The sequence below is a fragment of the Colossoma macropomum genome, unplaced genomic scaffold, assembly GCF_904425465.1.
Source record: "Colossoma macropomum unplaced genomic scaffold, Colossoma_macropomum, whole genome shotgun sequence".
Classification (NCBI taxonomy): domain Eukaryota; kingdom Metazoa; phylum Chordata; class Actinopteri; order Characiformes; family Serrasalmidae; genus Colossoma; species Colossoma macropomum.
The window spans coordinates 14,434,124-14,495,071 of NW_023494809.1; the positions used below are offsets into that span (position 1 = coordinate 14,434,124).

The following is a 60,948-nucleotide window of genomic DNA, read 5'->3' on the forward strand; positions in this document are numbered from 1 at the left end:
TACTTCTTTAATAACGAATCGTGCTAATTAGCCGTCTGGACCAGCCGAAAAGTATTTAGTCTGCACCTGACGTTAAAAGCCAAGTTTAGCGCGAGCTCTGGTAGAAGCATAATCTCACACACATCTGCAAATCCATTAATGTGTTAATCACTTCTAATCTTAATACACATAAAAATAAAATAAACCCCCCAAAACACAGTAAGAAGGACAAAGCTAAAGCTGACTTCCTATTCGCCAGCTTCTTGTTAGAATTTTCCCGTTCCACCTAAAATGGGGCATCAGCCAGTTTATTGCGTGGATCGCTGCGTTCCCTCCGTTACATAATCCCGCTTTCTCAGTGCAATATTCTTGAAATAGTATCATTTTGGACAGTGTCTTTCTTAAACTGCCACTCTGCAATAATACAGAATGCAGTCCAGCAGCAATGTTGACCACCCAAAATGGCGGCGCTGTTGACATGCCTGGCTGGACCCAATGCAGCATCTAAGTGTGTATATCTATGGTCCTAGCTAGAAAACTCGTTTTACATAGCCAGCGAACAGTCTCATCAACAAAAGATAAAATACTGTGAAAAAGAATGTGACAAACGACCAGTACATACCTGTATACTGTGTAAGATGGTTCTTCTTACGCAGGAGGACACCGGTCGAGGTAAGTAACATGAGCTTTATTCGCTAATATACAGCTTCATATAACAGAACTGTTGCTCCCTTGTACAGGTCGTTTGCTGCGGAGGATTCTTCTCCAACCTGTGCTATATTTTAGTAATAATGCGCGCGACGCATGGATACGTAAGGTAAATAGTGCTCACCAAGAACAATATTATAGTTCATTACGTTACATACTGTTCTTTAATTGCTTAAGCCAGCAAACATCCAACTGTCCTCTTTTCCTGTTAATATTTATTTTCACAACCTTTGGAGAATAAAAAGGCATGTTTGAGAGGCACAATGGCTTAGAACAGACAGTATCAGAGGCAGACAAGTGTCTCTAAGGCTACGTTTGCACAGCAGGTAAGTGGCCCAAATCCGATCTTTTTCCTCATATGTGACACAGATGTGTCATGCGGGTCAGTTTAGGAGCGTGATCTGTTCAAACTAATGTCAGAGAACTTGTAGAGAGGAGAATTCCCACTCTGCAATGTCTTCCGGTTTTCTCAAACGCTAGAGGGCGCTCCCGAGTTAGTCCAAAATGAATGGGTTGATATGGAGCATTTGAGCAAAATCATAGTTTATAAATGCTTAAACATTTTTAATGTAAAAGAATGCAACCATTTCCTGGACACCGAATAGCATAAAATATTTTAATACTGCTGTTATATTTTAAGAGCTTTTAAACTTGAGTTATAGGAGTTTAAAACGGCACCTCATGTATGTTCATGACGTCTGTGAGTGCGAACAGCCAATGAGCTGCTCCGCTCGCCAATCAATCTTCACGCTCTAGCAGTAATGCCCGCCTGCTGCTGCCCAAAACCCGTTTGCTGTAGAAAAAAAGAAATATATAGGTAATATTTCTTTGTTTTTTTTAGTGAAATATATCCTTCTGCTTTCTAAAATTAAAGAAAAGTTCTGGGCAAGTGATTAGAAACTATTTTAACTTTTCGTTTTAGCCGTTGAGCGCCATTTACTCCCATTCATTGAGGACTCACTCATGGGTGCCCTCTGCTGTTTAGCAGTCCTGTTTTTGATATAAGGGGGGAATAGGAAGTGGCCAGGCTCCTCATAAACCCGCTCTGTAGTCGTGTCGTCATTTTTGTAGTCGGGGCCATGTTCTTATGCCCATATTAGGAACTCCGGGTCTAAGCTCCATTTCTCTATGGCCAGAATGAATAGGGTTTTCGAAAAATCGCCTCAGCCACACAGAAACGGTGTGTGCCTCTCAAAACAGACACATATCATCAGCTCCTGTGAGTAAAGCAAAGACTCTGGACAGCGGCTACTCGGCTCGGCTAACTAGCAGCACATCATAGCTTCACCATCGGCCATCAGAACCTGGGAAAAGTCATGGAGGAATGTTGACCTAAAGACTCTTTGCAGATAGTCTGTCATTTTGGGCTTTTGTTGTGGCACAGAGAGCTGAAGAAAGCAGCTGGTGTTACAGATGTACTCAAAATAATTAATAATAATTAGAGGAACGCAGGCTTGTGTTCTTGGTTTTATTTATTATTTTTTCAGGAGTGGCACTAGCCATTTACTGAGGGTAAAGGTACTGGCATGTGCCGCTCAGGAGTGGCACTAGCCATTTACTGTTGGCCAGCATTTTGCTGGGTGGTGGGGGAGATAATTATATTTACATGTTACCAAGTGCTAAGTTTTGAAAATAGCACCTCATGCTGTTCATAAGGGAGTCAGTAGTGAAAACTATCACAAAACGTGACAAAAAATTGATTGATTGATTGCCACCTTGACCTATATTCATCCATACTGTCAAGAGCTCTCAACGTTACATCCGTTAAAGTGGGGATAACTTAATGTTTTAAACACACAGGGGTTTATACTGAACTGTCACAGGGGTGGTACTCTCAAGGTACGTCTTGAGTCCTTTTATTTGGGGAGCGTAATCTATTGCAACTATATTGACTGAACATACCCAGTCTTGTCTCCATGCTTTTTTATTTTATTGTTCTGTTTTAGATTATGCAAATGAACAAATATATCCTTTATCTGGGAAAAGCATATTAATGGTACACATTTGGTTAAATTTACATTGTACCTTAAAAAATGTACCAGTACAGTTCCTTTTATTTTACATTGCATGTGCTTTAAGATTACTCACACAATTCAAATTTTAAATACCCCATATACCATGAGAACAACACTGTACAATACTTGCAAATGTGGCAAGGTAGCTTTGTAACTGTAAATGTTACGCAATAGCTCAGGAACTCCGAAATTAGTAACAGGAACACATTCACAAGAATTACTGAATACAATTATTGACCAATATTGCTTACGTTTGAGATCAAACTTTCAACTGGTGCATTTACCTGTGAGATGCAGGCTAATCAAGAACTATTTTCAAACCTTGGAACTTTGTCCACTGTGTGATAAGCAGCTAGTACTGCTACTGATTGCCACTCCTGAATGGCACATGCCAATGGCTTTCGCCTCAGTAAATGGCTAGTGCCACTCCTGAATGGCACATGCCAATGGCTTTCGCCTCAGTAAATGGCTAGTGCCACTCCTGAGTGGCACATGCCAGTGCCTTTACCCTCAATAAATGGCTAGTGCCACTCCTGAAAAAAAAATAAATAACATTAAAACGAAGAACACAAGCCTGCGTTCTTCTTGTCCTGTTTAATAAATATGCTGATAAATAGTCTATACATACTTTAGTTTTAGCATGAATAACACCACAATGAATTCAGTAATTAGTTTGAGTACATCTGTAACATGAGCTGCTTTCTTCAGCTCTCCGTGCCACAACAAAAGCCCGCAAGGAGTCTATATTCAAGATAGCATTACCGCTATTGTTGCATAGCCTTCAGCTAAAGAGGCTCATTTCGCTTAGGATCGTTCACCCAACAGCACAACCAGTGAACCAACAAAATGACAGACTATCTGCACAAAGTCTTTAGGTCAACATTCCTCCATGACTTCCCAGGTTCTGATGGCCAATGGTGGAGCTATGATGTGCTGCTAGTTAGCCGAGCCGAGTAGCCGCTGTCCAGAGTCTTTGCTTTACTCACATGCTGTTTTTGTGTGTTTCAAGTGGCATGAGCGGCATGTGCCACTCGTTACCAGTTATCGGTGGTAGGTGCCATTCGCTAAGTGGCACATGCCAGTACGTGCCATTTCCGAATGGCGGAGTTGCCACTTCCTGCTGCCAGATGCCACTTTGGGACTGAACCCCTGCAGAGTTTCACAGACAGTGAGAATGATAATCAAAATGATCGATCCACAAAGAGACAAAAGTGTTTGGAACTCTAGCACGCCAGTACAGCAACTGAGACCCCAACATGTTACGGCAGCCCCCCTACAGTTAGCCCACTTTATCCTTGAAATATTACGACTTTTTTCTCGAAGTAGTATGACTTTTTTCTTGAAATATAACGACTTTTTTCTTGAAGTATTACGACTTTATTCTCAAAGTCTATTTTTATTTTTATTAACAGTGGCCTAAAACGCCTTCTTAGACTTGGGCCCCTTTTACGTGCTGTGTGAACGTAGCCTAACAGTGGCTTTAAATGTTATTAAGGTTAACTACAGCAGCAGTACAAATAATTCTTTGCAGAGCAAGTATGTTCACTGCAAATTAAAAGGCTGTAGTTTGTCCCATCAGTCTTCCAGTGAATTACAATAGCAGTGCTTAGTAATAATTATTATGATAACAGTGATCAGTAATGATTTCCTTCAAACTTGAATCGCTTGGCTCCCGAGTGGCGCAACCGTCTAAGCGTTGGCCCTATCAGGAGATCGCGAGTTCGAGCCGGGAGTCCGAGAGAGCACAATTGGCCTCGCTCTCTCTGGGTGGGTAGGATGGCCCCTCCTTCTCCCCCCCATCACTCAGCGCGATGCTAGTCAGCGCAGGCGTCTGTTAGCTGACGTAACAGATCTGGCGGTTGGCGCTTTCCTCCGAGCGCGTTCGGCTGTCCAGTGACGTTGTGTGAGCGGCAGCTCGAAAAGAAGCGGTGGTTGGCTTCACAGGTCTCAGAGGAAACCTGTGTTAGCCTTCACCCTCCTAGCGTTGATAGTATCGTGTGATTGGGGGAGTCCTAACTAGCGGGTGGAATTGGAGACGACTAAATTGGGGAGAAAATCGGGAATGAATGAATGAATAAATAAATAAATAAATAAATAAAACTTGAATCGCTTGGAACGCTTGAAAGAGCTTTGCTGACGTCAAGGTCGGTTATGATTGGCTTACAAATCTGATTTGATTGGCCAAGCTAGGTGTTATGCTTTCCACAATGTTGGCCAATTAGGTTTGCCATCTCCCCTTATGGGATCTCTGATGTGGCCCCGTGAATACTACATATTCGGACATACTAACTATTCTCGCGCACTGCTTTGACGTACTATATAGTATGAAAGTATGCCTCGGACGCAGTCTAGTTCATCTAGTTCACCGTCACAAAACTGCAACTTGTAACAGTTACTTATTATTTTTTCTTTACATCTTAAAAGAACAATAATGTCAAACTCAGTATATAGAAATGTTAAACTCCTTGCATTATAATCACGTAGGCACACTGGTGCACAGGTTAAATGTAACTGAAAACTTCTCTAGTAACGGGGCATAATCATGACGTCTTAGCTGGAAGACGACTGTGTTTTATATATCTCTAATGTAGTAACTTTTCCGTTTGTTTAATATGGTAGACTGTGATAGACTACTAGTTCTGAAAAATGTAGATGCGGAACCATGGAAAAACATCTTGTTTCTAGAGGGAGCATTAATTCATGTGCGTCACGGGCGGCAACGGAAGCGGCAGTCAGCGGGTTGCTGAAGTCACTGAAACTAACATTACGGTGAAGTAAAGAGTCGTGGATCATTGTCAAAAGTGCGAATTTGCAGGCTGAGGAGACTATGAAGTTCCGAGCGAAGATAAATGACGTGGGATGTCTAAATCATTTCACACGTAGGTAAATAGATAAAGCTAACATCTAGCTAACTAACCAGCTACTTAACTAGCGTTAGGTAGGTTAGGTTATTCATTTCAGTCACAGTGTTGTCTCCGATTATGCTTTGCATGTCAGTGAAGAAACAAGAAAATATACCTAGCTAGTAATGAAATGGCAGGGCTTGTAGTTTATATGTGCTTTGTTTAGGTGAATAATTAAGGCATGCATAGTAGATAATAACGTTACTTTGTCACTTGGCTACTAAAACCTACCTTAAAATGAAGGAATAGGACTTTCTAAAATAATACAAATTGGGTTCAAACTAGCCCAGAGTGTTTTTTCATCTTTAAATTACCACAATATGTTTAAAAGTGTCTGATTTAATTGTATGTGCCCATGAAGAATGTAAGTATGAAGACTTAAAACACTGGGCCACTAAAACGCACCTTAGCATGAAAAATAGAACTTTCTGAAATTTTTTCTTTTGGATTGGCAGGTTATGTTCAGCCTTAAAGGTTGAATAATTTATTGTTTAAAAAGGCCTTACTGTACTGTATGTGCCTACAGATGGGTGACAGAGGCAAAACCTGAATAAATGAGTAGAGAAACGTGACGAGGGCAGATGCTTTCAGACAGGTGTACTGCTTGATAGAGTTAAGCAGTTAACATCCTACATTTCTCTGTAACATGTACAAAGACGCTGTGTAGGCCCAGCTGACCTGGATCTAGATGAGTTGTGGAAAGTTAAATTAGCAGACAAAATACTTAAGTGGGTAGACCATTTGGGATTTGCTGTAAATGTGCCTATCTTGTTGATTCTTTACTGAACGTGTGGCTCCTTTGGCCAGTACCTTGGGAAGTAGCTAGTAGGATCACAGAAAAAAATATTTTTGTAAAACTGGATAGAAGTTTAATTATTATTTGAATTGTGGCTATAGCACTGACTAAAGTTTTATGTGCCCTTTGTGGCTGTCTTTCAGTATGGCACATTGAGCTGAAAAATGTTCAGCTCGAAGCAGTTAACTATGTGTGCTGTGCTGACCATTCAGATGAAGGTGAAGGAGAGACTAGTGGGTGCAATTGCCACATAGGGTAAAATGTTTGATTTCATAGATCCAAATTATTACCAAATTATCACTACATATCCAAATGATAGCTAGCTATGCTAACATTAATCAACTTGCTGCTTTACTGATGCTGATTTACTATTACAACACTGGTGCTGCTTTGGGGATAAGTGCAGCTACTAGCCTTGAAAAACACAGTATGAACCCCCAAGAAAAAAGGCTGCATGCTTTTTGTTTTACAGTCTTTAGTAAAACACAGTGTAATGCTTGTTTATCCATTATCCGTGCAACTTATTTTTTGCACTTGTAGTTCTGTCAGAGTTTAAAAAAACGGTTGACATTGTTAAATGTTGACATGATCATCACCTCTTCCCCCGGAGATGCCTCCACACCCCTACTCAAAATGCCATCCAGTCAGGACCAAGGCAGATCTGCCATGTATTTCTTGCTCCGTATGTTTCTTTTGTTTTTCTGCTACATGCAATCCCTTAAAATGCCATAGTTTACTTTTATGCACCTATGAAGAGACTACAGTGTAAGGGATTAAAAGACAGGAATAACTGGTTCAAAAATGTTGGGCCACAAAAAGTCATGATATCCTGGAAAAATAGGGCATACTAAAGTAATATAACTAAGTTTCACCCTTACTGTAAGCAAAGTGTCAGACTGGTCTAGAGTGATCTTAACCCATAAAATACCACAAAATGTCTTAATGGACTTTTGTGTGTCCATAAACAGATCACAGTTTAAAAGTGAAGACATGTCAGACCACTAAAATCTACCTTGACGTAAAGCAGTGGTTCCAAACCCTGGTAAAGTACCCCTGTCCAGCACATTTTAGTGTTTTCCTGCTCCCAGCACACCAACTTTGTCATTAAGGGCTTGTTAATGAGCTGATTAGTTGTGTGTTGGGAGCAGGGGAAAAACTAAAATGTGCAGGGCAGGGGGTTCTCCAGGACCAGGGAACCACTGACATAAAGGAATACAGTTTGCTTTTATGATTTATAAAATGGCCTAGTTTTGCTATATGTGCCTTCATACAGCCTATACAGGCTTGAAACACTTTAGGCTACAAAAACCTCATCTTAACATCAAAAATACCACTTTGTAAAATAGGAATACTTGGTTTCAAATGGGTACAAAGTTCTGATACAGACATTGAGACCTTGAGTATTGCTGATACCAATACTGTTTCTTTAAATAATTTCTTTAAAGAATTTCTTTAAACAATTTTTGAAAATAAGCATTCAATTGAGCTATTTCTAAGAGAAGTGCTTCACTTAAGAGGGGCATCTAAAAGTATGCTAACATGCTCAAACTACTCACTCTACTAACCCCACAGGAAGAAATACATAGTTAAACACGTAATACAACAATGTGTGCTATTTCAGGCTAGATTTGTAACGGGATTCAATCGGATTCATTATTTCTTCTCTCCAATATCAAATCCAGCATTTTCTACTGATATCTGCCTGATACCTGGTATCGGATCGGTGCCTTCTGTAGTACAAAATCATCTTCATCTTAAAAAGTACTCTTGGGTGGCTAGGGGAACGGGGGTAGGGTGTTTAGTAGGGGTGTGGGGAAAAATCGATTCTTAGATGCATCGCGATGCGGACGTGGACGATTTTGAATCGATTCACAAACGTCAAGAATCGATTTTCTAAATTTGAATTGATAACGTAATGTTGACGGAATGCAAAAGGCAGAACTTTGCAAAGTGCGGAAGTGCAGCGCCCAGACAGTCTGTGGCATGCACACTACATTAAAAGCTAGCGCAGGGGTCGCAACCCAAATGTTAATAAGAGTCATTTTGTCCTTTTAGCAAAAATCAAACCACCTTGGGAGCCAACATTTTGAGTCCATTTTACCATCTTGGCTGTAAATATGTCTCAGTATGTGCTAAAGTCCTAGTACAGGCTAAAAAATAAACAAAAACACAGACTTACTTTGCTCTGCTTTAAGCTTTAGCTCAGCTGTAGCCACTTTACTTGCATCACCATCTGGAAACTTTCCCACAAAAGTAGAACAGTTTCTTGTAAAATGTCTCTCAATGTTACGAGGCTGAAGTCAGTTTCTCATTCGCCAGGTTCTCCAGTTCGAATTTTCCCGCTCCATCTTCAATGGTGCCAGAGGCGCCAGAATGTAACTGCAGCACCATTGAAGGTGGAACGGGAAAATTCAAACAAGAAGCTGGAGAACAAGAAACCGACTTCAGTTTCACGTTTTTTTAGTGTTTGACAGTCTCTCCTTGCAGATTAAATGTATTAGGAAACCAGCTGGAGTGATTTATAAATACAAATAAGACTATTGGTCTCCAAATTATTGATGTTCATCTTAAATCTTTCTCTTTGCCTTTTCGTTAGCTACTAGCTAGGCGAACTAGCAGTTATAGGCTACATTAATTTCAGCGTTTAAGATCATTTATTGTTAAAACTGTGTGTGAACGATCAGCAGAGCTTTGTTTTACTGCAAAGGAGGAGGATTTTATTTTTACCTTGAAATCTAACTCTGATGTGGAGCCACACCAGGCCAACAAAAGAGCCGCAGGTTGCCAACCCTTGAGGTAGCGTATGGAAGCACTTTGGCTTCTGTAGAGTTAAGAGGGAAAACCATATAACAAGTTTCCACACATTTTCTGCCTGGTTGTAGTTGCTGCCAACCAGAGGACCATCGATCACGTGATGTCAGAGCTTTCACACAAATCGAAAAGGACGAAGCAAATTACAAACTGTATCACAACTTTTATTGCCAGGGATTTGTATCTGTATTCAGTTGTTGAGAACCTGGGCTTTCACGTTGTGTTGCACACTTCAGAGCTGAGATACAGTGACCCGTCTCAAAGATATTTTACTGACGCAGTGACGCACCCCACTCTCTACAACAAGAACAAAACCGAAGTTATTGTATCGCTAAAAAAACAAGTGCTGTGTGGACATCCATTACCACAGAATCTTTTTCACCGTAACAGCACATTTTATCACAGATGAGTGGCAGCCTGCGTCGCATGTGCTCCAAACAAGAGCAGTGAATGAGAGCCTTCCAGTTGACTTGCCACATCACTTCCATTTGATTTATTAATAAAAGATATTGGAAGTAAATTCATGATGGATCATTACAAATACTTTGTTTTAAAAGTTCCAAGTTGTCATACAGTGAGAAAAAAGAAATCCTCTATAGAAAAAAAAGATGCATCAAGATGCATCGATAATCATTTTATAATCGCATTGCAGCCCTCTGAATTGTAATCAAATCAAATCGTGAGGGGCCTAGAGATTCCTACCCCTAGTGGTTAGAGTGGGGACGGCTGTGGAAATCCATATCTGACATCTAAGGTGGAACAGATCATTTGAAAAAGAAGCAATACAATAAGTACTTTAATCTTTCGGTTTTGCAATTAAGGGCTTATGTTGCTTTTATTCCTTATCAGAGTTTGTGAAATTTTGCTGATGTAAATGTTTTAACAGGTGTGCTGAATACTATTACAAAACTCACAAAGACCTGTGTTCTACGGCTCACTGTGGACAACATGTATTTTGTCCTTTCTGGCAAAGTCGCCAATGGTGGAGTCAGCATGTGGTGTGAGTTACTACAGGTGAACTTAAATTTATTTTTGTAGAATTTTTTAGCTAATCTTTGTATATAGAACTATTTAGATATTACAGTTCCTTAGATTATCTTATTACTAATTTTGTATAACTTCACAGGTTTAAAGGCAGCACAGATATTTAAGGGCTGTTACAAAATTTGATGTATATAAATACTCTTAATTGTGAGTGAAAAATGATCACAAATGTTTTACTCTCTTTAAGGTGAATTTTTTTGACGAATATCAATTGGAGGGTGTGTCAGCAGAAGCTAATGAAATCTGCTTAGAAGTAGCACCAGAGAACCTATCCAGAGCTTTAAAAACTGCCCAGAATGCCAAGTCTGTCAAAATAAAACTGACAAAGAAGCACTGTCCATGCTTCACTCTAGCTGCAGAACTGGTAAGAGCAAGTCCTTTTTTTAAAACCTCATCTTTAAAAAAAGAAAGAAAGAAAGAAATAGAAAGAAAAGAAAAAAATGACAACGTTTATTCAGTATAATGTTTGGCCTATATGCAGTTAACATGATGAATTTACGTTTACAGATGTTATTGCGTTTCTGCAAATACAACATTTACATTCACATGAAATGCAGATGTAATTGAAAATCAATTAGAATTAGCTATTGTTTTCATCATTTGCGATAATTTTCCTTTGTAAGCAGCAATACATCTCATTTGTCTTTAAATATATAAATGTCACAGGGTGTGTCATAATTCTCATTTATTCTCATTCCAGGTTTTCTTTCAGTGAAATGCCAGTTTTCACAGTACATATTAGTTTGTACAAAACAGAAAGCAAAATTTGTGCATGTCTATAGATATTGAACAGACTCACCTATGAATAGCAACCATGATCTACAACAAGACTCATTTTACCTTCTGTTGTTAACTTGGTTTATTTACTCTTCTCCAACTTTTAAGCCTTCACTATCCTCTATCAGTCGCATCGTAACCCATGACATCCCTGTGGACATAATTCCCAGAAGGCTCTGGCACGACTTTAAAGAACCTACTATGCCAGATTTTGACGTAAGTGATCGGGCACTTCCCCTAGTCAAAGTGTTTAATGGAAGATTTGAAAGAGAGATTTAAAGTCCATGTAATACAGAAATAATTGATTTTGTCACATCTAAAGTTAGATTTCAAAATCACTAAAAAATGTGTGGTATTTTCTGCTCTGAAATGCTGGAGGCCTGTCCACTAAAGGCGCTCAGTACTCGCCCAACTGCGGGAAAGGTGCAGCCTCTCGTCAGCTTTGTGTTCGCCAGAATTTAACTGCTGCAACGTTTAAAGTGGAGTGGAAAAAATCGAATAGGAACCTGACTTCAGCTTTGTGTTTACCAGAATGTAACTGCTACACTATTTAAGGTGGAACGGGAAAATTCAAACAAGAAGCTGAGTAATAGGAAGCCGACTTCAGCTGGGTACTAATGTTAGCATATCCATCGGCTTGCTAGATTGGGCAGCAAAGCCTCTCTTGAATTGAAATGAAGCCGCTAATATCGCTTCAGCTGACACAAACACACAGAATTTGTTCCATCTGTCAGCTTTACGTGTTTGAGCCACCAGAGCCAGAATCCAGTTTGGAGCCAGAGGACACTGACTTACCCAAGAATCAGCCTTGGTCCTCTCAGTCTACAACAGACTGATAATTTTTTTTCATCCCGTTTATGCAAGTTAGCAACAGGTATTACTGAGTAGCATAACCTAGCCAAATAAAGTTAGGCTGGGAGAACCACTGATGCTAATGCGCTCTAGTTTTTATAGTGTTTAGGGCAGGGGTCGTGCTGAGTACGGTTCCAGTGCTGATGAATGTTGAAAATCACAAAAATAATGAAAAACCGTTTAACTTGCTAACACTACAGTTCAGTACTACATAGTGTTTTTTTCTAACATGTAAAAGTGTTTAGAAACAAATCTCTGAATTTACTTTACACAGACTTTAAGATGGATTATCAATTTGTCAAGCATTACTGAGATAAAATTAAGTGACAAAGTCAATGAAAGAAGTATACTAGCATATTGTGTATCTGCTGCATCTGTATTGTGTTATTAATTATATGAATTTTGATGCGTTTTCCTGTACTTGACAAATAATAGAAAATTTGACAATAATAGAAAATTTCACAAGAGCACTCCTCACTCTCACCAACAAAATACAGTCTTATATGGTACAACAGTGACTTCCCAGTAATGAAAAAATACTTCTCCACATGTAGATAAAAGAACTGCACATCTCAAACACATTTTTAGGAAAAACACTTTTGTTTCATTCTCAAATATAACCCAGAAGCATGCCATTGGGAAGAATCCATTTCTTGAATTTCTACATCCCTGATCCATGTTTGAAAATCAGTCTAAAAGAAATTACATTTGTTTCATCAGTGTCAGATGTCATTAACATGTAATTAGTAAAGAAACCCCTGTCCAAAATATACAGATCAATATCCAAATTTGATCTAGCAGTGTCTGTACTATCATTGAAATTCTAGTGCTGACACAGATCTTGACACAGATTCTTAAGAACACTGTCAATATGACTAGTAACACCAGTTTGTGTATTATACAATGCAGAGTACTTCACAATTAACGTTTTGTAGAAATTTGTTCACTTAGAGAAAGAATAATCTGTATTTTTCCATTCAGTGTGTATATATATGTATATATGTATACGTATATATGTATGTATGTATGTATGTGTGTGTGTGTGTGTGTGTGTATATGTATGTATGTATAAATGGAAATCGGCCTTGGTCAAAAACAAAACCACTGAATTCAACTCAATCTGGACAGCACTTATTATCTTCTTACATTGGTGGGGAGATAGATATACCAGGTATACCATATAGCCATACCAAATATTTGTAGCCTGCTGCTCACTCACTGTTGTGGCACTGATGACAACAAAATGTTTGGTTTAACAATTGTACTGGAAATGCTCTTTTCTAGTTTGTTAATGCGCTCTTCCACATATTTAAATTAGATCCTACATTTCTCTTTTGTCTTCGGTTTGAGAAATGAGTAACATCTCTTGGGAAATTGGGTGAGTTTTTAGATTTACAGTGCTGTGATATATGGCAAACAAGTGCAGCATGCAGACCATTTTGACTATGAATACAATTAAAGAGCAGTTACTGAATTCTGTGAATATTTACACTCTAACACAGGGTTGTCCAATCTTTGTGTTCTGCAAAAATGTGTTTCACCATTGCATCTCTTGTATTTTGAGTAAACAGGAGAAACGCATCAAAATTACCTAGGTAATCAGTCATATATTACAGATGCGGCATGGGTGGTTGTTGATACGAGATGAATGGCTGATGGCAGATAGTTGAGAATTCTTTTAACAGGTGTCTTAAAAATAATAAGCATGCTCACAAGGTTTGATTTTCAAGCTGTAGCTGGCCTGTCCTACCTGGCATCACAAGTGTGATATTCCATCATTCTGTTTAATATGTACTAAAGATACATTGCCATAAATTCTTCTGGAAAAGTTGGAAATAAACATGCTTTCCTTTTTCTCTGTCTTGGGTTTGTTGTGCATCCATGCCCTTACCTCCCTCTGTGCAGTTGTAAAATTACATTGTCTTTATTTTTCCTCTCTCATTAATGTTTCTTGAAGTCTAAATGAAATCTAGACTGAAATCTAAATCTTTTATTTGTAGGTTAGCATATATTTACCCCCGCTGAAGACCATGAAGAGTGTGGTGGACAGAATGAAAAACCTCTCCAACTACTTGGTGAGTATGAGGAACTGGTCAATATCATGTACTGTGCACCGCAGGAGACATAGTGTATTTGTGTTTGATTTATAGGAACTTGTTAATCCAATAATGATACAGACTTTTTGAGAATTGATCTTGATTTCAGAATAGAAATTCTTCCCACTGAAAACCTGTGGAAAAAAGTAACTTTTCCAAGACATGGTTAAAAATACAAATGAGAAACAGTAGAAGTGTCCCTTTCAAAAATTCAGATAACATTTTATAGGACCTGGGATTTACTAAACTACCCAGCAAGACAAGTATAGTATCTGAGATTGTTATTTTTGGTGTGGCTTGACCACAGATTGACAAGGACGTAACAACATCAGTGAACCGAGAGGATGGTTTGACATGTGACAACACAGAGTTTCCTGTTTTCAAAAGGATTTGTCAGGTTTAAGGAGAATCTTACCTATTGTTAAAATGTCTTGTAATTGTAAGCATAGTTAAACCTAGTGTTTAGCAGTCCTCGTAAAGTTACATCCATGCAACAATAATTATTTAACCTTGTGTGTTTTTCTAACTGCCAGAGGCCTGTGGAATTTAAATTATGCAATTATGCTTAAACATTATCCCCATGGGCAGGAACTTGTGGTGCTAAAGCAATTAACTCATGCTGACCAATTGTACACTGGAGGAGCTGTGAAGTGAAATACATTTGTAGATGCATACAAAAAAAATGCTTTGTATGTTTTGTTCTCGCTCTCACACACTCAGGTAGTGGAGGCTAATCTGAATGGTGAAATGAATCTAAAGATTGAAACAGATCTGGTGTCTGTCACAACACACTTCAGAGATCTTGGCAACCCTCCCTGGGGTGAGTTTACTGATTTATGTTCAAGGAAGAAAAATTAAACACATTACATGGCAGTGTTAGTTACTTGTGGTTGGCAGCTACCAGTAGCCCTTTACACTGAAATACCCCTTTGCGCTAGCACACACCAGTAACATATTAACGTTATATCTACATGTGGTTGACACAAGCTGCTTTTGTTTATTTATTTTTTTTAAAGTTGCATTGCTTGTCTAGTCAGCTCTTTAGCGAACACTGCTCGGCTAGTTAGTGCTATCAGCTGCAGTACTGAAAGACGTCACAGCTTTGTTTAACAACTGAGCTTGCCTCCTGTAATTCAATTTGTAAAATATGTTGTTTTTACACAGGGCGACACATGACTCCAAACCTGTGTTACATGAATAATTTAAAAGAAAAATAGAAAACACCAGAGATTAACTACACTTGGCAAGACGCATTGTGCCATTATGGGGCCAGTTCACAGTTCATGGAGTGGCTGTGGTTAAGGGTCAGAGGACCTGTTACTCTAAATCAGTCGACCAGTAGACAGTCTTCTTCAAAGACCCATCCCCCATAAAATGTGCCAGTACATTTTACAATTTAAAAATGCTATCAAAAATGTGAGCACAATGTTTTTTATTAGTATTTAGCATACTGTTGCACTAAATCCAGTTAATCTGGACTAAATTTGCTCTCTTTATAATGAAACATGGAGTTCATCAGTGTTCTAGTACTGTAGAAATATACAATATCTACAGTTATCACAATAACTATTTTGTCGTGTTGCCCAGCCCTAGTCAAAAGCATTATCAAAATCAGCAAAAGCAAAAAGAATTAAAGCAACATTACTCAATATTATAAAAAAAAAATGCTATAATATTTTGTAACTGAAATTTTTAATATTTTGAAACTTTTGCTTGTGGATTTAATTATTTTATTTAAACTTTGGGAGCAAATCCACAGGCATGTATTTTACTGCTTACGGTAGAGGTCAGGAACTGCCAGAGACTTGCCGGCTTTTCTACAGTATTGAAGGGTAGGACACTTAGAGTGCATAAGTTTGTGCTGAATAAGTCACTTCTCTTTTTTTAATCCAACGGTTGATCAGCTTTTACTGTTAAAGGAACGTTACCGCAGTTACTGCATTAACCTAGACCAAGCACATGCTTAAATCAAATAAGCAGTTATTTGTTAAGTTATTGGTGATTATAATATTATTTAATTATTTAATATTATTTAATATTATTAAAATTCCAAAAAGACACTTTAGGTCTTATTGGTTTTGCATCACATTAGGCCAGTGAGAGACACCCTTCAAATGACTTCAGAAGGCAAGTCAGTTCTGGAAATATTTTACATAGAAAGTACAGTAAACTAGCAACATGCAGTGGTGCACTAGTCCTGTACGTCAATGAAAATAGATAAAAAATATTTTAAAATCCTCTAGTATTAGTATAGAAAGGTGTAGACAAAAAGTATGCATTTTGAAGACTACATAGAAAACATTATGATCTCCTAGCGTCTTAATATTACTCAAATGATAAAGACAGAGGCTAAAGCCTACAGATAATAGTCAAAAAGGGGGAAGGCTCATCAAATAGCAGTTACCCAACTTAGCCACGTATCTTTTGACAAGTTTAATTGGTAATGCGTTCTTCTACACCATTTAATCTACAGCCTACACCTCTCCTCTTGCACCTTCAGTTTAGGGCAAAAAAAGGGCAAATCAGATAACCAATTTTAAACACGCAACGTTGTGGTATATTGGAAAGTAATGTAAACTTGTCAGTGGTTCCTAGGTCTGGTTACACTTGCTAAGGTATGATTGGACATAAGCTAATTGCTATGACTCTTTACTACCCATGCTTCAAAGTCATTCATATGCTGTTATATTATTGATGACTGTAAATTGCAAAGTTTGGTATTTGTCTGAACTGCAAACTCAATAGCCAATGATGCATGTTCCTTGTAAAATGCCATGTGTTTATTACAATATCTGTAAACAGTTTCAACCAGTGCTTTGTTGGAATGGTAATCTGTGCCATATTTCAAGCACCACGCTCCACCATTAATGACTAATTCAATTCACTAACTAAAGGAAATGAAATTGGACACGTCCCTGAAATTTCATAATTATCATGCTCAATGGTGTTTTCAGACTCACAAAATTTTCATATTTTGTTGTGTCACATTGTGAATTTGAAATATTTTTTCCCTCTCCGTAATCTCCAATGTTTTGTAATGGCTGAGCAAGTGGAAAAGCTGCCCATGATTGAGCTTACTTCATATGCTCTTAAATACTTCCTTTACTGGCTTACCATTCCCTCACTCTCATTGACTCTAATCAGGTGATAATGCCATACAGAGTCAGAGCAGAGACGTTGAAACCATGGCACATGCTCGTGTGGATATAAGGAAACTCCAGCAGTTCCTTATGGGACAGCAGGTCAACCCTAACAAGTCCATGTGCAGTGAGTACCTTACAGAAAGGGGCATGCTGTATGAATGACATCTGATTTGGTTGTAGTTTTTTGCACAGCTAAACGTGGAGACACAGATTGTATTGACTTGGTGGGAATGAATTCTAATAACATTTGCTGCTTCAAAAATTTTGGAGCACTGGACAGAGGTAAACAATGTGAATGGACAACAGTGTATTACTGTTGTGGTTGTAGTGTCCCCTTTTGTTTGCTGAAGAAAAGAATAATAATTGTTAATGGGGTTGGTGGGTAGGTGATTGTGATTACTGAGTCTCTTCCCCACTGTTTTATGTAGAAGGGGAAACATTTTATGGTATCAGTATTTGATGTGATTTAATGTGTATTTGACTTTGGATTATGGATGAATTAGAATTTTGAAATATTGAAAGTATGAAAAATCCAATAGTAAATTAGGAGTTTGACATGTAAATTAGCTTCTCTCTGATGTTTTATGTCCTCTTATTGAAGAAACATTAGATGTCTGAACTTCATCACTGCTCCATCAGAGGGCAGTGAAGAACCTGCATCTTATGTTTTGTTTAGAGTTTATCTTTTTACTGAAAAGAAGGAAACAGAGAATGAGTGTAGCAGTCTGTTAAAGGCTACTGCACACCAGACAAGAAGCTCTGCGCCATGCTGCCAGAGCACCGTGCTCGGTTTTCTGCTGCTGGATAGCACATAACAAGCTCAATGGATATGTGGTCTGGATTCAATGTAGTACAGTAGTAGTGAGGTGCTGAGTGGTGACTGTCACTGGTTGTGTCCAGTTTGTCTCCTACTTTGGATTAGTGGTAATACATACAGTCCAACAATACAGCTGAAAGGTCAGCATTGTCATGTGCGTTCATGAAGGCTTTAAGAAAAAGGGAATATCCATGGCTCTTTGATTAAGGCTCTCATCGAAACGCGTTTTATTGCAATAACGTTTTTTTTAAGTAAATGAAGAGTGTCATGATTATTTACTTTGAAGATGTGAATTCACGAAGGTTCCTATTTTCTACTTCTTGCAGATATTGTTGACAAAAGGATTATTCATCTGATTCTTCTCCAAGAAGATGTGTCTCTGCAATATTTCATCCCGGCTGTAGCATAGTGTTGCATCCAAGAATTTTTTTTTGGTTAAGTCAAAGATAGGACCACACCATGTTACATATTTCGTCACTGGTGAGATAAAAATGAGTATACTTTTTGTGCAAATGATTCATTGTCATGAAGCTGTCTTGTAATTGGCACCGTAAGATTTTATTGCCAAAGTAAAACAAGTGTTTGCTTCAGTGTTTAAGATGCTGTAAAAAAAAAACAAAAAACTTTTTTTTAAAAAATTTAAAAAATGTATACACCCTCTGAATTGTTTTCTTTTACTATGTGTGATATATTGTTTGTTACACTGAAAGAGCCCAAAAATTAGGTCTTCTGTGAAAAGCCCATTTGTACATGATGCACCTCTGTCCCATATGAACAGTTAGACACAATTTATACTTACTGTACAGCCTCAGTGAAGAAGCCAGCATTATGGTTTCAACATTTTGAGAGGGGTGAATTAGGACAGAGATATTGGCTGTTTCTCAGTGTGCATTCTTGTTTGTTTGTGCTCGACATCATCTTCCACTGCCCAGGTTGCATTCCATTTTTATTTATTTATTTTTTTTTTTATTAATTAAATCTTTGCACAAATGAAGTATGTCCAGGGAGGAGAGAAAGAAAGAAAAAAATAAATAAGTAAATAAACAAAAAACATTTTCTAGATAAAGTTCAAATTCACTATAAAGTCCAAGACAGTGCTACAAATATTTTGCCATAGTCTTTGAGTGTTTGAGTGTCAGAAGCAAAAATAAATGAAAAAAAGAGTTTCTGGGTATAGGTAATATCAATGGACAACGCTTGCAAATTGCAATTACATGTGGAACAGAAATACTGGCATTTTGGAACAAAGCACAGATTTTTCTATTAATCATACCTTCTCTATCGGTGTGTTAACTGGATCAAATGAGGGTATTACAGAACATGGTGGAAAAGTAGATCCCTTATACAACATTCTACTGATCTGCCACACTTGCTGCAACAGTTTATTACAGTAGCTGGTTGTTGTCTAACCTAAAGGAAACTTAAACTAATGGTCTCTACCTCAAATTGACCTTTGCACTAGACAAAATATTTAGCACTGACCTATTTCAATTTTCAATTTGACCTAGGTCAAATTAACTCTTTCCATCAGAATTGTGGACACTGCAAGTATTTTGTGGAGGCTTCTGGCTCTACTTTGCTGAACTTTGGGCCTAGTGGGCCTTGACATTGGATGATCAAAACATGCCACCTAAAGCTTCTGATAACACTACTGAGGAATATGTTGTCATGACTCAAATGCGTGAATTGTTGGACCAGCAAAAAAATATTTAAAGAACTTTGCTTGAACAACAAGAAAAGAGCTTTAAAACTTGTGTACAGATCATAGTTGATTCTTCAAACAGGAGGGTTGATGATCTGTCAAAGCAAGTGTGATCTCAAGGTGAGTTTAGAAAGGAATTTGATGATTTCAGACTTTCATGTAAAACGTGGTCCAAGAACAGTAATGAAACCAGGGCAGATTTGGACACCGTCTGTAAAAGTTTGATTTCAATCTCAGACAAGACAGACTATTTGGAGGGCCAATGAAGACAAAATAATATTGTTGTTCATGGCATCAAAGAGTCTATCAAAGAAAATGTATCTGAATCTGAAGAAAAAGTGAGAAAGTTGTTCAGAGAAAAACTACAACTGGGACTGGGAAGCCAACATCATCTTCAGGAAAGCCCCAGCCCATTGTGATTGAAGGACAAACTTGCTGTTCTGGATAAAGCTAAAATCTTGAAGGGCTCAGACATCTTTGTTAATGAGGACTTCCCTGAAGCTGTCTGACAGAGAAGGAAAGAACTACTCCCAGCAATGAAGGCAGCTTGAGAGAGAGGTGATATTGCATATTTGAGATATGACAAACTCATTGTTCATCCACCAATTCAAAATCCATTACAACAAAAAAAGGTCAGTGTTCAGAATTTAGCTCATTAATTTTCACTATTGGTTGTTTACACAGTGCTTGTTTGGTTTACATATTTAAACCACATTGTTTTTTGTTTGCATTATGGATTGTAACAAATGTGATTTTGAGGCTCAGATTTTCAAGCCATTTGATCTCTCTACAAGCAACTCATAATTTTGAAGTTGACCCAGACTTACTTTTTTTTCCCTCATTCTATGTCTCTAATATTTGTACTTTTTATAATGAAAGCCAGTTTAATGAGTTGTGTGTTTCTATGCCTTCTAATATACTCTCCACTCTTCATTTGAATATAAGAAGTGTTTCCTGTAACTATGATAAATTCATTCATTATTTATCTACGCTTAAACATTATTTTTCTGTTATTGCTTTATCAGAAACATGGCTTACAGAAGATTCTAAGGATATTTTTAAACTTCCTAAATATAACTCGGTTCATTAAGTAAGAGAAAATAGATCTGGAGGTGGAGTATCTCTGTTTATGAGGATTATGAATTTAAAATTAGGGATGATCTCATTTTGAAATCAGATAGGGTGGAGATAAAATCTGGTTTTTTTTTTGTTTTTTTTTTGAGCATTCTGGCACTTTTAACAGAAAGAATGTTATTGTTGGTGTTATTTATCGACCACCTGACTCCGTCGTTAAAGATTTTAATGAAAGTCTGTCCAGATCACTTGATTTGATAAATATGGAGGATAAACTTTGTTATATTTTAGGTGATTTTAATATAAATCTTTAAAAAAAAAATAAAGTAGATACTCCTACTGGGGATTTTCTTAATATTCTTTATTCTAGTTATTTTTTTCCTCTCATCTATAAATCTACATGTTACAAGTTACAGTTAAAGAAAATTCAGCAACTTTGATTTATAACATCTTAACTAATTCTTTAAAAGGAAGTGGTGAAATCTGGAGTACTGATTTCTGATTTATCAGATCATTTTCCCATTTTTTAGTACTCTTTGATTGACCTTAATAAAACTAAAAATACTAAAGAAATAATACACAAACGAATTATGAGTAAGTCAAATATTTCTAAATGTAAAGACATGCTTGCTAATACTTCATGGAATGAAATATATGAAGAAAATAATGCTGATTTTGCATATCAAAAGTTTATAAAAGTTATTAGTCTTAGCTTCAATGAATGTTTTCCAATTGGCACTTTCAGCAAGAAATATAATCAAGACTTCAAAAAACCTTGATTTACAGTTGATTTATTGAAGATGTTGAGGAAAAAAAATAAATTGTATAGAAAATATATGGTAAATCCTACTCCCCTTATACATAGTGTCTATAAATCCTATAATAGAAATAAGTATATTCATTCTATTAGCGCTACAAAAAAGAAATATTTCAGTGAAAAATTTATGAGGTACTCAAAGTACACCAAAGCGACATGGAAAATAATAAATCAGCTGTTACAGAAAGAAAAGACTTCTATGGAGGTGCCTTCACTTATGTTAGATGGTGAAAATTCTCTTAATGATCCATCTCATATAGCTCAGAAATTTAACATTTTTTTTGTAAATATTGGTCATGAATTAGCTAACGATATTCCTATTTGTCGTGGTAATCCACTGGATTTTATTACAAGAAATTATTCTTTATTCTTTATTATTCTTTATTATTACTTCTTCTTTTAAATCTACAGATATTCAAGAAATAAGTGACATAATTGATGGATTAAAAATATCTTCAGCTGGCCATGACAATATTTCTGCATTCCTTGTCAAGCAGGTGAAGCAATCAATATTGCAGCCACTTACTCACATTTCCTCTTTGTCTATGAAATCAGGTGTTGTGCCAGAGGACTTAAAGGTTGCCATGATTATTCCTGTTTAAAGCAGGTGATCCATGTTGTTTTAATAACTAAAGACCTTCTTCCCATGTTTTTCAAAGATATTAGAAAAAATAATATATAAAAGAATTCTTTTTCATCTAGATTCTAATTCAATTCTTTATAAACATCAGTATGGTTTTTGAAAAAAATCATTCTACTTATATGGCTCTGCTTCACCTGATTGACAGTTACCTCTGTACTTGAAGAAAACAAATTTGCTTGTAGTATTTTTATAGACTTCTCAAAAGCTTTTGATACAGTTAACCATCAGATATTGTTGAAAAAATTGTATAAATATGGTTTTCAGGATATTACATACAACTGGTAAAAAAATATTTATTATATATATATATATATATATATATATATATATATATATATATATATATATATATATATATAATTATTTCAAACAGAAGGCAGTTTGTTTGTATTAAGGGTTGCTCTTCCAGCAAAAAAAAAATTGTTTTTGTGGGGTTCCTCAGGGATCCATTCTTGGACCATTGTTATTTCTCATTTATATTAATGATTTGTCTAATGTTTCAAATATTCTTACTCCAATCATGTTGATGATACAACCCTTGTTACTTCACATTTAAATTTCAACACATTGATTAAGGATGTTAATGTTAGTTTAAATGCCTATGCTACATGGTTTAGATTAAATAAACTTTCTTAATCATCTTTAGTGGTGAAAAATTATATTCTAAGAATTTATCTAAAATTATAATTGAGTCTGTTGAGATGCCTCAAGTGTCAAGTGCAAAACTTTTAGGAATTATTGTTGATGATACTATGAGTTGGAAAGAACATATAGACTGGGTTAGCAGAAAAAAACATAAATCTATTGGTATTATAAGGAAGATTGGTCATTTGGTTAACAGAAATTGTCTACTTACTCTTTATTATAGTCTAATTTATCCTTATCTTTCATATTGTAAGTACTTTCTCCACTACTCTTCACAAAATTTGGGTCCTTCAGAAATGTTTTCTTAGGATTGCAACCCAATCAGATTTATATACGTCATCTGCTCCTTTATTTCAGAAACTTCAAATTCTTACAATTTATGATATCAATATTTTTCAAATAGGTGTTTTTATTTATAAGATATTTTCAAGTGAAGGGAACATTCCAGAGCAGTTTAAAATTATTTCACAGTAAATTCAGATGTTCATCCATATTAAACTCATCAATCTTCATCCTCCTAAATTTCTCACTTGTAGAGGTAAATTTTCAATCAGATTTAGGGGCACTATAATATGGAATAGGCTTTCCCATTTGGCAAAAAATTGTTCTTCTTTAAAATCTTATAAAAGATACTTAAAAGATCATTTAATATCTGTACTGTAGTTATTCTTCTGTTGTTTTATTTGCTTCATTTATTGTGATATTTATTTTTATTACCGCTTACGAGTCAATATGGTTGTATAAATGTATTATTTCATAAACATATGTATTTATATTTCATATATGTATGGACACTTGTGCACATACATAACGCATATTCATATTCAAATGGTTTTGTTTAATGTGTTATGCTGATGCTAACATTTAAGTTATTTGAGATTTGTTTAATGTCATTATTATGTTGTACATTATTTTGCATTTTTCAGTATATTGTGTAATTTTATTTTTATTTAGGTGGAGGCTTTATATAAGCCTATTAGGTTTTTTGCCTCTCCCTGCCCTGTATGTTATCTTAGTCTATTTGTGTATATTTTAAATTGTGCAAAATAAATTTAATTAAATTTAATCTGCAGTGCTTTTTTGAATAAGAAAAGATGATTTTCTCTAAAACAAAAAATGAATTACATAATGTCTTAGAACGCAATAAATTTAGCTTTCTGATACATCTATACACTCTGTTCCAACACTAAATGTATGTGTTAAAAACAATTCTTGTTTCTTGAAAATCATTGCTTCTTTTCATGTTTTGAAACAGATAGAACCTTATAATTCCAAGCAGAAAGTGAGTTTTAAGAATTAGACGGTTCTATCTGCATTTCACCTCTTCCAAAAAACCCATTTAAAAATGTGATAGGGTTTTGATATTGTACATTTCAAATAAATTTAAGGGGGTCTGTCATTGTCATGTATGAAAGAGACGTGTTCCACATATCAGTTTTGCTATTTGGAATGCAAAATCTTTGAAGCACAATACCTCAGAACTGCTCAGAACACAGATAGAACCTTATAATTCCAAGGGGACAATATAGATGCTACAGATTACACTCACGAGTTGTTTCTATGTGTAACTGAAATCGCGACTGTAGCCTGTGCATGAGAAGAGGAATTGGATTCTGCAGGGGAGTTGGAATTCAGTACAACACTGGCAAACACAATATCAGAAGAGAAAGAACCATATCAACTTGCAAGGCAATGTTACAGGATTTTATTACAGGAGGTTGCAAACTTTCAAGGTTTATTTGGCTAGATTGACAAACACTGACCAAAGTTTTTGATGTGAGATGCATTTATTTCATTGAATGCTAGTCTGAAGTGGAACTAAGGTCAGATGACTTTTGGCATTCTGGAAAAACTACAAAACTCCCTGAGACAGGGATGACACAGATAAGGTTGCAGCCTAATTCGTAATCTTTCTTAGCCTCTCATGCTCCAGGTATATTTTGAATTTTCCACCTGAATTTACATGCACAACTCTTAAGGCAAATTTTTCTGTAACTGCATGAAATAAATGTAAAATGTTGGTGTATAAAAGCTTCCCTCAGATTACCAGGAAATGTTCTATGATCATAAACATAAGGCCACAACCTTACAATTTGCTGCTGAAAGCCAAAAGCCCTAGGTGCTCTTTGTATTTTTTTTTCTAAAAATAAATTCTTACACTGCATATCACTGAAAAGATACCATCTATGATCCAGCCTATAGCTCAGATTTGTGGACAAATGTGTCATCTTTCAGTTATTCAAGTCTAAGTAATGTACAACAGGTGGAATTCTGAAGACTTCCCCATCCAGCAGCAGTTCAGGTTGTTGTACTCAGCCAGTCTATAGCATTCTTTCTAGCAAGTTTTTATCTGCAGTGTTTTTTAGGCATTTAACCTGGATTTCCACATTCTACAGCCAGATTCCACAGCAGCAGACTGATCTGATCAGGCAGTAAACTCTATTCTACATATTCTACAGTTTGACCGGTTATAAATTAACATTTTGAAAACCTTAATGAACAGGTTTTAACTAACTGTCTGAAACATGAAAAGTGAGCAAAGTCTCGTGAACGACAAAGTTACTTTTGCTTTTGATTTCTTTCTTCAGTAGTTTTCGAATGATGTATGTAAAATGTTAATATATGTAAATTACCATTATTTGTTACTAAGATGATCGGCTCCCATTTAATGCCTATTTAAACTTGTAGGATTTCTGTGGACTGCAACCGCTGAGAGCTGAATAGAAAGCGTCTAAAATTACCATCGTCAAAGTCAAAGCACAACTCACCAACATTAAACTTTATGAGCCAGTTCAGCCTTTTAGCAAATAGAAATGATGGTCAGTCAGAGTTTTTAGAGTGGCATTTATTTATGACTATTATTAATGAAGGGTCTCAAAAGAACATCTCTATCAGATCTTTTGAAGAGTGAAAGACAACAAATTTTTAATAAATAAGGCAAATAAGGAAAAGTCTCTGGACAGCAGTATAGTTTTTAACTATTTAGCATTTGATCCAATGTACTGGAGCATTCTACATTACTTACTTGTTTCCGTATGTTTTAGTCTTACAGCTTTTAGTCTTAGTGTGCTGAGACTTTTTTTTTAAAATTTTCCTGTTAAAATAACTAATTTATTTCCTAGGGAGCAAAGCTTGTTTTCTGAACTTCAGGGTTTGAGTATACATGTCTAAACTCAAACAAATTATACTGTTATACAAATTCATAATGTGTTGTCTTTATATTTAAAATGTTGTCATATTAGGTTTGACCGTTTCACTAAAAGTGAGATCAGTGACTGTTTCTGTGTGGCACAATATTTAAGTCACATATAATCTATCATTCTGTTTCATAAAATAGTACAGTGTTTGTGTTTGACTTGTGTTTAGTTGAATTCTTGTTAAAAAGTCTCAGCTTGTTGAAATTATTTTTCTCTTTTCTTTATTTTGTTAAACATCCTTAGTTAAAGACAAGTAATCCAAAACTAATGGAAAGTAATCAGATTACATTACTTTAATATAGTAATACTTTGGATTAGGTTACAACTACATTTTTAACAGGTCATCAACAGGAATACATTTTTAAAGTGTATTGGTGTGCATGAGCACACACTAGCACACACTAGATTATTTATGAATGTGAAACCAGCCACAAATCTAGTGGAGACAGTTTAAATCCAGATCTATTACAACATGTAAAAGCTCTGTCATTTGACTCTCCAAGCATAAACTAAATCAAATACCTGCATTACCATCTTTAAAGTTTGAGTGAGACTATAAACAATGACAACTTTAATAAACAGTTAACAGAAGAGAACAAGGAAAACAAAAACATCACCTGCAGTCAGCCTCTAAGGGTCAGATAACAACTATGAACTTGAAGTAACTCTGAAACTACAGATGATGTTCTACTCTGACATTTTGTCGCTGGTGCAGGACTATGAAAGCCTACAGTGCTGTGACATCTGTCGACCAGTTTTACTTAGCAACAACAGCACCAAATATTAATGCACACGGTAAACACAAAATGAGTATTGCTTAAAATAAACTTCCACAATACAGCGATTAGTTTTTACCAAATGAAGCCAATGACAAAGACTGCTGCATCAGTTAGTTCAATCAGAGAGGAAGACCTCTTTTTTTAATCAATTAACGTTCACCCACCTACAAAGTATGCATGTTTTCTGGCCTTATGTGCCTTGTCCACCAGTGGTCACAACTTCATCCTGTTTTCCCAGTTGGCTCTACACAGGTCTTCGGCAAACCACAGACCATAGCTGTAGATATGCAGAGTTTTTCACAGCAGCCCTCTGCACACGGGACTAAATGATGATGCTCTGCATGCTATTACGCTTCTTCACCTCTACTCAGTGAACAGTGTATATCACCTCTGGCAACCGCTTTGTGAGCTTTGGCAGTAAAAAGCTTTAAAAGTTGTTTTCACGCCTAAATATTGCAAAATTGGTAGCTGTGCTCAAAAGCAGAAAACTCACAGTGCCATCTTGCCATGCCCACCTTCATTTCAAGTACCAAGAACAGTTAAAGCACCCAGATGTGTTAATGATCCACCCAAATAGGCCTATAATCACACTTACTGTTTCTGGGAGGTTGGAATTGAGCAAAGCAGTGTTTTCAGATTTTTGGTTGTAATTAGCAGTAGCGGAATCTTCTTGCTGGGTGTTATTGCAGCACTGCAACTGATTTAACTTGAAACAGTTGATGCCCTTAAACGACAGTTTGCATGATTTTCCAAAAGACAAAGAATTTTGGAGGTCCTGGATGAGGTAAACAAGGAGGGATGAAGGTCTTTTTTTTTAAAAAAGTCTGCGGGAATACTCTTATATGTAGCCTGCACTTCGAAAGTGCCAATGTTTACATTTCAAAGGGTGGCAGGAAATGATTAAAAACCTGTGCTGTACCGTTTTTGCTGTAATAACTGGGGAAAGGACCAGATGTCTTGGCAGTCTGCCTTTGGCCATGCTAGCGCTCATCTTGGAGTCAACATTCCTAGAGAGAGTGCTGCTATGCAGCTACTGTGGATGAAGCGGAAGAGGTACAACCCACTACTGACCACAACTACTACGCCTGTCCTCCTCCTTCTGGTAAGTATGCTAATGAACTTTTGTGTTTTTAATGCAATGTTTTAAGTCATCCACTGCATGTCATTTGTTATGTTAGCTTACATTTGCTTTAGCCCATGATGAACTCCTTTGCCGTGGAGCTGCAAGTCTAATGTTGCTAAACAGTTTGCACAATGCTACACTGGTAGCTACTGTAGCATATGTCCCCCCCTTCCTTGTTTACTACATTAGCTTTGTGGCTCCACTACGAAACTGAATAAGCAAACTAATTTTTTAGGAAAAGGAAGAAAATTGTAGATTTTATTTCTGACATTTTGCTTCCCACTACACACATAGGCACATTCACAAAACCTCTCAGAGTAGGAGTGTTGATGCTAAATCAGCATTCCTACTCTGCATAAGCTTCTTAAAGAGTAGTTACACCCCACTATTTTCAGCTAACTCCATCTGTGGTTGAACTTTGAAAAATGCTCAAAAATGGGAGGGACACTGCAGTGATGACTGGGTTTAGAGGTGGGGCTGGGAGGGAAACCAGGCAGGCTGGACTGCTGTGTTTTCATGGCTTACAAAGCTGACAATTTTTCTCCGCTACCATCCCTGTCTTCAAACTGTGAAACATACAGTTGAAGCACACAGAAGGAGTAATGCTACTTCTAAAACTATATGAAGACTTGAAAGAAAAGCAGATGTAAGATTGGAATCATGATTCAAAGGAACAAACGGATTGCGTATTTCTCAAAAAAATAAAAATGAAAAAGAGTTACAAATGATCAAAGATCAACACAATAACCTAGATAGCATTTGTAGCATTTTAACAGTCACAGAGGTATTTTTCACAGTTTGATGAAAGACTAATTTGATTTAGCACTTGATCAAGCACTGATGTTTCACATAGTTTGCCAGAAAACAGCAGAATGAGGCATGGTTTTAAAGTTCAGTCTCTGGCAAGGTCTGAAAGGAATTTACAAGGCTAAAGAATTTCTAGTCCCTCAGTCCCTCAACCCAGGTTCAGATGTGGTTCCTTCTTGGCTTTTCTTATGTGTTTTAAGGCCAGATGTTATTCTCTCTCTCTGTGTGTGTGTATGTGTGTGTGTGTGCACAATGTTGCCTAAGGTGAAAGCAGATGGGGGTTGGGGGCAGTCTTTAGAGACAGGACCATAATATTAGTGGGTTCGCTCCAGACCTCCCGATGCCTGCAGATGGGCCTTTGTTTGCAAAGTCAAAGATTTTACTTTGTCTAAAAAGTTCTGATCAGTTTAAGAATTAAAAAGTAGCCAAGTACACTACACCTCTGTAGCCTATCCCCAGCAGTGACACTCACAGTGTGTGTAAAGTCCTATTTGAGCAGAATTTGTTTACCAGAGGAGATCCGGTAATACAATTAGTGTGTGATTTGACCAGTCGATTCATACAGGATAAAGGTAACTGCTGCACTATCTAAAGTGGAACAGGAAAATTCAAACAAGCAGCTGGCAAATAGGAAGTCATCTTCAGCCTCGTTTGTTTTCTGTCACCTGGTTTTGTTATTACATTTTGTTAATACTGAGATGTCCATTTGAGCAGGACTACTATTATGGAGGAGCTCTGAGTTTGGCAAAAACTATGGACATGACAGATTTGAACTGGATTACAATCACGGACCTTGTCAGTAATCACTCAAATCCCCAGATATACTAGTCCTGCTCAAATAGGGCTTAAGGCTGGTTTTGGTGTGTCAGACATAACATTGTTATTGTTAACTAGTTTTTTTTTTAAAAAACCTCAATGTCTGTCTAAAATAGATGTCTGAAACACTCATACCAGATTCATATACAGTTGGACGTGGGTTGAGAGTGTTTTGGAAAAGAATTACGTAAAACACAAAAGATTTATGTGACTATTGACTTCCAGCAACAGAGAGCCACATTAAAACTAAAGAAGCAAAATTTGGACACCAAACATGTCTTGGCTGATCAACTACATCTGGTTTAAGAGGAAATTTGTTTTTTGCTCAACCATTCATATAACAATAGAAAATGTATGGCCAAGAAACAGAACTTGATCAATGAAAATAACTTTAAGGGGCAAAAAAGAAAAAACAAATTATACTGGAACTCAAAAGTCTGAAACCGGACCCTATTCACTAAACAATGACTCCACACTGTGGACATTTATGCTTTTCCCCCTCATTTTGCATGCCTGATTCAGCTCATTAACTGATTAACTGGGTAGTTGTTATGCACAGCTTTGACGAACGTTGTTTACTTCAGGAGAGCACAGAGTGACCACTCTCCGCTCACCATCAACAACTCCCAAGTTCCTTGGTGTTCACCTAGCGGAGAATCTCACCTGGACCCTGAACACTCATCTCCCACTCATCTCCCACCCACCGTCCTTACCACATTCTACAGAGGTACTATAGAGAGCATCTTGAGCAACTGCATTTCTGCCTCGTTTGGGAATTGCACCACCTCCAACCGCAAGACCCTCCAGCAAATAGTGAGGACAGCTGAAAAGATTACCGGGGTCTCTCTTCCCTCCATCACGGACATTTACACCACATGCTGCATCCAAAAAGCCACTAGCCTTGTGACTGACCCCACACACCTCTCACACAAACTGTTCTCTCTTCTGCCATCTGGAAGAAGGTACCGCAGCATTCGGGCCCTCACAGCCAGACTGTGCAACAGTTTTTTTTTCCAAAGCCATCAGATTCCTCAAATCCCACAGACTGAGTTGAAGGACACCCACACAGACACGCACACACATATACATAACAATATGAGACTAACTCACTCTCTACTTCTTGCAGTTTCAAATTATGTCTGGAACACTGTATTTAAATATAATTAATGCTTTTCACTGAAATACTTCATTTGTTGTGACTGTAGATCTGAATACTTGCATTTTGCACATTTTTTTTACACAATATCTGACTTGCATTTTTGCAAAAATGCAAAATGCGTTTTTGCAAATTTTACTTCACTTTAACAATGTTAGCTGCTAGAATTACTGTATCAATCAAATACTGTATACCATTGCTGTTCTGGTTGCTGTGACTGCTATGCTCATATATGCTAGGCTATCTGCTAAGCTGCTAACATGTTATAGTATGTTACACCCTCCTTTGCACAACTTCACATATTTTCTGTACCATGTACTGCCTGTGTGCTGTTTTGTATTCATTGTAAGTCTTTCATGATTATTTATTGCACTGTATTGTCTGCACTGTGTATATTGTATTGTCTTGCACTTGTGTTCCTGTGTGCACCATGGTCCTGGAGAAATGTTGTTTCGTTTCACTGTGTACTTATATATATATATAACTGAAATTACAATAAAATACAGTGTTTGATCAATAACTAAAATACAACCAGTGTATCGGCAGCTATTATTGTTTTTTGTTGACAAAACTCAGAAACTGGGGGCTCACTGAAAAATCTGAGTTTGAATGCTGGGTTGGCCTCTCAGGCACAGAATCTACACAAGATTCTGTAGACAGACTGACCAGCTGTGTGTCAGATATTTCTCAGTGGATGCTGCAAAATTTTCTACAATTAAATCACGAAAAAAATGAAATACTGATCATTGGTACTAAAACTCAGAGAAAGCTGCTTTGTGAGAAACTTGGTTCTTTAGCTTCATATATCAAACCTGAAGTATGAAACCTGGGTGTGATCTTAGACTCTGAGCTCTGTTTTATCCAGCATGAAACTTGTTTATGCACTTGTTACAAGCAGAGTTGATTACTGTAATGCTCTTCTTACTGGACTTTCTTAAGAAAACGATACATCCCTTAAAACTCGTACAAAATGCATCAGCATGCATCATAACAAAAACAAAAAAAAATCATATCGCTCTCGTTTTGAAAGAATTGCACTGGGTACCTGTATCATTCAGGATAGACTTAAAAGTTCTCCTAGTTTTTAAGGCTCTAAATAACCTAGCACCCACATCTCAGAGTGTCTGTCTGTTTATGTTCCAACATGTGATCTTCTGCAAATACTGGCCTCCTGCAAATACCTTCTGTAAAACAGAAAACTTGGAGAGTTCCACCTTTTGTTAGACAGTCAAACTCAGTGCACACTTTTAAGAAGCATCTTAAAATGCATCTCTTAAACTTAGCATTTAATTAAAACTCTGTCTCTTGGTATTTATCTTTTCATTTGATCTGTGTCATTTTCTTATATCATTCTAAATCAGTACTTATTTCTTGTATTACTGTTAAGCTTTATCATGTGTTAACCACCTTAAGGCACTCAAAGCACCCATCCACCTTTATCTGGTGTTCAAGTAATTACGTCTTTGCCTTGGCTTCTTCATTTGGAGTTTAATGTAGTCCATTTGGATATTTAATTCACAAGATGGACTTTTTATAGCTCTTCTACGATCAGCTAACAGGTACGAATTACTTTTATTTAAGCTTGAGGTCCTAAACTGCTCAGTTTTATCATTTTGGCTAGACAAATGGGTTGAGGACTGCTATTAATGAGTTCTTGATGTGCTTAGTTGTGCACATTAGTTGTGGTTGTTTGGCTGACTGCATAAGAAAGGCCATATATGCTCTGTAACTAATAATGGCTTAATGCTACTCAAAACCATCAGGCAAAATTCGAGGAAAATAAGATCACAGCAGCAGATAGCATTACTAGTGAAATTACACCTTCACAAAACTCTACCTCCACCCATTCTAACACTTGCAAAAGATAAACGTTAATTACAAATGTGATAAACCTATGCTTTATGTGAATGCTTGTGACCTGGGAGTTGGTTGGCTTCAATGACCTACTTCCAGGAATCCACTGTTCTTTAAGAGTTCAAGCTTTTACAACAGTCACACTTGGATTACACCTGAATTACATAGGCTGTATCAAAAGAAAAAGTATTACATGTGTAGATTTCAGGAAATTCAAGTCTTGTAAATCATGAGAAAGTAAATTAGGCATTATACCATTTCATGGGTCATACTCATAGGTCTACACTGACTCATTGAGCTGTTTCTCTCCAACCCTTGTTCCTGTGCTGATAGTGCTGTGTTTTTTTTATACAGGCTGCATACATAGACATTAATTTTTCATGAGAGAAATAAGAAGCTCCACACTCTTTGCTGCATGGATCTATGTTGAATCATTTTATCAGGGGTTAACTGATGATTTAAACCAGCACACCTCTGCCCTATACATCCAAACAATGCCGATGTCAAAAAAGTGCTCATTTGAAGGAAGACCACAAGGCCTTGGGCAGCATTTGGAACAGGACCCTACTGAGTTTTGACTGACCACTGAATTCTAATCTAGTTTTCTGCAGCTAACTCTGGATATGCCGCATTGAGGTCAGTCTAAGACTAACCTCTAAGACGAAGGACTAAGTTTAATGTTTGTTAATAAATTTCTGGAATACACTGCTGAATTAATTTGTCAGCTAATTACAAAATCCTGCATGAGTTGAAGACATTATAGCTTCAACAGGTTGGTCATATATTTTTTTTTTTACATTGTGTAAAATTAAGAGTCTGAATTTATATTCTTACCTTTTTAACTATTTAACCTATCAAGAAGTAATTGATTTTAACAGTAATTGTCTAATCATAAAAGATATGGACAAAATAACGAAATATGTCAACAAAATATTGAACAATACTTTATAAGTAATAGAGCCATCAGACCAGCTTCAGTCATTATTGAAATATGTTGTACAAGTCCTGAAATAAGCAGGATATTAGAGTATGATTTGAAAAGAAAATCCTTAAACTTATTGAAGGATGAAGAATGTACTCTGCTTCTAGAGCTTACTATCAATTTTCAGTAATATTTAGATCTGGTGATTCAGGTGGTCATATTATAAGGCATTTAACTGTATGAAGCATTTAACACCTATGCTGATCAACTATGCTGAACTTATGAGTCCCACAAGAGGTCTGTACCCTTGTGGATCCATTGGGTGAAGGGCTTTATTTTTTTTTTCCGAAGACAGACCAGCAGATGCAGCAAGATACAAGGTGAAAAATTTGGTCAGATCGAGACTGTCCTCACTGCGGAACCAAAAGTCCAGGGGGTTCGGCTGGATCTAATCCAACTCCTCCCACGTCGTGTTCGTAGGCCTACAGAGCGGACTTTGTACCGGAATGTGAAAAAAGCTTCTCGAGTTTTGACAAATGAGTGAACGTCGTGAACCATGAGCGATTATAAAGGATGTGTTGTGACATTCAGGACGTAGCAACATCGAGAAAATAAACAAAAACACCAGCAACACCTGCGGGTTTCCCACAGGCAAAAACACGACAGGGTAGACCAATGAAATGAGTCGTAGGCGGAAAACGTACACGACACATACTAGTTTAAAGACTAGAAGAAGTGCAATGATTTTAGACCAATGAAAAGAAGACGTGGGCGGAGTTGGATCAGGTCCGGCTCCACCCCTTTGGACTTCTAGTTCTGCAGCGAGTGATAGCTGGAAAAAGAGGGTGATTTATTCATTTATTTATTTTGAAATAGTGGGGTGATACTGTGCTGCATTCACCTTTGATTACATGACTGCAAGATCAAGGACAAAACAATTCGTAACAAAAACAATAAAGTTACTGCATTACAAGCTTGAATCCATAACATACTGCTTCAATAGCACAGATTACAGACCACTTCTAATGCGATATCCTTCTGTTTCATAGAGCTAACGTTATTTGAATCCAAAACGGTAGGTGGCAGTAAACGTCTCTTTTTTCAGTCTGCAATACACATTACGAAGAAGAGTTCACACTTGCACTGCTAACCGGTCTTTGAACTAACCTGTTACCAACATAACATAGGATAAATATGTGAATGGTGCGTCTTTGGTGAGTTTACGCAACATCCTGATGTAAATCGTTATCTAACAAAAAGCTGGTCAAGTTCGACAACGGGAGAGGGGAGAGAAGAAACAAGGATTCTGAAACTGACTGTAGCAATCTTGTAAATACCCACTGCCTTCGGACCAGCCGCTATAGTTTTCTCTCAGGAGCGTATTTAAATATAGAAAGGTTGAATAGTAATTAGATGATGGTAGATTGATATAATAATTTGTTTGTCTTTACTGAAATAAATTAATTTGCGTACAACATAAATGTTTGCTAATAGTATTTCATAATAGTAAAAATAGAGATCTTTGCAACGCGGATCATGCAGCAGTGTATGATGGGAAGGTTTTATTTTTACATAATCAAGAGACGTCATTAAAAACAACAAAAAAGCCTTACTGTTCTATTTTTAATTGGAGATAAGTTGGTAAACTTAGCTATAAGAAATCTACTTTCTAAAAATATAAATAACACGACGTGTGTCACCTATATTCACGGATACAGTTTTTTGTTAAATAAAACCAATCACTAATAAAAGGCTAGTCTACTTTGGTAGTACGAAGGGTAAACAGACAGGGTCTTGTGTTTATTGATTGTCATGTAGCCATGTAGTTACATGCAGACAGTTGCTATTTAAATGTCAGACAAGGTATTTCTATTTTTATTTTGGCAACCTGATTATAACTCTCTATTATGTGTGTAACGTGTTTTAGTGTGTAACACTGTAAATTATCAAGTTTGTATTATTATTCATGTCATTTAAGAAATGTACGAATTTTTTGTTATTTATTTTTCTATAATTAATTCCTCTCAAACGGTATAGTAATAAATTCTACTGTTACCTTCATACACAGAGTATTTCTTCCAGGCAGTCAGTTTTCAGTCGTCGTTGATTTTGCTGTTTTTGTTCTTAACCACAGTTGGCCACTAGATGGCACAATAATCTTAGTTTTAAGTTATTATTTTGGTCCCAGGTCTGGCAGATCACAAAAGTTTAAATCGTTAATTTATACAATTTTAGCGATTTCCCAGCCTTTATTGATTGCTTAGCCCACTTATAACAGTTTTTCCTTTATTAAATGAAAAAGAGAAAACATTTTTGTAGGCCTACAGCTTGGTTACAGCAGGGAAAATCTAAGAGGAGGTTAATATTATAATGCAATATTTCTGTGCTTGCAAATCAACTCATCTAGCCTGGGTTCACTGTTTTTCTAAAGTAGAGACTACCAAAAAGTGTATTATAATCATAATATGCATTATAATAGAATTCAAATAACAGATGGCCAAACATAGCCTGACATGAAAACATACAATCTTTTCTTCCCATTTTCTTTGTCACTGTATCTTTCCCCACTAAAATTCACATCATTGTCCTTTATCGTCCTCCTTCTCCTCTAGGCTACTTCATTGATGAGTTAGACACTCTTCTGAGTCTCTTGCCCATCGATGGAACCCCGCTCATACTTCTGGGTGACTTCAACCTGCCATCGGACAAGCTGCAGTCATCCTGCCTGTTACCACTGCTATCATCCTTCGACCTCACCCTCAACCAGACTCCTCCGACGCACAGAGCAGGCAACACTTTGGACCTGATATTCACCAGACCTACCTCCGTGCTGGATGTCACAGTAACTCCCCTTCACCGCTCTGATCACCACTTCCTATCTTTCTCACTCTTCCTACCTGCTGCTCCTGTCCATTCCACCCCCTCACGCTCCTCCTCTCGATGCAACCTGCACTCCACTCCTTCCTCCTCTTTCGCTTCAACTATCCTGACCACCCTTCCCCATCCTGATTCATTTTCTTCTCTCTCACTGGACACAGCTACAGATGCTTTCCTCTCCTCACTCTCATCTGCAATTAACTTTCTGTGTCCTCTCTCCTCAAGGCCAGCAAGATCTTCCCCACCTGCCCCCTGGCTGACAGGTGTCCTGCGCAGCAACTGGCAAGAACTAAGGAAGGTTGAGAGAAGGTGGAGGAAATCCCAGCTTGACTCGGATCTTCACTCCTATCAGTCTCTCCTTTCCAAGTTCTTACTCGAAGTTACTGCTGCAAAGTCATCTTTCTACGGAGGCAAACTGGAATCATCTGCATCTGATCCACGCAAGCTCTTCAGCATTTTCTCCTCTCTCCTCAACCCTCCTCCTCCCCCTCCACCCTCTTCTCTCACTCCTGAGGATTTTGTCACCTTTGAGGAGAAGGTTGATAGAATCCGCCAGTCTTTTGCCAGTCCCCACTCCTTCCACTAGACCTCCTCCTCTTGTTCTCAATCCCTTAAACTGTTTTTCTTCTCTTTCCACAGATGCTGTCCTTCAACTGATAAAATCCAGTAACCCAACCACCTGCCCACTGGATCCCATTCCATCCGCATTGTTCCAGTGAATCTCGAAGGATCTACTGCCCTACATCACTTTTCTCATTAACAAGTCCTTGTCATTAGGTGAAGTTCCATGAACTTTGAAGGCTGCAAGAGTACTTCCCATCCTGAAGAAGCCCACGCTTGACAGCTCTGATGTCAACAACTACAGACCGGTATCACTCCTATCTTTCCTTTCAAAAATTCTTGAACGTGCAGTCTATAATCAGCTGTCTCTCTTTCTCACACAGAACCAGCTCCAGGACCCCAACCAGTCTGGCTTCAAACCAGCGCACTCAAAAGAAACTGCTCTTATAGCAGTGACTGAGAAGCTCCAGTCAGCAAGATCAGCCTGTCTGTCATCTGTCCTGATTCTTTTAGACCTCTCAGCAGCTTTGACATGATCAACCACACAATCCTTCTGGATGTTCTCACCAACCTTGGAATCACTGGCTCTGCGTGGAAGTGGTTCAAGTCCTATCTGGAGGATCGCTCATATCAGGTAACATGGAGAGGGTCCACATCCTCTCCACGCAGGCTCTCCACTGGTGTCACACAAGGCTTGGTGCTAGGTCTTCTTCTCTTTTCTCTTTACACTAGCTCTCTTGGCAATGTAATATCATCTCATGGCTTCTCTTATCACTGTTATGCTGATGACACTCAACTAATGCTTTCTTTCTCACCTTCTGACACACAGGTTTCCAGTCGGATCCAGTCCAGTCTGACATCTCTTCATGGATGGCAGCTTACCACCTGAAGCTCAATCCTAGCAAGACTGAGCTGCTATCCATCCCTGCAACTACAGGTCCTCATCATGATCTTGCCATCTCATTCAAGAACTCTCTGATTGTCCCGTCTGTAGAGGCAAGAAGTCTTGGTGTGGTTCTGGATGGCCAGTTATCATTCTCGACTCACATCGCGAACCTAACTCGGTCATGCAGATTTCTCCTGTACGACATCCGGAGGATCCGACCCTTTCTCACTCGAGAGGCCACTCAGGTGCTAGTGCAGTCTCTTGTCATCTCAAGGCTTGACTACTGCAACTCGCTCTTGGCTGGTCTTCCAATGCAGGCCATCAAGCAACTCATGCTCTGCAACTCATCCAGAATGCAGCAGCACGGCTCGTCTTCAATCTCCCCAAGTTCAGCCACGTCACCCCACTGCTGCGCTCCCTTCACTGGCTTCCTGTAGCTGCACGCATCAGATTTAAAACCCTTATGCTTGCCTACAAAGCCAAAAATGGACCAGCCCCTCCCTACTTGATGGCAATGGTGAAATCTCAAGCCGTTCCATGAGCCCTTCAAGCTTCAAGTACAGCTCGGCTTGACTGTTCGTCAAGACTGTTCTCTGTGCTGGCACCCAGGTGGTGGAACAAACTCCCACTGGCTGTCCGTACAGCAGATTCTCTCGCTGTCTTCAAACGCAGACTGAAGACACATCTCTTTATACAGCACTTAAATGAGCACTGAATTAAGTATTGATTATAATGTATTGTACTGCACTTGTGTATTGTATTGTATCGTATTGCACTGCTCTGTGTTTAACTCCTTTTTCTCTAGGTGTCAATAATGACTTTCTGATTCTAGCAGTATCTGAGCTCAGGACTGGCTTTCTCTCTAACCTATTGGTAACTAGCAAAGATACTTTCTCTGGATAGACAAAGCACTTTTTGTAAGTCGCTCTGGATAAGAGCGTCTGCTAAATGCTGTAAATGTAAAATGTAAATTTTCTTCAGTTCAGTAGATTTATACATCCTGTACTTGCTGCACTTTATTTTCAGTCGCAACCATTTCGAGAGTTACATACATGTATCATAATATTTTACACGTGAAGCTGTGAAACAGGATGGTTTCCTATTATAATGGGTCTTTATAGGGGAATTCCAACAGTTTTCAAAATGAACAGTAATCAAAGGAAACAAAGCAACAATAATAGATATAATAAAAGAGAACAAAAACATAACAATAACAGTAAGAATAAAACGTAAGTAAAAACAGGGAAATTATGAAAAACAGTTTGTAAAAAAAATGTCTTTTGCTGCTAAACATTTTGAACTGATGTTGCCTGTCTAATCTCAACTGGTAGATTATTCCATTTTTTGAGTGCTTAAAAACAGTTGCCTCACCATATAATTTTTTGTAAACCTTCCCATATAGAAATCTGATATATGGCCATATGCACACATATCATATCAACCTGGATTGGATGTAGATACATAGAAACATGAAGCTACCATATATAAGTCATATTTGTCATCCATGTATGAATAATGGATAACACTTCATTTTGAGTGGTCCTTTGTAGATGATCAATAAACTCTCAACAGACTATCAATAACATATCAACAACATTGCAGTAGTCAAAGAAGTGAAATACTGGATTTTACAGTAATTTGTAAAATTACTTTGTAATTTGCTATTATTTGCAGAGCGTGTTGGGAAAATAGCCGGTGCTTTGTACAGTCTTGAGCAGCTTGACTCTGAATATTGTAGTGATGGTGGGGCTTTCCAGCTTTTTGGTAATTTCCTTTTATCTTTTCTTCTACAGTTAATTTCATATGAGTTTTTTGTTTTAACATGTTATTCCTACCTCCAATATATGTTGGAATGCATTTGATATATGTTGTTACACCAACCATGATGGTTTTCTGTTTCGGTTAACTAGTTCATCCTGTAATGTTATGATTAATAAATGCTTGGTTACTGCCATCTTTGTAATCTTGACGACTGCTTTTGGTGCAGTAACTGCTGTAATGTGATGTTCAGTTCATGTTTGTATCATGATTGTTCCCTTAACCATACATGAAAACTGATGTATTTGCTATTGAAACTAGAAAAAATAGTGCTGGTAGTTCTTATTGTTCTTGTTATACTACATTATGTGGTTAAACTGAGAAGACTCAGATAGCTGTGGGTCCACATTAGAGCGCAAGTAATCGGCTGTATTCAGAAATACATTAAAGTATTATAATGGTATTATACAGTATGAATACTGTAAATAAACACTAAATTGCCAGAGAAATTGCTGCCAGTAAATTACTGTAATTTTACCCTGAATTTGTTTACAGTGTATGTCCTTCTCAGTTAAATAATTATATATTGTACAGGGAGATTCACGCGAAAGAGACCCTGAATATTCTGTTGTAACTCCCGTTAGGATGAAGCAATCTGAACCAAAAAAATACACTACATACCTTGATGTATGTGTAATCGATTGTATTACATGCAATGCTGGAAGTGATCTCTGTTTTCTGCCAGACACATGGAGGGGTATGGGGGTATGCACCCAGAAGTTGCAAACGGAGGTTAAACGTCGCAATGGCTGTCCAGTGCCTACTCCATCGCGCTGATGCAGGGGCATCCCAACTTGTTCGAAGCTCCATATACTGAGGAGCACATTGCACACTCTTTCGTTCAGATTGCTTTGTCCTAGAGAGAGTTATTACAGAATATTCGGGGCCTCTTTCGAGTGAATCTCCCTGTAGTTGTTCTGAACATGTACACACACTAAGACACTGTTAAAAAAGGTTGTAGTGTTCAAACAAACAAAAAAATCTGTATTCTGGATATTCATGTAAACTCAAGTTTTTCATGTGCTTGAGTTTGTTGACTTAATTTAGAAATTACATTCTCTCAAATTTTTAAAACTAGAGATGGAACTTTTATTACTCTTATTAATTAACCCTCATTACTAGAACCTTATTACAGGGTTACCTAAAAATACTCAATAAAATTCTCATATTTTTTCTCCTTCCTAAATGATGTGCTTTAAAGCCTTTAGTTGAAGGCCCACTGCAGGCAGTTAATGATATTACAGCAGAATGTCTAGACCCTTTTTAGGCATGTTCAGGCACCCCAAAATTAAGTCTTAGCACCCCTAAAACCCCTTTTTTTTAAACGAAAGTTTGTCTCTGATAAGCAAATGGTATGATCCACTTTCTCTCTCCTACCATTCCCCCTCTGTGTAGCAACAAGCTGCTTGTTAAGGAACTGTGCCTCTTTGCACTCATGAATGTATTTGCATACTGCAAAAAGGTCTGCAACAGTGGGGCAGATTATTAACCAACATTGCTTTCGGCACAACAATTTCATTGTGCAAGCTCATACCATTTTGCTCTGCGCCTGCAAGCACCTGAAGTGGCTTCAAGACAGAGTGGTCAAGAAAGGATGCTGATTTTGGCAGGAGAAATGATTTCTTTGAGAGAATCTCATCTCAATCTCCATAATAACTCAGTGAAGAATTCTAAACACAGCTCTTTTAAAAGACAGATTTGGAGTGCTAGTTTGGCCATCAGAGTCAACATGCCTAATAGTTGACAAGACAACACTAGTGTCATGCTGTGAGTTCACTGTCCTTCTCCTCTTGGTAGGATTGGTATTTCCACATTGAGAGAAATGCCCCTCCCAGAATAAGTCACATCTCATCGCCTTTCGGTGTCTCCAGTGAAGCAGTCACCACCTCTCCTGCAGTGCACAGATCCACTGTTTGTGCCTGCAGAATTGATTTGGCTGGCTTTAGTGCATCAAGCACATGGAGGAGAAATTTGCCAAGGTCAAAGGAGTTCTGTCTGTGTCAAAAGACCACATGTGTCTGTGCTGAGATCAAAAGGAGCACTGTCATCTTTTGCTACCTCTGACAAAAGACTTTGATACTTTTATACTTTCCTCATTGTCAACAACAGACTTAGAAACATTATGATGGCTGGTCCAGGAATCTCAAGTAGCCTTTTAAGTGTGGAAGTACCTGTACCTATGAGCAACAGAATGTATGTGACAGAATGTGCTTAATGAATTAGACATTCAAAGAACTTTTTGGCAAGAGATTGTGACACCCACAAAGTGTGGTCACTTTTGTGATAGTATGTTTTCTTTATATTATTATTATTGTTAGTTACATTTTGTTAAGTCTACCTCTTCTAATCCTCTTCTCAATGCACTTAAATTTTAAGCTTGGTAATAGAATGCGGGTATCCCTGCTATTCCCTGATGCTACCAGAAGGGGGCAGTGTAACGCTGGCTGTGCTGTGATTATCTACGGTAGTCTTGAAATTTCCTCTTCTAAGAGATTTGATAGCGCCAGTTATTAGCACTTTGAACATGTTTTTCTTTGTTGAGTTCCATGTACCACAGTTATTAAGTGAGCGTCATTTGTGTCTCTGTCTTCGGTACATAATATGTAATGTTATAGACTACATATACGAGCTTTAGCTATTCTTGTAGCATATGGACATCCTGTTGTATTTTAAGAATAATTGTCTCCTTCAAACCTAAAGAAAATGTGAATTGAGGATGCTGTATTCTGCTACTGGACAAAGATGCCTAAATGGGACTGTAGTATGCAGCTATCTCCCTCTGATAGGGACAAGTTCAGCCTATTTTAACATATGTGAGAAAACAAGCTGAGTATTTATATGTTTTATACTGAACTGTGATGTTTGCTGGGCAAAGAACAAAAGAAAAATAGGCAGAGATCTTTTTATAGCGAGAATTGTTTAAATAAACCGAGACCAGAGAGGCATTCTTGAAAGCAAGCCATGTCTTCTGTCTCATCCTTTCAACCCTGTTTTTCAGGGTAAAGTCTGTCCCACGGGTCCCAAGCCTGGTACCTGTAACAAGATGTACCACTGCCAAGTGGAGCTGGTGGTTGTAGCAGTGCACATATGGAATGTTCTTGCCTACTTTTTGTTGCAGCAAAGTCTGCACACCGCCCCTCACCCCAGACATCACTGAAAAGCCATCATAACACTGAGACACTAAATTGTCAGCATTGTATACCAGGTCAGAAAGATGCGCGAGAGATCGGTTGCAAGGCAATCAAACCAATTAAATGTTCTTTAGGGATGGATTGTGAACTAATTTTATTATTTTGAATAATAATAAGTTCTCAATGTTACAGTGTCCCTGGTGCTATCACTTTTAATGCAAAGTCCAGGAGAGTCAGCGTCTTCATATTTGGCCCTGATTTCTTTTAAAACCACCTTGACAAGAGTTTTAATTATTTAATTTTGAATGACATTTGATGTGTATTTAGCGTTTTCAGAGATGCATTTTTTTAATTTCTGTGAGTTTGGGATCTTTTTGAATGGTGTAATCGAACAGCCTTTTTAAAAGAACTGCCTCATCCCCATTCCCCTGGCGGTGCCCACGGAGAGCTAGCTCATTTACAGTGTGGAACTGAATGATTTTGCCTATGCTTTTAACATAGTGCCTGTTCTTATCTATCTGGGTTTAACAGGAGTTTTTCTTTAGTAGAGCATTGAATAACTTTTTCTCCGATTTGGTTTTTTTTTTTCAATTTAACAAAATGTTGCAAAATGCATCAGTGACTATACATTCATTGAACAAGGTAATTCAACTGTAAAAATAAAATAAAATAATGTACACCATAAAGCTAAACTGGTTATTACTCAGAGTATTCAATATGTATGTGTAGCACAGCGGTGCTGTCACTTTGTTCAGTAATCAGTCATTGTCTGAAGGCCCCAAAAACAATTTGTTACCTGCAGGTAAAAAAAAAAATTTGAAGGAAGAAAAAAGAATCAAAGAATGCGGATGACATCCCCTCTTACTTGGATCCTTCTGCCTCACCAGTCCAGCCTTTTGCCATCAGCAAGCAGCCAGCATCATGAGCAAAGAAGAGCGGTCCTGTAAAACACACTTTCACCTATCATAGAATAAAAGTATAAGTGAATATGAAGGAGTGAAATTAAATGTTTTGCTGAGGAGCTCAAACAATGCAACCCCCGCAGCCACGGTGCTATGTTCACAATGAGGCTCACTGTGATTACCTGTTGCTGTGCGTTCTAACAAATCTCAATACCCTCTTTATTTTAGCCCTTTTTTTAGTAAATATTAGACATTTTTTAATGTCAAGAAATTGGCAGCCAAAAAAGAGGAAGAAAAAATATTTATATAAAAAAATAAATCTGCTATAACAATATTCTTTTTTTCTCCTTGGCTGAGTTATATATCCACACATCATGAATGTCCTTTCATGGCAAAGAAAAGAATTAACAAGAATCGAAGGTATGAACAGTTTTGCTTGGATTCCTGAGTGCAGCTACAAACAGGTTTTGCACAAGTCTGTACCGCATGAAGAAGTGTCATGGTTCTATGACAATGTACAGGAGAAACATTGATTAAGCACACCCACACATTTAAAACGGCCAATAGGAACGTAGTGCATTTTTGATGACCAATGAGAAAATTGAGAAGAAAACTATGAACGCTCAAAAAATAGCTATAACTAAGATTATTTTCAGAGTTTTTATTGGATGGGCAGATGAATAAATGAATGAATTGAATAAATGATGAATTGTTGGTTTGGAAGAATAAAGTGGAACTGCAAGGAGTAGGAACTGGAGGCACATTATGATGAACTTCGGCAGCAACTGAAAAGGAGAAGGGTCTGGCTGCAGACATGCACTCTCAGCCTGACATGCACGGTCAGCCTATTAATGACGTCAGTGCACGTTCTGCCACAACAGAGTTTTTGTCGGTTTTATGAGGAAAAAACAGTGAACCACGTACTGCTGGGCAACAAGAGTTACATAACATGTATTAACATTGTCGTACCGATAATTAAGCAAAAGAACACGAGAGGGAGTGTGTTATTGCGAAATAACATCACGGCTGTTATGATCTTCGAGCCGAAGGCGAGTGCCATAGATCATCACAGCCGTGATGTCATTCGCGATAACACACAACCTTGAGTGTTCTATTGCTTTTATATAACAGTTAAATTAATAAAGTAAGAAATAAATAAACTGGGCCATGAATGTGGCATTTAATATGTTTTAATGTTAGCAATTCCTTCCGCCAAATTATAGTTCCTTAACATGCAGCTTGTTGCTACGAGAGAGTAACGAACACCGCTCAATCGATGCACAGTATGCTGTACATTAAGCCTTGCCTTTTGAAGTACTGACTGAGCCATAAAACTGCCACAATATCAAGTTTAGGTCAGTTTTGTCAATTCTTGCTAGACCAATATTAATGATGTTTTGTTCCAGCCAACCTGTAAAGCATCTTACAGCCGATTTTGTTTGGCAAATGGTATTCGATTCATTTCTGGCTAATTCCAGGTTGTTTAGGTGTTCTTCTGTCACAGCTGCTGACTGAAAAGCTTGCTTAGTGGTAATGACAGTTTTGAAATTTAGTGAATTCTCATCTTCAGAGTCTGACCAAATCAGCTGTAGGTCAAATGTAATCTTAAAAGTATCCATTTTCTGTTTGTGCGCAAAGTAAGAAGTAAAAATGTTCAAATGGCTTGAGCGTCTCCTACAGCTGTCAAAGTCGTTGCTTAGCAACGGCGTCTCGGCAGAGTGATACAGTGTGTGTAAAAACCGTGCTTTTATGGCGAAATAGACCACTGTAGTCGTGTCCTCATTTTGTAGTCGGCGCCATGCTCTTATGCCCATATTAAGAATTCTGGGTCTAAGCTCCATTTCTCTATGGCCAGAATGAATAGGGTTTTCGAAAAATCGCCTCTATCGCACCCTGTGTTAAATAAAAATGCTCTGAACACAATACGTTTTGTCCTATGAACATTCTTCTCTCGAATACCACTGGATCTTCTGAATTACAAGGTTGTTAAAGAGTTGAATTATGAATATTGCTACATGTAAGGTAATGCTACTGAGCACTGAATTCACGTCATTAGACTAGCAGTCTCCTTACGCAGGTTTTGGCAGTGTACCTTTCCATGTACAGACTGAGGGCAGATGAAAAGAAGTCATAACAAAAGAAGCAGGTTTCACTGCAGTTCTCAGTTCTTCATCTGATACTCACTGAAACACGATAGATCTTTCCTTTTAGCTTGATTTGAAAAGATCTACAAGCGTACCTGCACTCAGTGTAATCCAGTTCAGACTCAGACTTCAGCTTAATATCATTGCTCACCCCCTGATAAAATGATTTAGGCTATCAGACTATCCTAATTATTATTTTAATGCTGGTAACATTTTTCTGAGGACATTTTCTTAGGACACTCGCCAGCTTTTTGTTCGACTTTTCCCGTTCCACCTTAAATAGTGCAGCAGTCACGTTCTGAACTGCTTTGAAAGGGTTGAAAGGCGTGATATGAGGAGGTTTCTCTATTTCTGCTTAACAGCTGAGTAACATTAACTTATTTTTGCTGTTTCACAGAATCAAGAGGTCAGTATTTTGTCTCGTTTGCTAATGTTTCTGATAGCTAGTCAGCTGCTACACCATTTAAGGTGGAATGGGAACATTCCAACAAGAAACTGGCGAAAAAGAAGCTTAACTCAGCCTCGTAGTTTTAACACAGGTAGTATTTTTGATAAGGAGTTTTAACCTATTAAAATATCCCACCTAGGAGTTTTATTTACGTTTATACCTGTAAATATGCATTTACAGTTTACATGGCCGGAACTTACTGTTGTATCAAAAAGTAATTAAATATGGAAACTTTCGAAATAAAACCACGGGCGGACTATGGACGGGAAATGGATTAAGTGATGATATCGCTCAGAAGAAGCAGCCAAAGGTTAACATGCCGTTGGGCTGCTTCTGCCATTGCGGCAGAGAATGCATGTGCACTTGACGTCACTATGGCTGAGAGTGCATCTGTCTGAGAGCGCATGTCTGCAGCCAGACTCTGACCGGATGCAACGTATGGTATTCCATATTCATGAGGTGCTTACATGTTACAACATAGTATATATGCACTATGACATACCCGTCTACAAAATGGTCTGCACGTGATAATACGTTGGGGTTTAGTAACTCAAATATTATGTGATCATGAGATTAAATTACTAACGTGTGCAGGTGTATTCCTGTAAATTCTCATTAAATTTTATTATATATTTTACTTCTGAAATTCAATGTACGGTCTTTTCTTTTTAGCTTTATATATTGTATCACAGAAATTATGCATGGGTGTTTCATACATTTCTAAAAGTAATAGTAAATTACCCAACAAAAGAAATCTGGGTCAGACAGTAAGTCAAGTGGAAAGCCTGTTTAATGCGAGAGGAATGGGTAATTAGAGGCAGCTTGAGGAGGGTTCGGACTGCACCTCGTGAGGGCAGGACGGGGGGCTTGCTCTTCTCATTTACTGAACAAAATGGAGACGGTTCTGTGCTTTTTTGACTGGGAATGCGGTATTGAGAGATACTATCACTTGCAACTTGTCACTTTGTCTGTGAAGCCATCGATGAGCAGTGCGGCGTGATTCTCACACCATCCTGAAGTCCACAATCATCTCTTAAGTCTTTTCTGCATTAAGAAAAAGATTCTTTAGCACTGTCACTGTGGGAATACAGGCTTATATCTCCATTTTCGTAATGTTTGATGTCTCTGCTGAAAAAAAAACCCATAGAACCCATTAAGTGTTCTATTGGTTCATGATGGTTTTGTAATGTGTTTTGGCACAAATACACAAAACACAAACACTGTTTGACAGTGTATTTGGTTACTGAGTGTGAGTAAAAGACTAAAGAATTTTACTTCAGCATTATCATTGACCACCATGCAGTCTGATCTAGAGACAATCTGTAGAAGGAATGAATTCCATCACAAGTAAAAATCCAACTTTTAATTTCCATTAGTATAAAAAAATGTAGTGTTTTTTCTTCAAAAAGTAGAGAAAACTGGTAAAAAAAAAATATATTAATAAAGCAGAATTTTTCATAATAAGCATGTGATCCACCATTCAAGGACGTTTCTCATTCTAACCATGGACTTTTTACCCTCCTCCCATCTGGCAGACGTTACAGGAACCTCCGCTTCCGCACCAGCAGGCTCAGAAGAACTTCTTCCTTGAGGCTGTAACCCTGCTGAACTCCACACTGTCACTTTAACTGCATCTTTGCACTCACTGCACTGTTATTGTACTTTACACCGATCAGGCATAACATTATGACCACCTCCTTGTTTCTATGCTCATTGTCCATTTTATCAGCTCCACTTACTATATAGGTGAACTTCGTAGTTCTATAATTACAGACTGTAGTCCATCTGTTTCTCTGCATACTTTGTTAGCCCCCTTTTACCCTGTTCTTTAGTGGTCAGGAACCCCATGGACCCTCACAGAGCAGATACTATTTGGTGGATCATTCTCAGCACTGCAGTAACACTGACTGTTAGTGTGTGTTGTGCTGGTATGAGTGGATCCAACACAGCAGTGCTGCTGGAGTTTTTAAGCATTGTGTCCACTCACTGTCCACTCTATTAGACACTCCTACCTTGTCAGTCCACCTTGTAGATGTAAAGTCAGAGACGATGGCTCATCTGCTGCTGCACAGTTTGTGTTGGTCCTCCTCTAGTCCTTCATCAGTGGTCACAGGACACTGTTGGCTGGATATTTTTGGTTGGTGGACTGTTCTCAGTCCAGCAGTGACACTGAGGTGTTTAAAAACTCCAGCAGCACTGCTGTGTCTGATCCACTCAGACCAGCGCAACACACTAACATACCACCACCACATCAGTGTTACAGCAGTGCTGAGAATGATCCGCCACCCAAATAGTACCTGCTCTGTGAGACTCCATGGGGGTCCTGACCACTGAAGAACAGGGTAAAAGAGGGCTAACGAAGTACGGAAAAGGGACTACAGTCTGTAATTGTAGAACTACAAAAAGAGATGATTGTTAAGGAATAGAAAAGGAGCTAATGTTTTATATACCAAATAAAATTAAGAGCTTCAATCAATAATAAATGTGTAACCAAGTGCTAGACTGTCATAACTTTTAAAAAGAGGTTTCTTACACCGCCAACCACATAAAATACAAATAAATAAATTTTAAAAAACACAAGTTCAGGGGGAAACAGTTTTGGTCTAGTTACTCGACAGGAGGCAGAGGCTCATTCAATCACATTTATTACCCTTCTTTAATACATTAAAAACATTAAAAAGAAAAAAAATATATAAAAATCAACAATCAATAAAAAAAACAAAGAATAGCTTTAAAGTCCCAGGAGCAGTCTAAACAATGCAGGGAGCAGTTACAAGCAGTCCTTCATGGTTCACAGCGTGGGGGCAAACACCTGCCCAGAACAAGGAAACAAACTGGCAGTAACAAGTTCTTTAAATCAAGACTCAGCCCCAACGTCTAACTTCACAAAGCCTTAGTAGAAAGTAAAGTTCTCAACGCTAAAACATAGTTTACATCACAACAGCAGTAGCTTAATACATAAGAAACTGGCCCATCGTCTTTTCTTCACTGTCACTACACACCACTACATTCACTGTAGAAAAGGCTGCAGATACTCATGCCTGTCCAAGTAGCTATCGCAACCGCCACCCGGAGCCTACAGCAACTCGCTAGTGGTGTGTGGCCTGGTCCTCGGCCTTCTATTCATCCCGCTCACCGGCGCTGCTGTCGTCACCTCATGCTGGTGCCTTTGTCGAGACTCTCGCGGTGTCGTGATTAACTGCTTCCTCTCTCTCTCGTTGCGAACGGGCTTCTCCATTGCGTGTGGCAGCTCTCAACTTCGTTCACGTGCTCCGCACGCCGCAACTCTTGTAACCACCCGTTTCCAGCTCTTCTCGCTGCACTGTGCTCTCGGAACTGCTGCCGGCAATCGCTCCTCAACAATGGCTGCTTCACACTCTCCTGGGTCCATTTTAAAATAAAACCCAACTACACCTTCGCGCCTCTTTCTCTCTGCTGATTTGTCCGTCATTAATGCAAGGTCCGATTTGGTTGGCTAATCATTGTACAGACTGAGGGCAGATGAAAAGAAGTCAGAACAAAATAAGCAGGTTTCCATGCAGTACTCTGTTCTTCATCTGATGTTCACTGAAACATGATAGATCTTTCCTTTTAGCTTGATTTGAAAAGATCTACAAACTTACCTGCACTCAGGTTAATGCAGTACAGAATCAGCTTAATATTACAGCTGACCCCCTGATAAGCTCATTTAAGCTATCAAAATATCCTAATTATTATTTTAATGCTGGTAATATTTTTCTGAGGACATTTTCTCAGGACATTTGCCAGCTTTTTGTTTGACTTTTCCCATTTGTGATGATGCTAGCTGGTCTAGCATATAACCAACAGCCATGAACAAAGACTAAAAGAGACGAAGGTATGACTGAGCCTTTTATTTTGATTAACGTAAAGAGACAGTTACTTACTTGTTTCCTGGAAAGAGTGATGGCGCGGGTCGTTTGGTCCTCTTGTAGGTCTGCAGGCCTGGGAGGGACACAGGGTCAGGGGGTGCACAGGTCGACCTGGGAAAAAGAAAAACAAAACTGTTAATGAACAATTGCTAATGCTGAACATTGGCCATGAATGACATCAGTAGATATATGTACTTGAAGTAAATGCTGAATATGTGTGTATTGTGAACGGGAATGTCACTGTTTTGCCTTACGAATACCTGAATTTAATTTTGGTTTAGTCCACTGGGAGGGGGTATAGGTATTTAAGGAGATGCCCTGTCTAGGTAGAGGAGGTCTACCTGCTGCAAGTAAGAAGGCTAGTCTCACTGCTAATATGCACCCTGAGGTAGAGAGGGAAATTAAGTGAGAATAGTCAAGGAAGAGTAACAAAATGCCTGTCATGCATTTGAGTTTTAATTTTTTTTGTGTAAATAGTTGTGTGCAAGTACCATGGTGAAGAATCTTTTATAGTGCTGTTTGGATTTTCGAAAACGTGTGCAATAAAGAAATGGGGAAAGAGAATCATTTAACAAGTCTTCTGCTTGAACTTCTTCTAAACATGCCAATGCGGTAACCTCCAGGCCACTTCGAGTCCACTCTACCACACCGTTCCACCTTAAATGGTGCAGCAGTCACATTCTGAACATTCTGGATTAAAACATTTTTGAGCATTAATGTGTAAAATTTAGTTGGGATGATGTGACTAAAAAACATGTTTACATGATTTTTAAGGTTTCAGCTAATGGGAGACCTCAAATCCAGACATACAAGCAAATTCATTACAGGAATTACTCCACGTTACAACCAACAATGAAGTTTTAATGTGAACGTAGCCATTTGTTTCATCTGAATTATGCATAACATAGTGAACTGAGCACTTACCTATAGCTATGCTGAGCCGAATTCATCAGACGTCTGCGTCCTGGAAGACTACAAGACACGCCCACTCGGCTCCCCTGCTTCTTCTAGGATGGTGCAGCATATCGCGGTAAGTTGTTTTTCTATTGAGAACTATGTACTTAATACTTATAATTATTTTATTTACGAAGTTCATTTCATACCCCATTTTTTACACGGTATTACTAAAAGAGACTGATTCATATTGTATAAATATATTAAAATCTGCTTGACTGTAAAGTTGCTGCATTATTCATTATTCAGCTTGTCTCAGTCTTCACGCTGATTAGCTTAAAAGGTATGCTCCTCCCGCTTTGTAATGAAAACCTGCAAGTGACATTCACTGAATTATCTTCAAAAGTGCAGCAGATACATTTTGTGTTGTTTGGGTTAGTTAGCTGATAAATTAACATTAGGAATCATTTAGTTTTACTTGACATGCTGTGACCTTTCAGTGTTCTCTTCTTAAATGTGCCATCAGCCAATCAGATTTCAGCAGGTATTTGAAAGCCTTCTAATTGGCCAATCACCACGAAACTTGATAGGTATCTCTAGGTATGGACTGTCTACTATCCATTGATGTATGACAGATATTGGCCACTGGGGGGCCCTGCTCATGTTTTAAAACACTAAAATGAGTAAAAGTCTTATACTGTACAGATTATAAACATACAGTTAGTATCAAATAATGCAGAAAAGTGATTATGACAAGTTTGCAAAGTAAGTCATTTACTAATTCTTATCATGTTTCTATAAAATGCACATGGTTTGAATTTGACCTACATTGAACTAGTCCTACAGTTTGCATTTTATCATCTCAAGTCTGGTCAAGAACCAAAGACTGGAGTCTGAAAGTAAGTAATTATCAAAAAAAAAATTGGCTTTTTCACAAAGCATGTCTGCAACATGTCAGTGTTGGGCAGAGTTTTTACAACTCCGTTATCTGTAATTCACACATACATCATCTGATTGAGACCAAATTTAGTATAGACATACAGAATAATACTCTGAGGAAGCATGCCAATTGTGGTCTAACCTGACCTCCAGGGGGCGCTACAACATGTAATCATATATAAATTATATTACATTAAATCATCTCTTGCTCAGTTTACATTAAAAAGTCTTCAGACAAAACTACACTGCCCTTAAACGTGTTTGACTAAATTTTACCGGTAAGCGAACACTGTGATTTATACATATTTTCATGACAGTAGTGCTATGAGGATATGGCATTGTCCGATTGACACCAAACTTGGTACACCTGCTCTAAGCCTAACACTGAAACAAGCTGCAAAGTTTAGTAGGTATATGGTAATAGGGGGCGTTAAAACAATCATTCCACATGGTGATCATATATGCAAATTAATCACATTATAAAACAATAATTTCATACACATATTCCAAAAAACACAACAGATATTGCTCCAGTGTCTGTCATCCTATGCACAAACCAAAAAACGAGTCATTCTACTGCAGCATGTAAAAAAGCATATACTGCCAAATCGATTCATTAAGTTTGTGTATTTGCACTCCATCTAACTGACTTGTAAGTCAATTTGAACAATTTATAAAATGAGTATTACCAAAACGTTTTCCACCAAAACAGCTACCTTTAATTTAATGCCTTTCATATTATGAACATATCAACGATGAAGTCCAACTACAGCTGCATTTTAAAGTAATTGGCAGCTGAAGTTACCAAATCTCATTTTTACCCCGCCTGATTGTCTCATGAGTCCAATTCCAATAAGTAGACCAAAAAAAGAAAAAAAAAACACATTTTCGAGTAAAGTCTGTCATGCTATGAACAGACCTTATATGAAAGATAAGGTCCATTTACTGCAGAATTTTAACACAAAAGGCTGCATTTGGAAGCCTTAAAATTTTTCAATGATGATTAAAGTTCATGTTTATGTACAAATCTTTACTGACATGTACCCGAGGAGGGTCATGGCCAAAATAGCAATGTTGGGCTAACTTGCAAGTTTGAACCCCACAAATCGCTGCTTGCGGCTATATTTATTATTATTATTATTATTATTATGTATGTTTTTTCTGTGGAGGTTGCAGTTCACATTCAAAGAAAAAGAGCAGTACTTATTTTTAACTTAATTAACTTATAACTTCCACGCCACGTCATCAATAAAAATGCTTTATAACAAATATCTCACCTTTTTTTTTCCCAGCTCTTTGTAGATCATCATCAAGCCAGGGGTGCCTAGCCCTGGTCCTGGTGATCTTCTGCTCTGGAGAGTTTCAACATCCCTGTCTCTACTATTCAGAGGCTCCAGAAGGCCTTCATTAGCTAGCTCAGATGTGTTTAGATCGGAGTTGGAACCGAATTCTCCAGTGTAGTTGATCATTAGAACTAGCATGTCTACATTAAGCTGTGCTCAATGTTTTGGCTAGAGTGACATTGTCATTGATATCCACTATTCATTTATAATTTGATTATTTTATTTTTATTACAGCACGTTTAGAGTTTATTTCCATTATTGAAAGTAATAAACATGTTCTGATGAAGCTAAATTAGCTTAAACAACATTCACTGCTTTTTAAGTCTTTGTGGTCAAATTTGGCAAATGAGATTAATTTTATTACATTTTTGTTGTTTTTGTCAGATAGTCAGTGTAAATGTGAGAGCCTGGAGGACTCAAGTGAGAGCCTGGAGCATTCGAGTGATGATTCTTCCTCTTCTGATGAAGACTCCTTTTTAAGTGAGGAAGACTCCCAAAAAAAAGAAGAGAAACAAGGTAAAGAAAATTAAAGGCAAGAAGAAGAAGAATAAGCAATATCGTACTTCACTCTAATCCTGGCTGCCACCATGTCTTAAATCTGAGAGGGACTTTACAGTGATTTCTTTATTCAATAAGCAAATGGTAAGTAATTTAATAGTTATTGTAAACCTGTTTCTGTAGGTTGTTTGCGTTTCATTGATTGCCCTTATTATTTTTTATATTTTTTTATCTTTAGAATTTGTTTTGTGTCTTCTAGGCCGCTTCTCCTTCTGGGTCACGGGGGAGCTGGAGCCTATCCCAGCAGTTATTGGGTGAAAGGCAGGATACACCCTGGACGGGTCACCAGTCCATCGCAGGGCAGACACACAGACATATACATTCACTCACACACTCATACCTAGGGGCAATTTAGTGTGTCCAATCAGCCTGACTGCATGGACTGTGGGAGGAAACCGGAGAACCCGAAGGAAACCCATGCAGACACGGGGAGAACATGCAAACTCCACAAAGAAAGGACCCTGGTCGCCCTGCCGGGGAATCGAACCCAGGCGTACATACATATACGTACAAAAATGAATAAATACATTTTTTGATCATGGAAAAAGAGCATACTTCAAGAAATGTCTTGAATTTATTTATACATTTCCAGACATCAACTTTTATTTGGGCTATTTCTGTATTTCTACATTTATTTATTTCTACATGTATTTCTTTCTGTACTTCTACATTTACATATTTCTACATTTATTTCTGTACTTCTACATTTATTTCTATATTTACACATTTTTACATGTATTTATTTCTGTATTTCTGTACCTGTATGTTAATAAGGTAGGCGGTCCTAACCGCACTCTAAAGCAGGACTGGTTGAAGAGGTGGGATTATTTTGGCTCTGCTACTACTGCCTTGGCCTCCAGTGGCTGGTTTCTGGTACACTGGAACATTGCCCGCATTGCCTTTAGTCGTGTTGCTGATGGCATTTTTTTTGTACTATCCATTGCTAATGATTTAAGATCATTAGCGAATGATTTTGAGTACCACGCATCAAATGACTACCTTCTATTTCATCTGGAAAGATCAATGGTTAGTTTAGTTCAGCTCAGTGCTGATATGGATGTGAACCTTGACCTAACTATGTTAGACAGTCTTCAACAAGTCGCCCGCCAACTTCACATTCTCTTAGAGATGGAGGAAGAGAATGTTGGACGTCCATCCTACATTTTACCTCCGACTATAATCGAGGCTCACCTCCCTTTGCGCCACACCGCTGGAGACATGGCACAGTTGTTCAAAGTGTGCGAGAGAACAATTAGAGGATGGCACAGTATGGGATATGGTCATTTATACTCAACAACCTGTCCAGTCTGTCTGCTTTTTTTCATCTTTGTTTTTTCTGTAATAGGTAGTGAAGCAAGTATGTTTCAGTTTTCAGATTTTACAATACAGCAGGCTATATCGCTACTGCAAAGCTAGAAACAGAAATACCACTGGTAAGATACATATTAAGATACATATTTGCACTTCATTCATTCCAAAATATATTTTTCAATATTTTCAGATGGCCTTAACTACTGGATTTGTGCTTTAGTTCATAATTTAGTTCTGAGGCAGCCCTGGCGACTTTTAATACACATTAACATTGGTTTGACACCTATGTTATTTTGTTTATAAACTCATACACTGTGAAAGGTTTTAACTTTTACAAATTAAAAGAAAACTTCTTAGACAAAGTTATCCTGAACTATATAACCTTATCTTGGTTTATTCTGATCATACATCTATTGCAGTTTGTCTGTACTGGAAGGGAGTTCCCTTCTCTGTTGGTCTTCCTGAGAGTTAAGGATAAAGGCTGCTGTCTTGCTGTACATTGTCCTGTCCATTGAGGTAAATTTGTGGTTTCTGATATTGGGCCATAAAAAAGTGACAACTTAAAGCTCATTTGCCCAAGTTTAGATTCAACCTCATACATGCGTATATATGAAGAACTCATAAGGTGTTACATTGACGTAATTTCTGCAGGAAACAGCAGCTGGTTTTAAACCATGAGGTTTTAATTTGAGGTTTTTGTCCCAGACAGCACAGATTTAAAGTCATCATAAACCTTTAATTACAGCTAAGCTAGTAACCAAGCAACTGACCTTTTCTGATCATTGTATTTTGTTTGTGCTGTGGTCATGTTTGTGTCATGTTGACTATGTTTTTGATGATCATTGTCAACAGTCTACTGACTCCAGTGGAAGACAACGATCTGGATGAAACTGTGGCCCAAATTCTGCAACACCGTCCCAATGTATAAAAATCACTGCTGTTGGAACAAAATGTCATTTCTCCAAAAAGGTAACTTTACAGGAGAAGAAAAGAACGTTCTTAACTTTTAATGCAAGTGAAAGGAGAAATATTTATTTCTGAGTAATTTTGGACCATTTATGTTGATCCATTTATCATGAATCTTTTACACAACATAAAGGGCAACTGCCTTTTTCAAATTATGTCAAAAAAGAAAAACAACAAACATGGAGATATGAAGTTTTGTCCCGACAGCAACGATAGGGCTGATGTTTTAGTCTGTCCATTATGGTCATTTGCCATACTTTATGTTCATTAAAGTATCCTTTTCAAGTCTGCCCCCTTTTACCCTGCTTTTCAATTGTCAACTGTGTTGGTGTGTGTTGCGCTGGTGCGAGTGGACCAGACACAGCAGTGCTGCTGGAGTCTTTGAACACTCTGTCCACTCACTGTCTACTTCTACCTTGTTGGTCCACCTTGTAGATGTAATGTCAGAGTCGATGGCTCATCTGCTGCTGCGCAGTTTGTGTTATTCATCCTTTTCAACACTGAGGTGTTTACAAACTTCGGGCACTGCTGTGTCTAATCCACTCACACCTGCACTACACCCACTAACACATCACCACCATGTCAGTGTCACTGCAGTGCTGAGAATTATCCACCACCCAAACAATATCTGGTTATATGGTAGTCCTGACCATTGAAGAACAGGGTAAAAGGGGGATAAACAAGGTATGCAGAGGAACTGATGGACTACAGTCTGTAATTGTAGAACTACAAAGTGCTCCTTTACAGTAAGTAGAGCTGAAAAAATGAACAAAGAATGTAGAGGTGGACGTAATGAATTGGCTGGTCAATGTATATACACTGAGTTTTTGGTCACTGCAATTATGTCCCTTACAATATCAATCAAGGGCGATATGGGAAAATCCACAGCTCTTGTTGGGAATAAAAACGCTTTCTAAAATTTAGCTGAACTTAATTCTGAAGTTGATATGTGTTTTCAGCACATTCCGAAGTTTCTTCAGAAGTTAGTGTTTTAGTACTAAATGCCCTCCTAGTGTTTCCATGCACAGTATTACTATGCTATATAGTAAAACAGAGCAAATGTTATACTTAAAAGACTGTAACTCTGGTAGAACCCAAATTAATCTAATTATCCCAGACTGGTCAAGCTTCACCTTAACTTAAGATGAACTTAAAAAAGCATTTTTACTTTGGATCTGAAATGGCTGGTATGTACAGGAGGAACAACTGGTGACCAGTCTGATTATTCCAAACTGAATACTGAATACATAAAATACAGTTTCATACAGTTCTAGGCCCCATTTCCAAAAACTATCTTAAAGCTAAAAGGCTAATATGTAGCCTCTATCTCTTTTGGCTGGTGGTATATATTCACTTTCTGTATCTTTTTTTTTTGTTTATTTATGGTGTGTAGCCTATGTTGTATGCCACATGCCTACACACAGCAAGGCTAATATGGAAAGTTTCACAGAATGACATAATTACCACTTTTCCCATCAGAATAGAGAGGCTTTGGAGAGACGTTTACTCGGGAGTGCTTGATCTCTGCTACAACAATCTTTACCAACCTTGAGAGAGAAGGCCTTCTACACTGGTGCTTTCTGCATCACATTCAGAAGCACCTAGACTTTTTCCAACGTGCCTGGGACTGCCACTACGCACTTAGGGAAATCAGTCCCCGCTTCAGCTGTGGACTTGACGTGCATGAAGCAGAGCAGGACCCCATGCAGGAATTTATTCTTTTTTTATCCTGACTGTCCTAAATTGTACATTAACATTCTGTGTACCTTATCTGACATAATTCAATAGTGAAATGAAAAGTGTTTCATTCATTAGTGAAAGAGACCATTCTAAAGCCCTGTGCTGCACACTTGCAACATAATGTAACTATTAGAAGTAGACTGAAACCTGACACTAAATGAGGGAATTTATTATTTTGTTTTAACATTTTTGCTAGTATTCAGATCAAACAAGAAGCAGTATTTTGTGATGAAAATAAGACACTAGCTCTCTTATATACATATTTATTTATTGGCTCCAGGACAATTGTAATCAAGCCCCTCTGAAATGCTGTAAAACAGCCATTAATATATGTTAATCCAACAAGTTACTTAAAAGGTAGGTTCTGTTAGGGTAGCAGATAAACTAAATGAAAATGGTTTTCAGATCTGTATCAAGAGTTAATGACCATGATAATCACTTATTTTGGCTGAACAGACCCTTTAACTACATCTCTTGCCATTAAAGGTTGACATGGAATATGGAGTTGACCATTCCAAAATCAGTACCAACACTCCAAATAGCAGCAAGGATGTCTCTTTAAAAGTTGCTGTATTCTTTGTAATGTCCTGGGAGTTTAAGCAGGTAGAAGCAGGTGAAAGACTTTGGGAAGCTGCTCTCCACCACTTCAGAATTTAAGTGACTGGGGAGCACATTACCCAGAACTGCACAAGTTTCCAAGCAGGTTTGGAGATGCCACCACAGGGAAGAAGAAAGTAATTTATGTTCTTGCTTGAAATTTTTTCTAATAAAAATCATTGAAGCAGAAGCAAAAAGTTCACTAATATTTATTTTTTTCCATTGTTACTGTTGTTAGAGGAAATTAGAGGAAGGACACTCATGTCACCTACAGTAATTTCTTTGTGACCTTTATGGAGCTACAGTCAAATAACTAAAGTACAAATTTAACTTAACATTTTCAATAAATGTGCGAAGGAATCCTGTGATCCTACACTTCCAAAGAGACATCACTGTTTTCATCTTCGTCTTGTGCTGGCCAGTTTATCTTGTCCAAGACATCTGACAGGATAATTTTTAGCAATAATTAAAAACTTGCTTTCCAAAGAGCCATGAGAAAATTAAAAGTACAACTAGAAAGGGAAAGTTTGTGAACAAATTTTAAGTTGGCTTGAAAAAGCCAGTTAATAACATTGAAACGTTAAAATGGTAGAAGACTCTTGATAGTTGTTAAAATGTTGCCAAAATGTTGCTAAGCAGAAGCTGCAGTACCCGTGGTGGATGGTAATTTGTTGCTAGGTGCTACCGTGAATGATGTTCCACCTTAAATTCTGTGCCGCCTTAAATTTATTGCTATGTTAGTTGCAGTTCCACCTTAAATTTAATGTTATGCTAATAGAAGTTCCATATTCTGTGCCCAATTAATTTTAGTGCTACTTTAAATGGAGTTCCACCTTAAATTTTGTTCCACCTTAAATTTGATACCACTTTAAAAAGAGTTCCACCTTAAATTCTGTGCCACCTTAATTTTAGTGCTACCTTAAAAGCTGTGCTACCTTAAATGCGGTATTCAATTCACGGCCACCTTAAATTTAGTGCTAACCTTAATGCAGCTCCACCTTACATAAAGTTCCACCTTAAATTCTATGCCACCTTCTTAATTTTAGTGCTAGGTTGATTGAAGTTCCACCTTAAATTATGTGCCACCTTAACTTTAGTGCTACCTTAAAGAGAGTTCCACCTTAAGTTCTGTGCCACCTTAATTTTAGTGCTATATTACTTGAAGTTTGACCCTAAATTTAATGCTACATTAAAAGAAGTTCCACCTTAAGTTCAGTGCCAAATTATACTCAGTGTTACCTTAAAAGCAGTTCCGCCTTACATTCAGTGCTACTTAAGTGCCATTCCTCCTTAAAAGCAGTTCCACCTTAAAAAATTCATTATTTGTGCTGATACTGCTGTGTATTAGGCTGTGAGCATATGAGACTATGTGTTCCGTGCGTGAGTGTGTGTGTGAGAGGTGCCCATTGTGACATCACAAATTTTAACTTCTCCAAAATTCCTCCCATTCATTCCTATGGGAAAAAAATTGTCGGTTAATCGTCTGCAGTATGAAAACCGTGCGTCGGATCGCTTAGAAAAGTACAAGCACACTATTCGGGTACAGGATCTACGCTCCTGCAAAGTTCGTGGTTCTACGTCAAAAACTGTAGGAGGAGAAACTGTTTAAATTTTGGGCGCGGAATAAAAATAATAACTAGAAAAGTGCATTTCCTAAAGGAAACGGGGAATGGTTGCGCAGCAGTTACTATGGAAGTCATTAGGAGGAATGAGAGATGACACATAGAGGAGTATGGGTCAGTAAGGCTGTGGATTAGAGCTTGGAGACGTGATCTGAAAGAGTACATGTACTTTGATGGCTGTTGAGAAAAAGACAGATTAGGGCTTTGTTGCAAAAGAAAATGTATGTATGGGACGCTATGGGAGGAACGAGGAATGAAAAAAATCATGTAGAGGAGTGCGGGTCAGTGTGGCTATGAATTAGAGCTTGGGAATGTGCCCATGCATTTCGGTGCAGCCACACAATGGAAAAAACAGGGCTATGGTTTGGCTGAAAATAAATGGGACTCTAAGGGAGGAACGAGGGATGAAAAAATCAGAAACAGAGGAGTGCGGGTCAGGATGGCTATGGACTACAACTTGGGGATGTGCCCTGCGAGAGTACGTGCATTTCGGTGGCTGTCGGACAAAGAAGTAATACAGTTTGAGTGGTGGCAAAAATGAATGAGACTCTATGGGAGGAACGAGGGATGAAAAAACGACAAATAGAGGAGTGCGGTTCAGTATGGCTATGGATTAGAGCTTAGGGATGTGCCATGACTGAGTACATGCATTTCGGTGGCTGTAGGGCAAAGAAGTAATAGAGTTTGAGTGGTGGCGAAAATGAATGAGACTCAGTGAGAGGAACGAGGGACGAAAAAAAGACAGAAAGAGGAGTGCAGGTCAGAATGACTTTGGATTAGAGCTTGGGGACCTGCTCTGAGTAAGTACATGTAGTTTGTTTGCTGTCGGCTAAAGAAGCAATAGA

The 60,948-nt window shown here is 37.9% G+C and overlaps 2 protein-coding genes and 1 pseudogene across 3 annotated transcripts; all 3 read left to right on the forward strand.

Annotated features, from left to right (window-relative positions):
* The first annotated feature begins 5,387 nt into the window (after positions 1 to 5,387).
* hus1 (HUS1 checkpoint clamp component) lies at positions 5,388 to 20,883 on the forward strand. Of its 2 annotated transcripts, none has more exons than XM_036558586.1 (8): positions 5,388 to 5,581; positions 10,099 to 10,226; positions 10,444 to 10,620; positions 11,142 to 11,249; positions 13,886 to 13,960; positions 14,702 to 14,801; positions 17,126 to 17,248; positions 18,268 to 20,883. In XM_036558586.1, the coding sequence occupies exons 1-8, from the start codon at positions 5,530 to 5,532 to the stop codon at positions 18,348 to 18,350; spliced, it is 846 nt and encodes a 281-aa protein (XP_036414479.1). In that variant the 5' UTR covers positions 5,388 to 5,529; the 3' UTR covers positions 18,351 to 20,883. The 2 variants fall into 2 exon arrangements, with proteins under 2 accessions (XP_036414479.1, XP_036414480.1); XM_036558587.1 differs by having other exon boundaries at positions 5,474 to 5,585.
* Positions 20,884 to 33,733: 12,850 nt separating this feature from the next.
* Positions 33,734 to 37,798, forward strand: LOC118798536. The gene is made up of 3 exons (XM_036557918.1): positions 33,734 to 33,773; positions 36,089 to 37,548; positions 37,744 to 37,798. Exons 1-2 carry the CDS (start codon positions 33,734 to 33,736, stop codon positions 36,937 to 36,939), a joined length of 891 nt encoding a protein of 296 aa, XP_036413811.1. The 3' UTR covers positions 36,940 to 37,548; positions 37,744 to 37,798.
* Positions 37,447 to 38,500, forward strand: LOC118798537 (annotated as a pseudogene).
* The last annotated feature ends 22,448 nt before the right edge of the window (positions 38,501 to 60,948 follow it).

Excerpts from the sequence above, each read along its gene's own strand:
- hus1 (XM_036558586.1), top strand. The coding sequence starts at position 5,530 with ATGAAGTTCCGAGCGAAGATAAATGACGTGGGATGTCTAAATCATTTC. Across the intron at positions 10,227-10,443 it reads TGTGGTGTGAGTTACTACAG|GTGAATTTTTTTGACGAATA; the intron begins GTGAACTTAAAT and ends ACTCTCTTTAAG. Across the intron at positions 13,961-14,701 it reads AAAACCTCTCCAACTACTTG|GTAGTGGAGGCTAATCTGAA; the intron begins GTGAGTATGAGG and ends TCACACACTCAG.
- LOC118798536 (XM_036557918.1), top strand. The coding sequence starts at position 33,734 with ATGCTGATCAACTATGCTGAACTTATGAGTCCCACAAGAG. Across the intron at positions 33,774-36,088 it reads ACTTATGAGTCCCACAAGAG|GCTACTTCATTGATGAGTTA; the intron begins GTCTGTACCCTT and ends CTTCTCCTCTAG.